The sequence below is a fragment of the Eptesicus fuscus genome, chromosome 2, assembly GCF_027574615.1.
Source record: "Eptesicus fuscus isolate TK198812 chromosome 2, DD_ASM_mEF_20220401, whole genome shotgun sequence".
NCBI classification, from domain to species: domain Eukaryota; kingdom Metazoa; phylum Chordata; class Mammalia; order Chiroptera; family Vespertilionidae; genus Eptesicus; species Eptesicus fuscus.
In genome coordinates this window covers 60,165,510-60,221,702 of record NC_072474.1, presented here as the reverse complement: position 1 = coordinate 60,221,702, position 56,193 = coordinate 60,165,510, and the positions used below count along the sequence as shown (strand labels likewise).

Here is a 56,193-nt window from a genome sequence, read left to right as displayed (position 1 = left end):
GTATTAGTGAGAGAAATGGTGCGCCTGTGCATAAGGCACATAAGAGAAATGAATGCAACACGATTATAGTAATCAGTCATTAGCAAATGTTGTAGTTCATTATTAATAATTATGTATAACAGGATATTATAAAATTAAGTTATGAAATTTTTATTAAAATGTTTCTTATATACCGTTATATAGGCTGGGCCGCAAAAATATTCGTTGTGGGCCACATGCAGCCTGTGGGCCGCGAGTTTGACATGCTTGCCCTACAAGATCTAGCCCCCCTGGCTGCATATTTGATCTCCTCTCCTGCTTCTAGCTTCTTCAGCAAACAATTACAAAGAAACAAAGAGTTGCAGGGAGAACTATAAGTTTGAAGAAACGTAAGAGACCAATTCTGGTTGGATTCTGCATTGAATAAGACAACTATAAAAAATTATGAGGCAATTGGAATCACTGGAACATGGAGTGAATATTTGTATTAAGAATTATTGTTAATTTTTCAGGTGCAATATAGTTTTTAAAAGCGCCCTTTTTAGAGACACATACTAAAATCCAAATAAAATAATATGATATCAAAATAACCTAACATCTGGGGGAGGCGTGTGAAGGTATAAATAAAACAAGATCAGCCATGAGGAGATCATTATTGAGGATGGATGATGAGAACATGAGAGTTTATTATGTAATTCTCTACTTTCCTGAGGGTCCCTGACTTTTCTACCCAATTGCCATTTCTATTAGTTTTCTTCAAACCCAGAACACTATCGGGGTTTTTTTCTTTATTTATCCTAAAGTTGTATAAAACCCTTTTGATTGAGATTACTGCAAATTTCCACTTGATCACTTCGGTGTTTTCCTAAATTATTCTCACTTTCTCCATTGTGATTCTCCAAAATGCCCCCACAAGCTCAGGCCCTCAGATCTTAATTCAACAGAAGATGTGTTCTACTTTACTTTTGAAGGCTTAGGTCATTCAGCATGAAACCTCTTTCTTCTTCTTTGCCTTCTAAAAATTTCTCTTTTACCACACTCTCCTGAAATTCACCATGTCTAATTCTTGGATAAGTTTTACTTTGGATTTTTTTTATTTAATTGATCTTCGACTATATTACTTGTCTATTTCAAACATAATTCAGATAGAATAAAATCCAAAATTCAAGGAAAAATATATATCATAAAAAATTATTTTTATATACTTACATATGCAAACATGTATCAAAGATCATAAAACCTTATGTTTTAAAATATTTTTTTTTATCGATTTCAGAAAGAGGAAGGGAGAGGGAGAGAGAGATAGAAACGTCAATGATGAGAGAGAATCATTGATTGGCTGCCTCCTGCATGCCCCCTACTGGGAATTGAGCCTGCAACCCAGGCATGTGCCCTGATTCGGAATTGAACCATGATCTCCTGATTCATGGATTGATGCTCAACCACTCAGCCACAACTTATGATTTTATATCAGACTTGAGGATAGTCACAGGAGTTTCTGGAAAGAAGAAAACATGTGAGTAACTGCATCTGGAAAAACTCACTAAGAGAACAAAATTAGATTACACAATGAGGAAGGATCTTTAAATTTAAGCTTTATTGTTAAATTGTTTCCAATTTAACCTCATTCTCATTCTCAGTTCTGTGTAGGCAATAGATTGTAGTGGGACAAACGTGGAAACAGGCAAAGTTTTTGATTTAGCAATTCTGTGCTAAAGTTGCTATTTTAAGGTTTCTGCACTCATCTAAAACAACAGTCCTTTTTCTACTGAAAAGAGAGGAAAGTAAGGCTGTAACTTGTCTTGTGTTTATCTTTGTGTCACCAATACCCAGAACATAATAGATGATCTCAACGTGCTAGCTGAATGAATTGATATATGTCTAGACCTAATATTTACCACCTTCTTCCTTTACTCATTTAACAAATATTTATCGACAGCCTATACAAGTGCTAATGAAAGATCTTATCATTTGACCACCCAGGGAAAGTGCTGAAGCCAGAGGAAAATGCACATTTAAAGGTCCTATGGTGTGCAGACATTTGGTGTGACAAGAACTAGAAAAAAAAACAAGCTTAGCTAGAACGTAGTGACAGAGGGAGAGAGAAGTAGGAGCGGGGCTCAGATATGCAGCCAGGGGCTAGATCTTCAAGGCCTGTATAGATCATTGTCAGGACTGTGTATTTTATGTACAATGGAAAGCCATTAGGAAATTAAATACTATGATCTAATTTATTTTTTTTAGCCTCATTCTCATTCTCAGTTCTGTGTAGGCAATAGATTGTAGTGGGACAAACGTGGAAACAGGCAAAGTTCTTGCTGCCTCTAGTACGTAGACACTGCCCTTGATCTTGTGTCCTTCTGTTCTGACTTTACATGGTGATTTTCCTGAGCTCAAGATAAAGTTGAATCATATACTGTAGAAGAAGGTTATAACAGGGGACTTAAGAATGCTTAGCCTAACACAAAAGTTGCAGGGACAGAAAACCCAGGAGAGGCAAGAAGAGGTAAAATATAAAGCAAGTATTATATTTCTTCCCATTAGTCTTTAATCTGGCTGGATCTCTCTATAAATCTATGAACAGCCCCAAATATAATTCTGAAGAGTTTCCTTAGCTTATTGATGATAAAGTCCCACTCCAGTATTTTTAAGAAGTTCTGTTTGTTTTAGTTTCTGGGCCATAATCCAGTGTGTTGAAAAACTTGCAAGGTCTTTATATACACACACACACACAAACTGAGTGGCCAGATTATTATGCATTCAGAGATCATAATAATCTGACCACCCAGTATAAATCAGTGAACAATAAACATATGATAAAATAATAATCAGAGAACTGCAAATACTTTGCAAGAGATTTTTGTTGTTGTTGCTTAGAAAACCACTCATTGACAAAGGTTTAAATGAAATGATAATGCCTATGGTTCATGAAGGTATAGAAAGAAGATACACACAAATGTAATGAAATACCATGCCATGATTAAAAAGAAAGAAGCAGATCCATATATAATGACATGGAGTTATGCCTACAATCTTTTTTTTTAAATATATTTTTATTGATTTCAGATAGGAAGGGAGAGGGAGAGAGAGATAGAAACCTCAACGATCAAAGAGAATCATTGATTGGCTGCCTCCTGCACGCCCCCACTGGGGATCTAGCCTGCAACCCGGCTATGTGCCCTGCCCAGGAATCCAACCTGTGACCTCCTGGTTCATAGGTTGATGCTCAACCACTGAGCCATGCCAGCCAGGCCACAATTTATTTTGGAATTGAAAAAAGCTTTGCCAGCATATGATCTTATGTTTGTAAAAATAATAATGGATGCGTATGTATTTGGATTTGCATAGACAATGGCACTTCTCAATGAGGCCTACCCTGGACTCCCTCTTTAAAATTGCACCCCACCCAGTTTGTATTCCTAACGTGCCCTTTTTTTACTTGCCCTGTTTTACTTTTTTTCCCCATAACACTTAGCACCTTCTAACATACCACATAATTTCAATATGTATTATTTGTTCTCTTTCTCTCTTTAAAATGCAAAATCCATGAGAATGAGGATATTACTCTATTTTGTTCATGGATTGTCTAAGAGTCTAGGTAGGACATTGCCTGGCACACAGTAGGTACTCAATAAATATTTGTTAAATAATGAATGAATAGAAAGATTCCAGGGAAGTAAGATTAAGGGGAGGAGAGGTTTTTACTTTATGTTTTATAATTTTTTATTGCTAGAATTTTTTATAGTTATGTTTTACCTTTGTTATTTAAAATTATATATAACAGAATTATAAATTCTGTCTTTAATACTATGGACAGTCCCAAATATAATTCTGAAGAATTACCTTGGCCCATTGAGTTATTAGAATCCTACTTTTCACTTCATAGGAAAATGACAGATGTGTTCAATAGAAGTCACATCTGTCATTAAGAACCTGCCTGAGCTCTAGCTTATTCGGCTAAGTGGATATAGTGTCGGCCCATGGTTGCAGGTTCTATTCGATCATATCGATGCTTTTCTCTTTGTCTCTCCCCCTTCTTTCCACTCTCTCTAAAAATCAATGGAAAAATACCCTCAGGTGAGGATTAACAAAACAAACAAACAAAAAGAATCCTGACTGAGGCCAAACACAGCTAATTATGGAAATGTAGAACCCATGTTTTAGTTGTGTGAACAAAAATTAATTAAATTCTAAATGTCTTTATCCTATATAAATGTCCATTGATTTACAATCTTCTTGACCATTAGTTCCTTGAGTGCAAGGGTTGAATCTTACTTTAGAGTCCTTTAGGCATAGCTCCAATATCAGCCCTTTCATGAAAATTTCCTGTCTATCTTTTAAGTAATCATTCATTTTTTGCACATGTACAGTGAACAGAAAGAGCAAACTTTCCAAAATAATCCAGATTTCAAATTCTTGGACCATTTTTCCTCTCATAAAATTTTCAAGATGTCCTAGCAAATCCTGAATTCAGTATTCAAGCTATTATCTCCTAAATATCTCTGTATTTCCAAGAAGGAGCACAAGCATACTTCATAAATTTTAAAAACAGGAAGCAGCATGACATCTTGGAAATAGAGTAAGTATTGCTTTGAAGTAAGACATCTGGAATCCCAAACTTTGTATTTTACTAATAGCACCACCTTGAGTAACCTCTTTATTTTCTATATAAAACTAAGGATTACAAAACCTAATCTGAAGCAAAGTTGTGAAAACTAAATGAAATTATGAGTCTAGCACATAGAAGATGCTTAATCAGTGCATCTTTTACTATTTATCAAGAAACAGTAATGGAAGTACAGCAGTTTATTCCTATATGACTCAGTTCTTATTTCTCTGTACTGTTATTTAACTTTTCCTATCTGTGTATTTTTTTCTTGCAGACAGGGACATAGTTGTTTAAGGAAGCTGACATTATTAAAAATATTTTTTATTGTGCCTAGAACAGTGATGGGCATAATAAATGATTAGCAACTGAACAAAGCCAGACAAGATGTTTAGCCTCTGAGTTTGGGCATCAAGAACTAATAGTTAATCATTAATATTAATGATGTCTGTGGAACACCAACAGGTGTACTGTTTATTTCTTTTTAAATATATTTTTATTGATTTCAGAGAGGAAGGGAGAGGGAGAGAGAGATGGAAACACAGATGATGAGAATCACTGATTGGCTGCCTCCTGCATACCCCCTACTGGGGCTTGAGCCCACAATGCAGGCATTTGCCCTTGACCAGAATCAAACCGGAGACTCTCAGTCCGCAGGCTGACTCTGTATCCACTGAGCCAAACTGGCTAGGGCCTGTTTATTAACTAGAGTTATTAAAAACATTTATTGAGTGCCCAATATGTGCCAAGCTTTGTTCTAAACACAAGGGAGGAGTGCAAGTTAAAAAGAAGAAAAATTTCAAATACTGGTTAGCACAGATTAATTATATACATTTATTTCTCTTCCACTTGCTGCAGTCCTGACATGTTTTATATTAAGACCAATTTACTTGACATCATATATGCTTGGCATTGAAAACAGGATAATAATTCTATTTTCAAAAGGAGCATAGTTAACTGTTAGACTCTCTGCCAAAGCAATTTCCCCTCCCTTCCTTTAGCCTCCCCACAAGACAATTGGTTACATTCTAAGCAGATGCTTGCTCAGAGAGTGGGCAGCAAGCCGTGGGCAGCCTGCTCGCTTAATGTTAAGCAAGATCTTTGTGTGTTTTATTATATTAATTAGTGCATTGGCAAGGTCGAATGGAATTTTTAAACCAACAGGGATTTGCTGATCTCTTAATTTGCAGTTTGTGATGGCTCTTTTGTTTTTGTTTTTGTTTAATTCTTCCACTCATTAAACCCTTCCATCTAGCCTGAGCTGTAACTCCTGTGACATTAGAGCCTTGGGGAATGATGTATGAAGACGCTGGAGGCTGTGGTGAGGAGGGCAAAGGGCATGTTGTGGTACTGGGTTTCCAGTGGGCAGCAGCCCTTATTTTATGCTCGTCAGCATTTAACCCTAGAAGTGAGCTCTGAGAGAGATGATGCCGTGTTGTGTGTGCTTTTTAGTGGTGTGTAGAAAAATTTGTCACCTTTTCATTCAAGTTTAGACTACGCAAATAAAAACCACCTGATTTAGACATCCTGGGCCAGCGAAGAGGAGACTGGAGGAAATGCGTCAGAAAGGGATGTATTTGTGGATTTGTGTAATTGAATGTTGAGGGAGATTTCCCTGTTGCCCTTGAATTAATTACTCATCTTCTCACCACTGTTTGAGGGCAAAGATGCTGCATATGTTATCTCATCTAATTCTCACCATACCCATTGTGGTTAATAAAAGTCAGTCCAGTCCAGTTTAATGCTTCATTCTGAAATTCGATATAAATCTTTTTCTATCTCCAGTGCAGGCCTGACCCAGGGCTTTGAGGGGAAAACCACATGGTCAGCTCTCACACCCTTCTGCCCAGCACTTATAAAATGGAGGAAATTGTTCCTACTTAAAATATATTTTGTTGAATACTTGTTTAAATTTTAATGGGGCCTTGGTGGGGGTAGGGAAGAAAGGCAAAGGACTTTGGGCTGAGGAAAATTTGAGAATTGAGTGAATTACTGAATAGGTAGGTGCCTTATGGTTAATTTGGCAGAACAATAAAACATCTCATTTTACAACAGGTTTATTTTATATTTTCTTAAATATCCTATATAATAAAAGCCTAGGTGGCATCATGTGACATCATCACAAGATGGCCACCACGACGTTGTCACAAGATGGCCACCACAAGATGGCCACCACAATATGGCCGGCAGGGGAGGGCAGTTTTGGGCGATCAGGCCAGCAGGGGAGGGCACTTGGGGGCAGCCAGGCCTGCAGAGGAGGGCAGTTGGGGGGGACCAGGCCTGCAGGGCATGGCAGTTGGGGATGATCAGGCCAGCAGGGGAGGGCAGTTGGGGGTGATCGGGCCAGCAGGGGAGGGCAGTTGGGGGTGATCAGGCCAGCAGGGGAGCAGTTAGGCATCAATCAGGCTGGCAGGGGAGTGGTTAGGGGGCGATCAGGCTGGCAGACAGAAGCAGTTAGGGGCAATCAGGAAGGTAGGAAGGCGAGTGGTTAGGAGCCAGCAGTCCCAGATTGTGAGAGGGATTTCCTGTGGATCGGGCCTAAACCGGCAGTCAGACATCCCCCGAGGGGTCCCAGATTGGAGAGGGTACAGATCAAGCTGAGGGACACCTCCCCACCCCCCATGCATGAATTTAGTGCACCAGGCCTCTAGTCTATATATATAAAAGGCTAAGTGACCGACCGTCTGTTCGTATGACCGTCTGACTGTCTGACTGGCTGGTACATATGATGCACACTGGCAACTTAAAATAAACATTGACTCGCACATGCACAATACATATAAAGCTCTCGCTGGTGCTAATCGCACATGTGTGTTTCCATCTGTCATTGTTGGTTGTGAATTTGGTGAATTTTGGATATACTCGATGGAGGTTTTCATACCTATTTGAGTGATGATTCCATCGATTCAACGGATGATGCTCAAAAGGAAAATTTTCCCATCGAATTTCTTAATAGTATTAATCCTTCGGGAATGCCGTGTCATAAATTAAAGTTGAAAGTAGGTGCAATCATCATGCTACTGAGAAATCTTAACAGTAAATGGGGTCTTTGTAATGGTACCAGATTTATTACCAAAAGATTGCGACCTAACATAATCAAAGCTGAAGTATTAACAGGATCTGCAGAAGGAGAGGTTGTTCTGATTCTAAGAATTGATTTGTCCCCACCTGATACTGGTCTTCCCTTTAAATTAATTCAAAGACAGTTTCCCCTGATGCCAGCCTTTGCGATGACTATTAATAAATCACAAGGACAAACCCTAGACAGAATAGGAATATTCCTACCTGAACCCATTTTTGGACATGGTCAGTTATATGTTGCTTTCTCTGGAATTCGAAGAGTGTATGACATTAAAGTTAAAGTTGTAAAGAAAGGGAAATTAAGCAAGCACTCTGAAAGTGCTTTTACTCTTAATGTGGTATACAGGGAAATCCTATCTAATAAAAGAATAATATGCAAATTGACTGTCACTCCAAGACACAAGATGGCCACCCCCATATGGTCAAAGATGGCTGTCCCCATGTGGACACAAGATGGCTGCCACAAGATGGCCTGCAGGGGAGGGCAGTTGTGGGCAGTTAGGGGTGACCAGGCCAGCAGAGGAGAGCAGTTGGGGGAGACCAGGACAACAAGGGAGGGCAGTTGCAGGGGACCCAGGTCTGCAGGGGAGGGCAGTTGGAGGGACCAGGCCTGCAGGGGAGGGCAGTTGGGGGGACCAGGCCTGCAGGGGAGGGCAGTTAGGGGCGACCAGGCCTGCAGGGGAAGACAGTTAGGGGTGACCGGGCCAGCAGAGGAGGGCAGTTGGGGGAGACCAGGCCAGCAGGGGAGGGCAGTTGGGAGGGACCATGCCTGCAGGGGAGGGCAGTTGTGGGGGACCAGGCCTGCAGGAAAGGGCAGTTGTGGGGGACCCAGGCCGGCAGGGGAGGGTAGTTAGGGGCAATTGAGCCAGCCGGGGAGCAGCTAGGCGTCGATCAGGCTGGCAGGGAAGTGGTTAGGGGGTGATCAGGCTGACAGGCAGAAGCGGTTAGAGGCAATCAGGCAGGCAGGCAGGTGAGTGGTTGGGAGCCAGCTGTCTTGGATTGTGAGAGAGATTTCCAACTGCCCGTTTAGGCCCGATCCTAGTGGGATTGGGCCTAAACGGGTGGTCGGACATCCCTCAAGGGGTCCCAGATTGAAGAGGGTGAAGGCTGGGCTGTGGGACACCCTCCCCACCCCATGCACAAATTTCGTGCACTGGGCCTCTAGTATTAGAAGAAGTTTAATCAATTTATCAGTCATTGTTTTTATCAATGTTGTTTTTGTTGTTTTTATATCATGTCCTTGTTGTTGTTATATCATGTTGTTATTGTTTATTAATCAATTTATATGTTATTTTCATATAACATTTTATTAATTTTCTTTCATCTCTGACACTTCTATTATAGAGAAAGGGTGAATAGTGATATTAAAATATTTCTTCTAATTAATTTCCTTTCAATGTGCACAAATCCATGCACTGGGCCACTAGTATTTTGATAAATTCCCAATGGAACAGGTAAATTCATGTAAAAAGATCATGTGGACCCTCAGAAAGAAGATACTCATCAAGAAGGACTCCTGGTGGCTAACAAGGCTCAAATTAACAAAACAAAACAAACAGAGCCTAGCAACCATTTCTACACAGAGACTTCTTCCACAAACTGCACTTTAGGGAGAAAGTACTGAACTACCTGCCTGCAGTGTTCCTGCCAGCTGAGCCAGCCCTTATAAAGGAGTTCCTGGAATCCTATTTCAACCAATAGGACTGAAACTTTCCCCATCCAATTGGACCTGTGCAGCTATATCCCCATCAACATCTTTACCAACCAATCAGAGTGGCACCACCCTGCCCAATCAAGAAGTAACTTTTGGACCAATCGAACTGTGAGTATTTGAAGTCCTCATTTGCATGAGAAAGTCATCCTTTCTACTAAGAACAAAAGGTTGTGTTTCCCCTGCTGGAGCTGAAACACCTAAGCTGAGACATCAAAAATATCTCCTTGGGCCAGAGTAGAGGACAGGCAGGCAGAGCAGAGCTGTTTATCCAGAGAGAACCCTGGGCCCAGGGTCTTCTCATCCCAGGGCCACCGTGCAGACAAGCCATGCTGTTTCATAACTGAGCTATAACACTATTGAGCTGTTCCATAGCTGTGCTGTTCTCACAGTTGGGCTGTATTACAATTGAGCTGTTTGTACTGAATAAAGTTTCCTTCTTCACTGCACCCCAAACTAGGGATTCCTGTTGTAGTGAGTTGATGCCATCAGTTGACAGTCATAACTGAACAAGTTCTTCCAAAAAGAATGGAGCTTTTGTTTTTCAAAAGTTACTATTCTTTTTTAAAATAAATCTATTTGTAACAGCTGAGGAGTGAATAAAATGATATGCAATCCTATCCTTCTCCCCACCATGAGACCATGGTAGTTGCTTGGGAACCACATGGGAGGAGAGGTGAGATAGTCCCAAAAATAAATATTTTTTTTTTAAAAAAGAAAGATATGAATATGGAGAGTCATTATTTAAATAATCTATAATAATAAAAGGGTAATATGCTAATTAGACTGGACGTCCTTCCAGACATCCTCCTGGATGAAGCTGGTGGCCAGAGGGAAGCCACCTGGGTCCTGGGTGCCTGCTGGCAGCTGGAGGAGGGAAGCCCAGGTCCAGGGTGCCAGAGGGAAGCTGGTGCTGGCAGCTGGGGAAAGGAAGGCTATTCTTGCACAAATTTTTGTGCATCGGGCCTCTAGTTTGTTATAAGATAGTTAAGTTATAAATAAGCACTCAGAATGGCCTCTAAATTATAAGTTAATCCATCTTGAAAAAAACATCAGGCATTGTATCTAAAATTGATTTATTATATACTATGGAAAACAGTATGGAGGTTCCTCAAAAATAGAACTGCCTTATGACCCAGCAATTTCACTTCTGGGTATATATTCAAAGAAACCTGAAACACTAATTTGAAAGAATATATGCACCCCTATGTTCATTGCAGCATAGTAATATTATATTCACAACTAGAGGCCCAGTGCATGATTAAATCATGCACGTGTAGGGTCCCCTAGGCCTAACCTGCCATCCAGGCTCCAGGCCATATCCACTGCCCCGCAAAGCCTAGCACGCTCTGTGGACACTGCTAGCAGCCTGCTCCCCGCTTTTGATGGCAGGGGGTCCGCTAGTGCCGTAGCGGACACACAGCTCCCGGCTTTCGATCGCGGGGGAGCTGGGTGCCTGTCCTCTGGTGCACCAGGCCTTTCAGAAGCCTCCGGTGTGGTGGAGGCTTCTGAAAGGCCTGGTGCCTGAGCAGACAGGCACCCAGCTCCCCCGCTTTTGATGGTCCACGGCGGCACGTGGGCTCGCTGCCCCAGAGGCCCCTTCTGTGCCGCAGCACAGCCATGGCGCAGACACTGAGCTCGTGCCCCAGCCACCCCGAGTCCCGCCCCTCCGCGCCTCCTGGCCAATCGTGGGCATAGCGAAGGTACGGTCAATTTGCATATTTGTCTATTATTAGGTAGGATAGCCAAGATATGGAAGCAACCCAAGTGCCCATCAAAAGAAAAGTGAATTAAAATCTGTGGTACGTATATACAATGGAATATTACTTGGCCTTAAAAAATAATGAAATCTTACCATTTGTGACATCATGAATATACCTAGATGGTATTATGCTAAGTGAAATAAGTCAGAGACAGACAAATACCATATGATTTCACTTATATGTGGAATCATGTGGAATCTTAAGAATAGTATAAATGAATAAACAAAACAGAAACAGACTCATAGATACAGAAAACAGTCTGATGGTTGCCAGAGGGAGGAGGGGGTTGGTGAAAAAGGTAAAAGGTTTGAGAAGTATAGATTGTTAGTTAGAAAACAGTCATTGGGATGTAAAGTACAGCATAGGAAATATAGTCAATAATCCTATATAATAAAAGGCTAATATGCAAATCGACTGAACAGCGGAATGACCATTCTTTATGACACTCACTGACCACCAGGGGGCAGAAACCCAACACAGAAGCTGCCCCCTGGTGGTCAGTGCGCTCCCACAGGGGGAGCGCCACTCAGCCAGAAGCCAGGCTCATGGCTGGTGAGTGCAGGGGTGGTGGCAGGAACCTCTCCTGCCTCTGCGGCAGTGCTAAGGATATCCAACTGACAGACATACCTCGAGGGCTCCTGGACTGCGAGAGGGCGCAGGCCGGGCTGAGGGACTCCCCCCACTTGAGTGTACGAATTTCATGCACCGGGCCTCTAGAATTGTAATAACTCTGAATGGTGCCAGGTGGTATTGGAAATATCGGGAGGAACACTTTATATAGCATATGATTGTCTAACCACTATACTGTATACCTGAAACTAATAATAAGAAAAGGAAAAACTTCATTATACACTGTTTCTTTTTGCTTTCTCTTTGTATTTCTTTTTCAAAGGAAATTATGTTTAAAAGCATACATGCATATTTTTTGTTTGTTTTGTTTTTATTTCTCAATGCTTTTATTTTGGGATATGAGGGGGAAATCTTATAGGTACACAAGAAAAAGACAGATATGATCACAGGTATAAGTGAAGACAATCTAACCAGAAAGCATGAACACCTGGTAGCTGTTGAACCTGAAGTTCTGAGTATGACATGTTGCAGGGCTGAAAGAATGGTAATTAGTGTTCTCCTTCTTTCTCACCCTCTCTTTCAACAGAATCCACACCAACCTCCTCATAATCCTTCTCAAGGGCAGCCATGTCCTCAGGGGCCTCAGACAGCTCTCTTTCCTCCATGCCCTCACCCATGTACCAGCGGACAAAGGCACATGGCACACATTAGGTTAAACTTGTGGTCCAGGCCTCAGCAGTAGCTGTGGTGTTGTTCAGCATGCTCACAGCTCACTGTACTTTGGCCAGGTCTCCACCAGATATGACAGTGGGAGCCTGGTAATTAATGCCAACTTTGAAGCCAGTGGGCACCAGTCCACAAACTGGATGGTACGTTTGGTCTTGATGGTGACAATGGGAGCATTGACATCTTTGGGAACCAGGTCTCCATGGTACAGCAGGTGGCAAGCTTTATGTCTTTACGGTGGTGTGAGGTACATTTCACCATCTGGTTGGCTGGCTCAAAGCACGCATTGGTGACCTCTACTACAGTAAGCTGTTCATGGTGGGCTTTCTCAGCAGAGATGACATATGTGGCCAGAGGGAAGTGGATGCGGGGACAGGTTGGTCTGGAATTCTGTCAGATCAACATTCAGGGCTCCATCAAACCTGAGGGAAGCAGTGATGGAGGACACAGTCTGGATAATAAGGCGGTAAAGGTTAGTGTAGGTTGGGCACTCAGTATCAAGTTTTCTACGACAAATGTCATAGATGGCCTTGTTGTCAACCATAAAGGCACAATCAGAGTGCTCCAGAGTGGCGTGGGTGGTGAGGATCGAGTTGTAGGACTCAACTACAACTGTGGAGACCTGGGGGCGGGGAGGGGGGCTGGCGCTGGGTAAGTGGAGAACTCTAGCTTGGACTTCTTGCCATAATCGACAGAGAGCCCTCAGCAGGGAGGTGAATCCAGAACCAGTTCCTCCATCAAAGCCTTGGAAAACCAAGAAATACTGAAGGCCTGTGTCCTGGTCAGCCACTTTGTGAATTTGGTCCAAGATGAAATCAATGCTCTCCTTGCCAATGGTGTAGTGCCCACAGGCATAGTTATTGCAGCATCTTCCTTGATGAGCCGTTCAGGGTGAACTGAAAATCACAGATTAGGAATCAGATCCAAGTTTTTATAAATAGTAAAGAGGATAATGCTTTCCAAGTTTCAGTAGAACAAATAGAAATCAGTGGGAAGGATCTAGAAAGAAAAACAAAAACACACCAAATTAAATGGCTGGGTGGAAAAAAAATCAACGACATGTCATAGCATAGCAATAAAGGGCAGAGACCCTTTCGCCAGCCTGCCAGGGTTCCAGTTCCAGCTTTGCTACTTACTAATGTGATATTGGGCAAGTTACTTAACCTCTCTGTGCCTCAGTTTCTTCTAAATGAGGTAAATGAAAATACCTGAAAGAATTGTTGAGATTGTTTCTTCATAGAGTACTGATAAAATGCTTAGAACAGTGCCTGGCATATGGTGAAAGCCATGTAAGTATTTGTTCAATAAATAAATATGATAATTTTCTCATTACCTTGAAACAAATCCATATTTAGATTGCCAGGGTAACTTAGGATGAAGAGACTCTCAGAAGAAATATTTGTAACATATACAAGACCTACTTTTGCATTTTCCCTCTGTTTTCTATTTTCTTCTTTTTCTCAAAAGGGACATTATTTTGATCCATATAATTGTGTGGGAAGGAGAGCGATGATCCAGTCATAAGTCTTAGTAAAGCTTATTTTTGTGTGTGAACTTGATTTGGTGGGCACATAATTTGGTTTCCAGCCTTAATGCTTCCACCAGCATTTTTGGATTGGGCCATAGGGCCATGGGAAAGTTATGGAAGAATTGACCTTGCCAGTGTTCTTATTTTTCACTCTAGCTCAGATGACTAAAGGGACCAATATGAACAAAGCATGCTCCAAGATTGGTAGTGAGCTCCCCCCGCCACCCCCAACCCCTCAAAAAGCACTAGCATGCTTTCAAAATTTGGAAGTTTTTCATTTTAGATAAGGCTGTATCCAATTTTTATTTTGGAGCAGAAAGCTTCTACTCTTGATAAAGATGTGCTGTTGCTCATCAACATCATTATTTTTGGCTCTGAAGTAATGTTTAGGGAAAAGCATATCTCTGGTTTTCCTTCTGGGAGCAGTTTACTAGATCCCAAGCATGTACTTTAAACTGTGGATTAGTTCTACTAGTAATTAAAAAATACTTTTACTTATTAAAACCCAACACAATTTATAGATTCAATGCAGTCCCCATTAAAATACCAACAGCATATTTCACAGATATAGAACAAACTCCCCAAACATTCATCTGGAATAAAAGAAGACCTCAAATAGCCACAGCAATCCTGAGAAAGAACAAAGTTGGAGGGATCTCAATACCAGACATCAAGCTATGTTACAAAGCCACGGTTCTCAAAACTGCCTGGTATTGGCACAAGAACAGACATATAGACCAATGGAACAGAACAGAGAACCCAGAAATCAAACCAAGCCATTATGCTCAATTAATATTTTACAAAGGAGGCAAAAGCATACAATGGAGTCAAGAGAGTCTCTTCAATAAATAGTGCTGGGAAAATTGGTCAGATACATGCAAAACAATAAAACTAGACCACCAATTTACACCATACACAAAAACAAACTCAAAATGGTTAAAGGACTTAAATGTAAGACAGGAAACCCTAAAAATGTCAGAAGACTCCATAGGCAGCTAAATATCAGACATATGTCATAGCAATACCTTTACCAATACAGCTCCTAAGGCAATGGAAACTAAGGAGAAAATAAACAAATTGGACTACATCAAAACAAAAAGCTTCTGCACAGCAAAAGAAACCATCAACAAAACAACAAGAAAGCCCACTGCATGGGAGAACATATTTGCCAATGCTATCTCAGATAAGGGTTTAATCTCAAAATTTACAGGGAACTCATACAACTTAACAAAAGGAAGATAAACAATCCAATCAAAAAATGGGCAAAGGACCTAAATAGACACTTTTTGAAAGTGGACATATAGAAGGCCAAGAGACATATAAAAACATGCTCAAAGTCACTAATCATCTGAGAGATGCAAATAAAAACAACAATGAGGTACCATCTCACATCTGTCATAATGGCTATCATCAACAAATCAACAAATGACAAGTGCTGGCGAGGATGCAGAGAAAAAGGAACCCTCGTGCACTACTGGAGGGAATGCAGACTGGTGCAGCCACTGTGGAAAACAGTACGGAGTTTCCTCAAAAAATTAAAAATGGAACTCCCATTTGACCCAGTAATCCCACTTCTAGGAATATATCCCAAGAAACTAGAAACATCAATCAGAAAGGATATATGCACCTCTATGTTCAATGCAGCACAATTTACCATTGATAAGATTTGGAAACAGCCTAAGTGCCCATCAGCAGATGAGTGGATTAGAAAATGGTGGTACATCTACACAATAGAATACTACGCTGCTGTAAAAAAGAAGGAATTCGTACCATTTGCAACAGCATGGATGGAACTGGAGAGCATTATGCTAAGTGAAATAAGCCAGTCGGACAAAGATAAATATCATCTGACCTCATTCATATGTGGGACATAATGAACAACATAAACTGATGAACAAAAATAGATCCAGAGACAAGGTAATACTGAACAGACCATCCAACCTCAGAGAGAAGGTGGGGAGAGGGGAGAGATCAACCAAAGGACTTGTATGCATGCATATTAGCATAACCAATGGACACAGACACTGGGGCTGTGGGGACTTGTCCTGGGGATGGGAGTTGGAGGGGGGTGTCAATTGGGGAAAAGGGAGACATATGTAATACTTTAAACAATAAATAAAAAAACAACCCAGTTTGTTTTTCTAACATCTATTTTTTTTATTCTTATTTACGGAGTTACTACACTCAAAACAATTTCAAACCTAATCCTATCTAATAAAGAGAGAATATGCTAATTGACTGTCATGCCCTCACAAGATGGTGGTGCCCACAGCCACAGATGGTGGTGCCCAGTCCCCTTAGCCCTGCCTTATGCAGCCAGAGTCCCCTAGTCCCCTCAGTCCCACAGGGGAAGGCAGTTGGGGCAATCTGGGTGACAGAGGAGGGCAGTTGAGGATGGTCATGCCAGCAGAGGAGCAGTTAGGTGTCAATCAGGCTGTCAGGGGAGCAGTTAGGGGGCTATCAGGCTGGCAGGCAGAGTGGTTAGGGGCAATTAGGCAGGCAGGCGAGTAGTTAGGAGCCAGCAGTCCCGGATTGTGAGAGGGATGTCTGACTGCCGGTTTAGGCCCAATCCCATAGGCAGTCAGACATCCCCCAAGGGGTCCCAGATTGGAGCGGGTGCAGGCTGGGCTGAGGGACCCCGAATTTCGTGCACTGGGCCTCTAGTAACTAAATAAAACAATCTCATTGAGAAGGAAGTTTCTGTACTGACAGTTCTCTCTTTGCACAGTACTGTGAGACCATAAAAACAACACTGCACCCTGGCTGATTTGGCTCAGTGGATAGAGCTTCAGCCCACAGACTGAAGGGTCCCAGGTTTGATTCTGATCAGGGGCACATGCCTGGGTTGTGAGCTTGATCCCCAGTAGGGGGCGTGCAGGAGGCAGCCGATCTATGATTCTCTCTCATCATTGATGTTTCTATCTCTCTCTCCCTCTCCCTTCCTCTCTGAAATCAATAAAAATATATTTTTAAAAAAACAGCTGCAAGCTGAAACTATGCAAAAAAAATCTTAATATTCAAGCCCTGGCTGGGTGGCTCAGTTGGTTGGAGCATCCTCCTGTACACCAAAAGGTTGCGGGTTTGATTCCCTGTCAGGGCACATATCTAATTTTTGGGTTTAATCCCTGGGCATGTATGGGAGGCAACTGATTAATGTTTCTCTCTAAAATCAATAAAAAAACATGTCCTCGGGTGAGGATTAAAAAGGAATCTTAATAGTCAATGTGAAGAATTACAATTGTTCTGTGACCTTTTGTCAAAACATTTAAGAACTGTCTTATTGTTGGTTATGAATGTATAAGGAAATGATAAAATTAATATTTTTAGTACTCTATAATTTAAAACACTAGACACATTGAAAATTAAAATGTTTATTTGTTAAAAAAAACTTACCACAAAGAGCCAGTTAGAATAGAGATCAAAGGCTTCAAGCTCTAACCTGCCCCCTTTTCATTCTGGCTGGACATTGCAGACTCAACTTTTGCTGAACACCTGTTCCCCTGCTTTCCCCTCTCAATTTTCTGTAGTTAAGACAAACAAAACTGGTCTCTACCAGATTTGGCAGCCATTTTAACCTAAAAATGATCAACAGGGCCATTATAATAAGTTTACATTATGATTTTGGAACCACTCTGCCTCCTGAATTGCCATGACAGTTCCAAAAGGAAAGAAAGAAAGAAAGAAAGAAAGAAAGAAAGAAAGAAAGAAGAAAGAAAGAAAGAAAGAAAGAAGGAAGGAAGGAAGGAAAGAAGGAAGGAAGGAAGGAAGAAATCACTATCTGGAGGTGAGGGACAAGGGCAGCCACATCAGCAGTCACTCCACAAGTGTCAGAAGCTGAGGACCACCCTATCCCTCCCCAACCCCCCACCCCTTGCCACGCTTAATAATAACCATCTACCCAGATCCCACGGGGACGTCTTGTTCTCTGAGTCCTGCTCTCACTTCTTGAGTGCACACTTTCACTTTAATAAATTTACTGTGCTTTGCTGTCTCTTTCTGTCTCGCCCTCGAATTCTTTCTTTTGCACAAGGACCTGGACCCTGCTATCGGGTTGAGGTCTCCCTTGGCCTCCCCAGGTGCCCTCAGCATCACAGGTAGTTTGCATAGTGTTCACCTTCTCATTGTATAACATGACATAGAGAGCATCGTTTTTGTGCCCTGCTAATTCTCACACTCCAACATTTTATCCTTTGTGCTTTCAGTGCCGTAAAATATCTCTGAGAGTCGCTTTATTGTAAAGTTATTTTGCTGTTGTCATTTCCCCTGGAACATCTTTTTTTTAATAATTTCTTTATTGATTAAGGTATTATATATGTGTCCTCATCCTCCCATTACCTTCCCAACCCCCCCCACCCCACCCCAGCTCATGCCTTCACCCCCCTGTTGTCTGTGACCACTGGTTAGGCTTATATGCATGCATACAAGTCCTTTGGTTGATCTCTCCCCCTTACCCCCACCCTCCCCTACCTTCCCTCTGAGGTTTGACAATCTGATCGATGCTTCCCTGTCTCTGGATCTGTTTTTGTTCATCAGTTTATGTTGTTCATTATTTCCCATAGATGAGTGAGATCATGTGATATTTATCTTTCTCTGACTGAGTTATTTCACTTAGCATAATGCTCTCCAGTTCCATCCATGCTGTTGCAAATGGTAAGAATTCCTTCTTTTTTATGGCAGCACAGTATTCCATCGTGTAGATGTACCATAGTTTTCTAATCCACTCATCTGCTGATGGGCACCTAGGCTGTTTCCAAATCTTAGCTATGGTAAATTGTGCTGCTGTGAACATAGGGGTGCATATATCCTTTCTGACTGATGTTTCTAGCTTCTTGGAATATATTCCTAGAAGCGGAATCACTGGGTCAAATGGGAGTTCCATTTTTAGTTTTTTGAGGAATCCCCTGGAACATCTTTATCCTTTTTGTTACAACTGCTTTCCTCATGTATGGTGATAAGTTTGTCTTTACTAAGTTCCTCTGGCTGCATAGTCAACAGTCCCATTTGAATTCCACAGAGAACATTACCACTTTTTGTTTCGTTGCTGTACTTTCATCTTTCTTGGCCAATTGCATGCCTCACGAGTCCGCCCTTCTTCTTGCTAAATATTTCCAATTCTAGCTGACATAACTTTCTCCCAAGATGCTTGTCATTTCCACTTCACTAACAAAGTCCTCCCCATTGGTCAGAGTTTGCCACCGAGTAGTTCACGTTGTCTACATGATAAAACTGTCAGGCAAGCAGCAAATGCTCAGGTCACTGCTTTTCAGCTGATCAAATGGAGCACTTTCATAATTCGCATTATGAAGGCAGCTTCCTTTTTTTTCTCTCTCTCTCTCCAGCTGGCCTGCCATATTAGGGAATCTTTGGAAATGATACTGAAACTGTTTCAAGAACAGAAAAAAATTAGAAGAGCCGAGGATTCAAGTAACTACACTAGGCACAGGTTGGGACTATTCTAGAATCTTTTGCATCTACTGTTCTTGCTTTGGGTGTGTTCTTTGGACATTTATTCTTTCAGGGCTGGAACCTTGAAGAAAGACCTGTCATGCCTTGCATATATCTTGTGTTTATTGAATGTTGCCATTTAGGCCTCTATGGCCATACGAATTGATTTTCCTCTGGATGCCCTCTCTGTACATCTTGGGCCCAGGAGCAAGGTGTGGAGTCCTCCCCTGAGATCATGGGAGCTGCTTCTGCCAGGAGCTGTGCGTGGTAAGCAAGGTCCTCACGCCAGGATGGAACACCAGCGTGGAGTCCAGAAGTAGGGAGCAAAGTTGCTGAACATGCAAAGAGCCAGGAATGACATCTGGAAAGACGTGGGGTTTCTTAGGTGAATGATTTGGACATCGGAACGCCACTTACTGGTTAGAGAGGATATAATGCATGCATGTGTCATCAGTCGCCTTTTACCCTCCGTGGGGGGAGGCAAGGAGGTACTTGAACTTGATTTTTTACGATAATTTTTTGTTCAGATTACTACTGAAGCAATGTCTTCCCACTGGCCCTGTTTTCCAAATTGTGTTCCCTACCACCTTGTTGCATCTTCCATGGCAAAAATCCTTTTAATATTAGCACACATGTGGAGGTCTTTCCGAATTCCCATTTGCACATAGTCTCAAAGTTGGCATATGAATTTCCTTTTTAACCCTGGCAAGCATTTTGTAACCAGTGTAAATGCCCTGATACCTTTGAGTCCATCCCAGTTCCCAATGCTGGGCCCTGCACATGTTATATTAATCACCATCCTTTCTCTGTGTGGGTGGTATATTCTACTAACACGCTGAATCCTCTTCTTCCATCCCTGCTGTCTTCCAAAATGTCCCTAGTTACTGGTAATATGTAGCTTAGACCAGGGTTCCCATCTCTGTCATGATCACTAGCCCCATAGAAGCCATTGTGAACCCTGAGAAAGAAGATACTTATGAAAAGGGGGCTTCTGGTGGTTAATTGGGCTCAATTTTTAAAAATGTTTTTACTGATTTTTAGAGAGAGAGGAAGAGAGAGGATAGAGAGAGAGAAACATTGATGAGAGAGAAACATCAATCAGCTGCCTCCTGCACGCCCCTATCCCACAACTCAGGCTTGTGCCCTGACCTGGAATCAAACCAGTGACCTCTTGGTTCCTGGGTCAACACTTAACCACTGAGCCATTCCGGCCAGGCTGTGCTCAAATTTTTTTCAAAACAGAGCCTAGCAGCCCTTTCTGCAGAGGGACCCTCTCACCCAAACTGCACTTCAGGAAGAAGCATGCACTGAACTGCCTGCCTGCACTGTGTCTCTGCCATCTGAGCCAGCCCTGATAAAGGAGTTCCTGGAATCCTTTTTCAACCAGTAGGACTGAGGCTTTCCCCATCCAATCAGAGCTGTATGGCTCCTACCCATCAGAGTGGCTCTATTCTGACCCATATTAGGACAGTGCCTTTTGGACCAATTAAACTTTAAAGACTTGGAGTCCTCATTTGCATGAGGACAAACCAATCAGGGAGGGGGGGGGAGGAGAACAGGGACTTCTGTCCATTTAAGGCAGCTCCCCTCTGGCTCTGAGAACACACTTTCCCTTTCCAATGAAGACTGAAGACAGTCTGCCTGGCTGATCTGAAACAGTGAAGATGTCTCCCTGGAGCAGAGCGGAGCCGACCAGCACAGACCAGAGCAGACTGGCACAGAATGGAGCACACCGGAGTAGAGCAAAGCAGGCCAGGGCAGCACAAAGCAGACCAGCAAGGAGCAGAGCAGAGCTGTCTAGCTGGAGAGGGGCCTGGCCCTAGGGTCGCCTGGCCCCAGGGCTGCCCCATAGCTGTGCTGTATCATAATTGAGTTGCACTGAATAAAGTTCCCTTCTTCACTGCACCCCAAATAGGGGATTCCGGTTGGTGTTCAATTGGCACCAATGCCATTGGTTGACACCATTGTCTTTAGAAAATGCTTTCTAGGGAGGTGAAGTAGCCTGGGTCTCTGAAACATTCTCCCTTAAATTGCACCTCCTTTAATCCCCACACCCCAGACTAATCACATCCCAGGAGTTTCCATAACTTCCCTGTGACACTGATGTTGAATTCTGAAGGCCCTCACAACTCATGCTATGTTAGGGTCTATTCTCCTTCCTTCACAAGGAGGCTAATAGTTTGGTAGAACAATCAGGGGCAAACCTGCTTCTAAAATGATTATTTCATCTTAGATCAAACTGGGTTTTTCACCTTAGTTCAAAGCAGCCTGGATAAATTGGAAAACAAAATGACAAAATAAAACAAAAAACTTATTACCTATATGTCATTTGGGCACCTGGTCCCTCAAAGAGTTGCCTAAGCTTGGCTCAAAACCTTACTGTCATGCTCTGTGAGGGTCCAACAACCTGCTTCTCTCTTCTTTTCAGACTCTCTCTCATCAGCCCCATGAGATCTTGGAGATGAAATCTCTGTAGTCATTACTTTGTACTCACCAACCTCAAGGCTGCCATGACATTTTCTTGTAGATCTGCGCGAAGAATAGTGGTCTCAGAGAGATGCCACATGGTAGGGTTTCCTATCCTCTTTCCACCATGCCATTTCCTTCTTTTCTTCCTTTCTCTATTTTTTCCTTTTCAGAAACTACCACAAGACCCATCCCCTTGTCCTACATAGAATATTCTACTCTCATTCAGACCCCCTCAGTTTCTCAGGTTCCAACAAACACAGGTTTGACAAGGCATTTCTGTACAAATACAGCATTCTCCTTGAAGGACATTCTGGTGAATTCAATTTTTCCACTTCATTACACTACAAAAACAGATTTGAAAGGTCCTGCTATGGTGGGAACTGCTGATAGCAATATACTGGGAGGAGGAAGTATTTCATCTTTACTTTTGTAGTCTGTTTCTTTTTTACTTGATTTTTGCCAAATAGCTTCAAATAGCACAAGCTAGAATAATTTTTACAGGTGTCTGAGACAAAGAGATAGTTCACCCTTGACCCACATATTGTTGATTTAATTATGCTTCTTATTTGGGTCTCCTTTCCTTGAGATTCTAATTTGATGTAGAATCTCAGCTCATGTAATTAACCGATTTTTCTTTATTTCAGTGAGATACACCTTGCCCTCCTCCCTCACCATTCTTCTTATTCCTATCAGTTCATCCCTATTTAAGCAGGTTGTTTGAAAAGAGGGAGGTGAGGGAAAAGGAGGAGCAGGAGGAGGAGGGGGAGGAAGAAGGAGAAGAGGAAGAGGAAGGAGGAAGGAGCAGAAGAGCTGCTTAATCATTGCTGCTATTTTGCCTTATTTGTTACAAAGGCTGTCTGAAGCCCTGGAGGCCTTCTTTTCCAGTAGAAGACAGTGCATATTCTCTGAAAGAAAATTTTCATTTGATACCCATCATTATGCATGATTTTAGTACGTGAAAGAGAGAACAAGCTATTAACTGGGTACATGACCAAGAATAGATGATAAGAAAATGCATTTTTTCTATCTTTGTTGTATTATTAATCATTGAGGGGAATACAGGTTTCTTCCTTTTGTTTCTTCCATTATTTCTCTTTCTTTGTATTTTACTTATTTTGTCAAAATTTAAATGAAGAAATTTGAAGAATGCTTTTTACTTTAAATGCTTAGGGAATTTACAGTTATTTTTCTGGCCTGATATTATCTCCATCCCAGATGGGACTTCAAAGAGTATTTTGCCCACAGTTTATTTGATAATATAGCAAAAATTGTCCTGTTATAAATTTCTGCTCGATGCACTCTCTTTCTCCCTCTCTCTCTACATATCAGTCTCTCTTGCTCTCTGTTTTCCCTTTTCCAGTTTTATTCTCCTTTTTAAATGTTCTACAAATATTTAACATTGTTTCCTTCCACTTTTTTTTTTTTTTTTTTTGACACTGGGAATTTTATACTACTTCCCTTTTAGGGAGAAAGGAGACTATGAGTACCAATGGTGCTGCCAAATGACTCAGAGTTCCTTTACAAACACGGCGGCCTGAAAATTAGAAATGAACAGAAGGCAGAGCAGAGCCTTACGCCTACTTAGTGATTTGCTGCAGTAACCATGGCCTAAATAGCGTTAGGCCTTTCTGATTTCTTTTTGTTCCATGGTCATGGACCTGTGTGGGGAAGCACTGGTCTTGGTTGGAAAGACTGTAAGGAGGAATCTCTGAAAGGTTGGGGGCTTCGAGGGGGATCTTGCCAAAGGTGGCAGACCCTGACTTGACTTTTCCAAACAAGTCTGAGTCCCTGGGTGTTTTACCGGAATCTTTAGATTTAGACTTCAAAGCGTCCTTGTTTAAAAGACACTACAGGTACATGTGTTTTCTCAAGGATACTTACCCTGCTGGTAGTATCTAATAGTTAATTTTAGCTCAAGCTGTTGTTACAATAAAAGCCTAAGGTGGCAGGCGACCGAGGCTGTCTGGTTTCTTTAGCCAGGCAGTCTCTTAGCCCTCTCTTTCATAGACACGTGTGTCAGAGTAATCATTCATCCGTCGCCCAGGGTCTGCTGGTCAGCCCCGGCAGACCATCATAGATGACTTACTCCCTTACTCTTCCCTCACATTCCAGGAATGCCTGAACTAGCCCGAGTAGTCCACTTCTTTTTGTTTGTCAAATAAAATAGATTTATTGAGCAATTATTTTTATATTTTATTATATGCTGTTTGACAACTGTTCTAAGTCACATCAATTTTTAACCATCTGCCTTTTTATAATTTCATTTAAATTTTTATCAGAGAAATGCATGTGCTCAGATTTTGACAAGGATTGTTATGAAAAACAGGAATCTTTTCACAAGAAGAAACATTTACTTGTTTCAACAAGCTCTTTGGGTATTTAGTTCTAAATAACATGTTCATATTACTTTTTTTCTCTCTCTAATTTTACATATTCCTAATTACTTCCTACAAATTAGCCATCTTACACTCCCAATAGCTCCTCTCTAAACTTGCACAGTCTTCCAGCCTTTATCCTTTCAGTACAGTTATATGATCCTTTTTAGAGGAAATTGGCCCATATATAGCTGTAGATCCAGTGTGTCCCCTGAGGAAGTAAGTTCAAGATCTCCCCACATTGCCATCTTGGTCTGGAACCCCACAATCCTTTTTAACTAAGTAAATATTCAGAGTTTACATTATTATGACTGTGTAAGTATTATTCACAAGTGAGCCATATAATGTACTATGATTATTTCCCTTTCCTATACAATTTTCCCCTGCATTAATAATTGCCTTTTTTTTTAGCTTATTCTTTTTTTATCCACCCATCCTTTATTAGTTTACTAGGGGCCCAGTGCATGAAATTTGTGCACTGGGGGGGGGGGGGTCCCTCAGCCCAGCCTGCCCCCTCTCACAGACTGGGAGCCCTCAGGGGATGTCCTACTGATGGCTTAGGCCCACTCCCCAAGGGGAGCGGTCTAAAGCCACAGTCTGGCCTCCCTCTACAGGAGGCGACCGGGCTGATCAGGGGAGGGTGCCAGCCCCATCACCCTGCTGCTGCAGCCACTGCCAGCCACTGCAGCTGCCAAGGTGTTTTCATCAACACGGACTCCAGTCCCTTCACCATGAAAAAATGACAACTTTCTTTAGGCATTTTCAAGATGTGTCTTTCATAGGATATGACCTTTCTTTCTTTCTTTCTTTCTTTCTTTCTTTCTTTCTTTCTTTCTTTCTTTCTTCCTTTCTTTCCTTCCTTCCTTCCTTCCTTCCTTCCTTCCTTCCTTCCTTCCTTCCTTTCTTTCTTTCTTTCTTTCTTTCTTTCTTTCTTTCTTTCTTTCTTTCTTTCTTTCCTCACCTGAGGATATGTTTCCATTGATTTTTAGAGAGTGTGGAAGAGAGAGGGAAAGACAGAGAGAAACATCAATGTGAGAGGAACACTTTGATTGGTTGCCTCCTGCATGAGCTCTGACCTGGGCCCCGGCCAGGGAGAAGCCTGCAACCTAGGTACATGCCCTTGATCAGAATCAAACCCGGACCCTGCAGTCTGCAGGCCGAGGCTCTGTCCACTGAGCCAAACCGGCTAGGGCAGGATATGAGATTTCTTAGCCCTCCAGCAGCGGACCTTCATTTTTTCTCCCAGAAGTATGGTGGAAAAACCCTAGATCACCTTTTTAGATTCTTATTACCCAAGTTACTAAGAATATTACCAGTGGCAAACAGGGAGCTTAGCCAAAGAGCAGTCAGAAAAAGTGTTTCCTCTGCAGCCCCCGGCTCCACTCTGGCCCTGCTCAAGCCTCTGCCACCCCGCCCCCGGCTGCTCAGCACCAAGGCCCGTAGGCCAGGAGAGGCTGGGGGCATTCTGGGACCCCGCAGCTCAGGGCCTACACACGGGCCTACAGGCTCAGAGCTGCCTGGGTCCAAGGATGTTCCCAGGACCCAGGCCACTGGGTGCCTACGTATGCAAATTAAGCCACCATCTTTGTCAGGTTAATTTGCATACTCATCCCTGATTGGCTGGTGGGCGTCACGGAGGTATGGTCAATTTGCATCTTTCTCTTTTATTAGTGTAGATAGCTCTCAAGAGTAGGGTAAATATTATCTGAAGTTATACATATGTATCAGGTAAGACATCTACTCCTCCTTAGCCCCTTCTCTCCTGCTCTCACTGCTTTTGCAAACAGCGACTCCCTGGGGCTCTCTGACCTTCAGTTCCAACTGAGATTGGTTGCTGTCTAGGTCTTAGACCCAACTCCTGTCCTAGAATTGCCTTTGTCTCCCTGTGTTGGATTCCCTATTCCCTAGATACTAGATTATTTTTTAATTTTCTTATTAATTCTTACCTGAGGATATTTTTTCATTTGGTATTTATTTATTTATTTTTAAAAAATATATTTTTATTGATTTCAGAGAGGATGAGAGAGGGAAAGAGAGAGAAATGTCAATGATGAGAGAGAATCATTGCTCGGCTGCCTCCTGCATGCCCCCCACTGGGGGCTCAAGCCCACAACCCAGGCATGTGCCCTTGACTGGAATTGAACCCGGGACCCTTCAGTTTGGAGGCCGACGCTCTATCCATGGAGCCAAACCAGCCAGGGCTCCATTGGTTTTTAGAGAGAGTGGAAGGGACGGAGGGAGAGGGGGGAGAAAAACACCAATATGAGAGAGAGAAAGACACATCGATTGCCTCCCACACATGCCCTGACTGGGGTGGGGATCCAACTTGCAACCCAGGCATGTGCCCTTGACCTGGAATTGAGCCTGAGACCCTTGGGTGTGCAGGCCAACACTCTAACTACTGTGCACACTGGCCAGGGTGATCTTAGATCTTTTTTTTTTTTTTTTTTAGTTAACTTTCCATTGTGTGTAGAACCTCTCTAGTAGCTTCGCAAGAAAGGATAGATGATAGGTAAAGTTTTTGAAAAATTGGAATGTCTGAAAATTTAATTCCAGGTAGAAAATAATTTCCTCTGGAATCGTGAAGACATTGTTCCATTATTTTCTCCCTTCCTGTGTGAATGTTGAGAAGCCCATGTTTTTCATTCCCATCTTTTGTATATAAACTATTTTCTCTTTCTGGAAGATTTTTGGCACTTTTCATCATCCTGGTGTTCTGAAAATTCATGATTATATGCTTTATTGTCAATCTTTTTCATTTATTGCACATGATATTCAGAGGACTCTTTCCATCTAAAAAGTTATAACATTTGTTTCTGAATAAACTCCAGGAGATCAGGAATTTTACTGCTTTACTGTTCCCTACAGAATTTTCATCACCTAGAATAGAATCTGGCACATAGTAGGCACTTTCTAAAAAGTGAACAAATGAGGTCACAATTAAATGAATAGGGACATTTTTTGGTAATAGTTCTTTGTTAATTTTCCTTCCTCTCCATTCTCTAGAACTCTTTTGGTACTCTTGTTTTCTTTCTCTCCTTTTAAAAATATCTTTGTCTCCTCAAAAAACTAAAAATGGAACTCCCATTTGACCCAGTTAATCCCACTTCTAGGAATATATTCCAAGAAACCAGAAACACCAGTCAGAAAGGATATATGCACCCCTATGTTCATAGCAGCACAATTTAACATAGCTAAGATTTGGAAACAGCCTAAATGCCCATCAGCAGATGAGTGGATTAGAAAATGGTGGTACATCTACACAATGGAATACTACGCTGCTGTAAAAAGAAGGAATTCTTACCATTTGCAATAGTGTGGATGGAACTGGAGAGCATTATGCTAAGTGAAATAAGCCAGTTAGAAAAAGATAAATATCACAAGATCTCACTCGTTTGTGGAATATAATGAACAACATGAACTGATGAACAAAAACAGATCCAGAGACAGAGAAGCATCAATCATACCGTCAAACCTCAGAGGAAAGGTAGGGGAGGGTGGGGGTAAAGGGGAGAGATCAACCAAAGGACTTGTATACATGCATATAAGCCTAACCAATGGACGCAGACACCAGGGGGGTGAGGGCATGATTGGGGGCGGGGAGGGAATGGGGGGATAAGGACACATATGAAATACCTTAATCAATAAATAAAAATAAATAAAAAACACTTATTCTACACCATCTTTAAAACTTGAGAATATTTTTAATATCTCTGAAATATTTTTGCCAGAATCATCATGTCATGTATGTGTGTGTTATTCCTATATAAAAGAAAGAGGTGAATATGTATTTGTATGTGTTCTTAGGTGGAAATGTTCATAGAGTTGGCTAATTTATATTCACTTTCTATTGTATATAGATTTCTAATATTTTCAGTTCTGTATCATTTAAGCTTCATTTGAGTAAATTTACTAAATATTCAAAAAAAGTCAATGGAAAAAAAAAATCCTTGGGTGAGGATTAACCAAAAAACAAAACAAAATACATTGCTAATCCATGCCAGCACTTTCTCTCAGAGTCTAGACACCAACTCTGAATCAATTAAAGTTGGAATACAAGATGAAAAAAAAATCTCTCTGCCTTCTCTCAGAGGCGTGCAGCCATTAATTCGGGCACAGAGAAACGGCCCCTCTTAGGGCGGAGCAGACGGGAAACCAAAGCTTGTCTGCGCCACCCTGAGACTCCGCCCCATCCAAGCTGAGCACAGAAGCTCTCCCAGGGGAGACACTGCTGATCCTCACAGCCAACTGGCTTGGAGATACATTCCCGCCAGTGATACCAACAATCCCAACCACTCTGAACTCCAGTTTCTGGGAACACGCGGGGGATCCAGACGCCTACGGGACTCTCGGCCATCGGTCGGAGAGTGAGAGTGACTTTTCTGTCGGTGTGGACGACACCAGATTTCAACCACTCTCATAAGGGACACATTCAAGAGGTAGACTCAGTGAGCACCCAAGCCCTGCTGTGTCTCCAGCACAGCAATTCTTCCATTATAGACACAGCAGGCCCTCACAACCAATTGGACCGGAGGTCAATTCCTCCCAGTGTACCAACAGCAATCAGGGCTTTTAACTACACCAAGACTTTCCACTCAGCCCACAAAGGGGAGTACCAAGAGCGACCACCTAGGGTGATTGGGGAAGCTGAGCTACCAGCCCCTATAGGTCACCGACCACACAAAGCCACTCCATCAACACAGGGAGGCAGCCAAAATGTGGAGACATCGAAGTATGTCACAAGTAGGAGAGATAGATGAAAGCAAACTAATGGACGACACAGTGTTCAGAACCATATTTATAAGGTTACTCAAGAATCTTCTAAAAACCGCTGAGAAACTTGAAGAGACAGACCTTCAAGGACCTAAATGAGAATACCAAAAAAATGGAAAAGGACCCGTCAGAAATTATGCATACACTGTCTGAAATAAAGAATATACAGAGTAGACCACCGCACCCGAAGAGTCAAACCAAAGATCTGGAATATGAGGAAGAAAAAAACACCCAACCAGAGAGGCAGAAAGAAAGAAGAAAAAAAAAGTGTGAGGATAGCATAAGGAGCCTCCGGGATGGCTTTAAGCGTAGCAATATCCAAATTTTTGGGGTGCCAGAAGAGAGAGAGCAAGATACTGAAAACCTATTTGAAGAAATGACAGAAAACTTCCTCCACCTGGTGAAAGAAATAGACTTACAAGTCCAGGAAGCGCACAGAACCCCAAACAAGAGGAATCCAAAGAGGACCACACCAAGACACATCATAATTAAAATGCCAAGAGCAAAAGACAAAGAGAGAATCTTACAAGCAGCAAGAGAAAAACAGTTAGTTACCTACAAGGGAGCACCCATACGACTGTCAGCTGATTTCTCAACAGAAACTATGCAGGCCTGACGGGAATGGCAAGAAATATTCAAAGTGATGAATAGCAAGAACCTACAACCAAGACTACTCTACCCAGCAAAGTTATCATTCAGAATTGAAGGGCACATAAAGAGCTTCACAGATAAAGAAAAGCTAAAGGAGTTCATCACCACCAAACCAGTATTATATGAAATGCTGAAGGGTATTCTTTAAGAAGAGGAAAAAGAAGAAAAAGGTAAAGATAAAAATTATGAACAACAAATACATATCTATCAACAAGTGATTCTAAAAATCAAGTGAATTAAAAATCTGAGGAACAGAATAAACTGGTGAACATAATAGAATCAGAGGCATAGAATGGGAGTGGATTGATAATTCTCAGGGGGAAAGGGGTGTCTTTGTAGGGGGTATGGGAAGAGACTGGACAAAAATCATACACCTATGGATAAGGACAACAGCGGAGAGGGAACCGGGTGATGGGGAGATATGGGGGGGGGGGGGGAAAGGAGAAACAATTGTAATAATCTGAACAATAAAGATTTAAAAAAATAAAAAAATAAAGTAAACTGTAATTGAAACAGACAAATTAAAAAAAAAAAGAATCTGTAGTGGCATTGATATTACTTGTTCAATAAGTCAAGTGTTTAAGATAGCACCTGACACATGTTGAATAAATATTAATTCCTGCTTATAAAATGGATAAAAATCTTTTACCATGAAGTGTCTGAACCTAAATGTGGTTCATTTGCTACATTTCACAGGGATTGGTTACTCAGGTTTATGTTTCCTAAGTATGAACTTTCTGATATAAGTATGTTCTTTACTTCATGTGTCTAACACAGTCTTGAAAATATTTTTAATATAAATGCAACAAACCTACTTATTTTTTCAATTTATAAGTCTGAACTTATATTACCATCTCACTGAGTCTCACATCTGAGATATTTCCAGACACTAAAAAACAAAACAAAAAAACCCCAAGACCTTTGAGTACATAATCCATTTTCCTTTCAGTTGAAGATTAAGCCATGTTTTAGTCAAAACACAAAGATGGAAACACCACAAGTTTAAGTTTGATCCATTTATTATTACTGTCACTTATGCGTACATTCTTGCATTTCTCTACCTGAAATCCCAATGACGGTTTTTTTTACTTGCAACATGTGTCCACTTCCAGTTTCCCTGTGCTGAAATGTTTGTCACTGAAATATGAGGTATTTCTCAGGAAACAGGGGTGATGTGTAGGACAAAATGTTTGAACATTTCTTACATCACGTAAAAATTCCTTGTGCAATGCTACTAGATACAGTCCTTCATTATATTTAAAGAGCTTGAGATTTCCATTTTATGTACAATAGGGAAAAGAAACATGTGAATTATATAAAAGTTAAGTGTAATTAAAAATAAAAATATATCTTAAACATTCATAGTACAAATTTTGCAAAGCCTTCAGATGAGCCACACAATCAGAAATTATTGTAAAACTGCTTTTGTTCTTTTCCTCCATTTTCCACAAGGCAATTGCTCAGATATTTCTCTCTTTGTATTACATGAAATTCGCTTTCAGCCAAAGAACAGGTGATAATAAATGAGGACCGCCAGAGCCTCAAAAGGTGATATTGAAGAAAAAAAAAAGATAAGATAAGAAAAGCAGAGGTCCAAACATTAAAATTCTGATTAACATTGGATGAAATCAACTTAAACCTGATAAATCAATTTCCAAAAAACCAAGCACTTATTCTCCTTTACTTTTATATCCAATAACTGCATCAAACCTAACATTGATCTTCCGTTTTAAAAGTGCCAGGAAACGCTCAGGAAGCATCCTAAAAGAAAGACATATAAATATAATTAGGAAATTAATATCAAGTGCATTTTTAAGATATCTTCTCTTAAAATGCTTATGTTTATCATGCATCATGTCCATGTTCATTTTAAACAAAGTTAAGATTTTAACACATAGTCATTACTATATGTTCTTTCCAAGTAAATCCATTTTCTTTTCATAAGGAAAAGAAAGGTTTAATTCTTTAGAGTAGAAGTGACTTGAAATATTTGTTTTTAAAAATAAATATACTCTATATTTTTCAAAAGATCTGTGAGAGGAGGTGTATAGAACTCAATAGTTGAGATGCTAAAGGCTTTATTAAAACACACACACACACACCTGACATTGGAAAAGAAGTGAGAATAGGAACTAATTTTATACTTTATAATCCAGTATATTTTCAAAATGGCGCACTTAGAGACTGGGGAAGTAGAACTGCTCAATAAAATGCAGACAATACACTTGGTTTTCAGCATAATGCTGAACAAGTTATTTTAACTTTTGAGTTTAAATTCCTCACATGAAATGAAAAAAATAACACCTACCCCACAGTGTTACTTGAAGATTCAATGTGTTAATATAAAATGCCTTACACACAGTGATAGACATCTAGTAGGACTAATTTTTTTCTCTCCACTCTATAGTTAAGAATATTTAGGAAAAGGTCACATTCCAATGAGTCTGAGAGAAACTGAAGAGACTATGTAAGTCAGTGTAACTATATACAGACATCTGCCTGGATGGCATTCAAATACAGTTTGGAAATTGAGCACTGAACATTCACAGTCAGAGGAAAATCAGGCAATGGTAACAATGGTAATCTATCTCTCTATATAAAAGCCTAAGCGACCATTGCAACCAAACAAAAGACTGAACAGGCTGCCTTGGGCGAGTAGGCCGGTAGGGTGGTTAGTGAGGGGCGACCAAATGACCAAGCAGCAGGCTGCGTGGGGGGACCAGGCCGGCAGGGGGGTTAGTGAGGGGTGACCAAACGACTGAACAGAAGCTATGTGAGGCAACCAGACCCACAGTGGGGGAAGTTGGGGGTGACCAGGCCGCCAGAAGGGGGTAGTGAGGGGTGGCCAGGCTGGCAGGGGGGCAGTTGGGGGCCACCAGGCTGGCAGGGGGGCAGTAAGGGGTGACCAAGCCGGTGGGGGGTCAGTTAGGGGTGACCAGACCATCGGGGTGGGGCAGTTGGGGGCAATCAGGCCAGCAGTGGGGGGTAGTAAAGGGTGACCAGATTGGTAAGGGGAAAGTTAGGGATTACCAGGCTGGCAGGGGGGGCAATTGGGGGTTACAAGGCCAGAAAGAGGGGCAGTAAGGGGTGACCAGGCTGGCGGGGGGGGGGCAGTTAGGGCGACCAGGCCGGCGGTGGGGTGAACAGTTGGGGGCAACTAGGCTGGCAGGAGGGCAGTTGGGTGACCAGGCCAGCAGGGGGGTAGTTAGGGGTGATCAGGTAGGCAGGCAAGTGAGCAGTTAGGAGCCAGTAGTCCCGGATTGTGAGAGGGATGTCTGACTGCCGGATGTCTAAACCGGCAGTCAGACATCCCCCGAGAAGTCCTGGATTGGATAGGGTGCAGGCTGGTCTGAGGGGACACCCCCATGCATGAATTTCATGCACCCAGCCTCTAGTTATAATAGTAACAGTGATAGATAACATTTATTGAGTACTTTTAGGGTATTAAATACTTTAAATGCCTTATTTTATTTATTCCTCATAGCCCTATAAGTCTTATTGTTGTCTCCCTACGACAGATGAAGAAACAGAGCTTCAAAGAAGTTAGATAACTCATCCATGTTCATGTTGCAAGCAAGTCACACAAACACAGCTTTGCCTAACTCCAGAGCGAAAACCTTGAGTCTCTGCATTAGAGGTTTAGGAAACAAAATTAACTTATTCAATCAGCAAACATTCTGATGCTGGAATGTGTCTACCGACTCTTCCAAGTGCAGGGGATATAGTGAGGAAAACAGGACAAATTCCTTCCCTCACAGAGTTATATTCTAAAGCATTGTAATCACTGAGTGCCTGCTTCGGTGATGTGACAAGTCGAATGCTAACACCTCAGAGGTTTTAACTTGTTTACCCACCAAGGAGATGCTCCGGCTTTACTACCGAAACCTCTCAAGTATGTTCAACCATAGTCCCTAAGCATAAGGGGCTAAAAACCCGACATCTGCCCTAATGCTTTCGCTCTCTTACATTTTTTTCAGTCTCTAGGTCTGTAGTTCTCAAAGTATGATCTTTGAACCAACCGCTTGTGCCAATTGCCTGTTAAAATACAGATTTCTGGGTCCCACCTCAAACATCCTATATTAAAATCTCAAGAGGTGAGGAATCTATTTTTTAAAAACATATGATATTTTAAATTTTATTTTAGAGAGAGAGGAAAGAAACATCAATCGGCAGCCTTCTGCACGTCATCTACTGGGGATCGAGCCCACAAGCTGGGCATGTGCCCTCACCAGAATCAAACCAGTGACCTTCTGGTGCACCGACCAGGGCAGGAATCTATTTGTTAAATTGACTTCCCTAGTGATCCCAATGCCCTAATCATGAGGGAGAAGCTAGACTCTAGGAACAGGAAGAGTTTTGTTTTGTTTTTAACCTGAGGCGCCTCTTTTGTTTTGTTTTTAACCTGAGGCGCCTCATTACCTGACCAGCCTCTCTGTCACACAGCTTTCCCAGATGAGTGATGAGACAATGTGTTACGATGAGGCATTTTTTAAACCAGTGCTTTCCAATCCTGACGCTGCATTAGGATCACCGGGAAAGTTGTACCTCTGACACCAGGCCACACTCCAGACCAATTAACTCAGCGTCTTGGGGAGCAGGTCTCAGGCGCTAGCATGTTTAAAACTCCCAGGTGAATTCCAATGTGCACCAAAGTTGAGAGCTACTGGTCTAAAGAAATGCTTCTAAATCGAATATGCATACAGATCACCTGTGGATCTTATTAAAATGCAAATTCTGATCCTGGAGATCAGGAGATTCTATATTTCTTTTTTTTTAAAATATATTTTATTGATTTTTTACAGAGAGGAAGGGAAAGGGATAGAAAGTTAGAAACATCGATGAGAGAGAAACATTGATCAGCTGCCTCCTGCACACCCTCTATTGGGGATGTGCCCACAACCAAGGTACATGCCCTTGACCGGAATCGAACCTGGGACCTTTCAGTCCACAGGCCGATGCTCTAACCACTGAGCCAAACCGGTTAGGGTGAGAATCTGTATTTCTAACAAGCTCCCAGGTGATGCGGATGCTGCTGGCCCTGGACCACATCGGAGGTAGCAAGGCTCGAGGACCTCAATTACTTAGCAATTCCTGTGCTTCAGTATGATTTTGCACAAAATGAGAGCTCAATGATTATCTGCTGTATATTTAAGTGAATATATAAAACTTATGGTTTCCTCCAATATCATTGTCCTATCATTCCATTATGTACTAATGTTTAAAAACGGTCTTTCTTCATATTATTCATTTATAAGACTTCCAAAATATTAAAAAAATTAAATACATAAAAATGTAAAGAAATTTCTTTAAAAAAATGTAAAAACTGGTGAAAATTATTCAGTTCATTTACCCAATTGCTATACTAATCTTGCTTCAATCACTAACAAATGTAGTTTAAAAATGGATGGATTCTTTAAACCTATTATTTTTGTTAACTTAATTCCATTTCATTGTACTTTACAAAGATTTGGTCTTAAATCTGAGTAAAAACATGTGGGATGAATATTCATAATGCTGGCAAACATAACTGTTGCTTACCTCTCCAGCACTGTTATAAGCTTTATCGAAGATGGAACAAAAATCATCTTCTGGTCAGTCAGGACTCCCTTCATCAGCTTGCTCACCACTTCCTCAGGTTCCAGGGTGGGTCCCAAACTGAAATCAGAAGCAAATCATTTCACAGAGGCTTCAGCTTTAGTTTAATGCTAAACAATTACGTTATGTTACTAGAGGAACCGTAACCTAACTGACTTTTGGCATCTAGCCCATCCTAAGTATTCAAAGATGGTAGCTGCTTTGGCACTAATAACAACAACCATTTACATGGTGTTTATCATGCACTGCCCACTGTGCTAAGCATTTTCCACAGGTTATCTCCTTGAAATTTCATAACACCCTATGAAGGAGAAACTATAGTCCCTATTATGCAAATGAGGAGTATAAAGGTAACTAAGACTCAAAATTAATTTAGCTAGATTAAGACTGATAAATTCACTTTTAAATCTTTAGAAGCTTTGGGAAAGAAGTCAGACACCATTATGCAAGTGTTATTATATACCAAGATGTTTTAGTGAATAAATTCTAAAGTGTCAAGGAATTAAAATACAGGAATGTGGTCTCTCGCCTAGTGGGGTGAGCTGGGCCCTCCCTGGAGAAGAAACCCGGGTTCCCCAAGATATGTGTTCAGTGCTGGGGCCCCGCCAACAGGCGAGGGGATCCCAAGGCAGGTGCTGGGCGTGGAGGCCACGGGGGCATAGGGTATGAAGGAGACAGAACTGAACCTCACATCACCCTGCTTGGCCCCGGAGGATGGCTGGTTAGCCAGAGACGGGTACGATTCCTCAGGGAAGGAACAACCTAAGACAGGCACAGTCGCAGAAGGGCCATCAGGAGAGAACTTGGGGGTCAACAGAGGTGGGGCACAGACCCTCACCCCCCCTCCAACTTTGCAGGGGCCTGAACCCTCACCCCTTCTGAGGGAAGTCTCCTGCCCCCAGGGCTGCTTAACTTCCCATGCCCAGCTCAAATCGGGACCCGGGTAACAGACAGAGACTTGGCCGACAGCAACTGCCCTCTCACTGCAACAAGACTTGTTTGAGTTGTCTTGTATGCATGGTGTGGGGAAGTGGGTTTTTGATATCTAAATCCAGCCTACCACCAGGAATTCTCAGGGCCTACTCAAGAAGGCAAATAATCCTTTCCAATAATATTTACAGGGTAAAATAAGATTGTTGTTAGAGTAATAAATTTGACAGTAAAATAGTAGTCAAGTTTTCAGGCTAATTTAAATTGGCTAATTGAAATAAGCGAATATTCTAGAAAAATTAATAGTACTGGACAAAAAGCAGTTCCTAAAGAGTTAACTAAAATTTTTATTGGTAGTTCATCTCATGATAAAATTGTGTAACATGTAATGAACCTAAAGCAGTCATATTATAGTGCAAAAAATTAAAAGCTATCAAGACTACATTATAAAATTTTCAAAAGCCTCTCTAGAAAATTTGTACTTTAGAAAATTAATTGTAATGCTAAAAGCAAGACACCCATGAAAAACACACATGGTGTCAAAAGAAGCCAGAGGAAAATCATTTGGGCAAAAAATGAAAAAGGATCCCCAGTCAAATTTATAGAAAATATTCCTTTATTAACTTTTGGTCGAGAATATGTTTGTATATTTTCAGAAAACAACTCCGAGACCATGTGGATTCTGGCAACAGAGAGGAATTGACAGGACTACTCCAGCCATGAAGACAGAAGAGAAGCAGTCCAGAGATGGAAGACGCTGACGTCGCCTTGCCATACTAGCAGTCAGCAGCTGTGCATCACTGCAGGTTGCTCAGGACCAAACCAGAGAGGGTCGGACCTGCATTACCACCATTTGTCCACCATCCAGAACTGAAATATCATTGCTGACCTGTACACATAAGGATCTGTTTGACATTGAAATTGGGTCTCAAAAGAACTGTTGGCCCAGAAAGAAACTCACTACAGACTGATTCATTTGCCTTTCAGCATAACCATTATTGCTTGTCTCATTTTCGGTTCTTATAAGTATATTTCTAGTAGGACATGATCTCACTCATCTAGGGGAAATGATGAACAACATAGACTGATGAACAAGAACAGACCCAGAGACAAGGAGGCATGGATCAGACTGTCGGACCTCAGAGAGTGGGTAGAGGAGCGTGGGGATAAAGGGAAGAAATCAACCAAAGGACTTGTGCACATACATATGAGCCTAACCAGTGGTCAAGGACAACAGGGGGGTGGGGGCATGCATGGGGAGGGGTGTGGGATGGAAATGGGGGAATGAGGACAAATATGTGATACCTTAATCAATAAAGAAATTTAGAAACAAAATACAGGAATGTGTGCGGCTCTAGGTCCTTGATGTCTATATGAAACGCTAATAGGGCTTTGATGATCTAACTTCACCACTTTATTAGGTCTTTGTCTCATTTCCGGTGTTGTTACTTAGTTTCATGTTATATCTTCACTGTGTAATCAATCACCCTGGTATATGTTCTACTGAGTAGCATGCAATCCCTAAAAAGTGACCTTTGTTATCTGGGTGTTAGAATAAATGCACTCAGGATGAAGTTGTACAAGAGTTGGTCCTGAGTTTTTAACATCTTACTAATGATTTAGATAAAAAGATACATAATTAATTAAACTTCTCAAATTTGCCAATGTTACCAAACTGGGTGACTAACATTTTGGGGAGGCAGATGTTAAATTTTGTGATTAGTTAAGAGAAGTGAGACAAAAAGAATTGGATGAGATTCCTTATGAACAAATACAGAATAGGTCATTCAGAGAGATTACATATGCAGTAAAATAAAGGTGGGACAAATGAGAAAAGTAGTATTATACCCAGCCGGTGTGGCTCAGTGGTTGAGCATTGACCTATGAACCAGGAGGTTGTTGGCTTGATCCATAGTAGGGGCATGCAGGAGGCAGCCTATCAATGATTCTCTCTCATCACTGATGTTTCTATCACAGGGGAGCGGGCCTAAGCCATAGTCTGGCCTCCCTCTGTGGAAGGCGATTGGGCAATCAGGGGAAAGTGCCACCCCCATCACCCCGCTGCTGCTGCCACTGCCAGCCACCAGCCCTCCTCGGCCCTTGCAGCCATCACGGCTTTGTCCAGAGGACGTCTGGAAGACATCTGGTCTATCCAGTCTAATTAGCATATTACCCTTTTATTAGTATAGACTAGAGGCCTGGTGCACATTCATGCACTTGGGGAAGGGGTCCCTCAGCCTGGCCTGCACTCTCTCACAGTCTGGGAGCCCTCAGGGGATGTCCGACTGATGACTTAGGGGAGCAGGCCTAAGCCAGCAGTCGAACATCTTCAGCACTGCCTTGGAGGTGGGAGAGGCTCCGGCCACTGCCGCTGCGCTCACCAGCCATGAGCCCAGCTTCTGGTGTACTGACCACCAGGGGGCAGCTCCTGTGTTGAGCGTCTGCCCCCTGGTGGTGAGTGCGCATCATGGCCAACAGGTCGTTCCAAGGTTCGTTCAATTTGCATATTAGCCTTTTGTTATATAAGATTGCACTAGTACAGCTTTGCCAGAAGAGGGCACCCCAGCCCAGACCTACTGACACCAAACCTGCATTCAGAAGATCTGTGGGGAAACTCAGAGGCACATTCAATTCTAAGCTTTGTGCAGCCCTGTTCTGGGGGCAAGGGTAAAAATCCAATTATAATTTTTAAATATATGCTGTCTGTTTTTAACTGCTGAAAGACAGTTAAAAACTGTCTTTTATTGAGACATAATTGAAACATCACACGGTGTAAGTTTAAGGTATACTACGTGTTGATTTGATATAGTTTACATATTGCAGTATGATTATCACCATAGCATGGGTATAATTATGTCATGTCACATAATTATTATTTCTTTTTTGTGGTGGGAACAGTTAAAATCCAACTTCTTAGCAACTCTGAAGTTTTTAATACAGTACTGTCTATAAACATAATGCTGAGGGAAGTGAGCAGTTTACTTACTGTTTCTAGAACCCCGTGTGTAATATATGCTAGTTTCATACAATTTAGACATTTAATCTGTACATAGGGAAGTGTCTAGAAGGATGTTCATCAAAATGTTGAGTAGTTTCCACTGGATAGAAGGTTTTAAGAAATTTTAAAACAAAACTTTCCTATTTGTACATTCCTGTGTGTTGGAATTTTTTAAAAGTATACATTACATTTACAAAGACATTAAAGCTATTCCCAAAGATAGGAAACATTAAAATCAACCTCAGAGCAGATCCTTACAATTTTACTTTTTAACCAAGGAAACATCATGGTCTGGTACTCAATTTGGTAGATTAGCTCTAGATTACCAAAGGAAAGTGTTTTTCACAGTGTGGTCCTCATTTATCTCCATCAGAATGGCCTATTGTATTGTTAAACATACACAGTCCCAAGTCCCCATCCCAACTACTAACTACCCAATCCCAACCAAACCGAATAAAAATCAGCATCCCTGGGGGTGGGGCCTCTACATGGTTCCCAAGCACTCATGTTGAAATGTATGTCTACTTAGAACCAGTGCTTAGGGGAAGGAAAAAGGGAGGATTAGCAGGTTCACCTGGGTCATTCATATGAACACTTGTATACATTCTCTCCCTCTCTGTCTCTACACCTGTTTTCACACAATCTACAGAAGCTGAAATTGAGACGAGCTAAGGGCATTGAATACCAGGTATTTAAAGGATTAAAATACTTAAGAAACCCCACAGAATGGCTCATTTTCACATAATCGCCAACCCTTTTATCTCCATTTCTGTCTCAGCTTACCTGGTACTTGGGTTTTTGATGAAGCCAGTGTTTATGAAATTAGGGCAGAGACATGATGTTTTGACTCCAGTTCTTCCTAAGGCCACCAGTTCTTCAGTCAAAGCTCTGTGAAATCCCACCGCAGCAAACTTGCTGGAACTGAAAATACACAAAGAGAGGTCGATGTATTTTCAAGAAATAATTCAAGAAAGCTGCTGCTTCTATTTAATTCGGTGATCTGTTTTCCTTAGTTAAGGGTGGTCCCCTGCCGAGAAGCGTGGGCAGCACCAGGATCTCAAAAACACCCAGCCCAGACCTACTGACACAGAACCTGCATTCAGAAGATCCTTGGGGAAACTGAGGCACATTCAAGTCTAAGAAGCACTGACAGGCCTGGCAGGTGTGGCTCGGTGCTTGAGCGTCGACCTAGGAACCAGGAGGTCACAGTTCCATTCCTGGTCAGGGCACATAACCCATTTGGGGGTTCAATCCCCAGTGGGGTACATGCAGGAAGCAGCTGATTAATGATTCTCTCCCATCACTGATATTTCTGTCTCCCTCTCCCTCTCCCTTCCTCTCTGAAATCAATAAAAAAAATAAAAAAAGGAAGCACTGACTGCACCCCAACATCATTTATCAGAGTGACATCTGAGTAGATTTAAATGTTTTGTTAGGAAAATTGGTAGGGTGCTTGTTTTGTTGTTGCTGTTTCCATAAAATTTAATGACACTGCAGGCTACTCATTATTTAATATGTTCATGAAATTCATTGGAAAATTTTCCTGCATAAGTTCTTTTCTTCCTTTAAGTCTCAGCTTGACTTCCTCAAAGAGGCCTTTCCTAACCCCTGGTCTAAATTATTTCCCCATTATATAATAATCTTCAGTTTTCCATCAGAGCATATTTGGAAAGAAAAAGGACATTAACCATATTTTAAGTGGGTATTATGCTTCCAGTTAGGTGTTTAGTAAAACAATTTTATTGAGATATAAATTCACCTACCATATAGACCCATTTAAAGTGTACAGTTCAATAGTTATTAGAATATAACATTAATTTTAAAAAACTATGTAAAAATATATATAACAAAATTTGAAATTTTAACCAATTTAAAGTGTGCAAAGTTCAGTCGCATTATCAGATAGATTATTCTTCTAGAAATCTATATGAATTAGCAATTATATAAAGTAGCTCTAAATTCTTATAAATTAACCCGTGCTTTTGGAAATACAAAGAAGTTCTCTTTAATTTTATTGATTTTTAGAGAGGAAAGGGGAGGGAGGGAAGGGAGAACAAAGAAAAAGAGATAGAGAGGTGTGAGAGAGAAACATCGATCAGTTGCCTCACACACCCCGACCAGGGATTGAACCTGCAACCTGGGTATGTGCTCTGACTGGGAATGGAACCTACACCTTTGGGTGTACAGGACGACGCTCCAACCAACTGAACCACACTGGCTGGGAACCTTTTTTTTTGAAGCTTAGACAAATATTTAAGGCTTAAAAAGAAAGATTGCTAGATTCAATTATAATATATAATGGAAATCTTCTGTACCTTGAAAAATAAAACAAACAAAACTAGTCATGAATAAGATGGATTACTACATGCCAGACACTGTCCTCAGTTATTCAGATGCATTGTTTTCATTTAATCCTCACAAAAACTCTATGAAATAGATACTATAATGATCCCCATTTACAGAAAAGGAAACTGAGGCACAGGAGAGGGATACAGAACTTGCCCAAAGACACAGAGTGGTAGAATCAGGCTTTAAATCTGGGCAATAAACCAGGCCTCTATATGATATTCTCTAAACTTTGCTGGCTCCCAACCAAGTTAAGAGGTAAATAAGCTGGTAAAGCATTTGCAACATATACAACAAGGATAAGGGTTAATATATGGCAACTTTTAGAAATGAGTAAGACAATATTCCAATGAACAAATGGCTAAGAGCATTAGCAGAAAATGCACAAAATGAAAATACCAATAGACATACTCATATAAAACAAGAGAGAATTTTTGCCTAGCAGTAATGTTAAAGATATGAGAACATTTTTATTTGCTTGAGTTGTTTTTCAACGTACAGAATATTTTTTATTTTATATGACTGAACTAGCCATCTTTTCTTTTTAAGCCTTCAACATATGTCTAAGCTTAAAAAGAAAAACTGACAGAGAACTTTCTATTTCTCAAAGCACAGTGTTGGTTGGCAGCCTTTTTGGAAGACAATTTGGCAAAAGGTATCAAATTCATTAAAATATGCCATGCTCTTAGATCCGGTAATTTCTCTTTTAAGTATCCTTAGGACATAATCAATCATATTTCTAAAGGTTTATTCAAGGATAGTCCCTGGGATACATAGTTCATGAAGGCAAACAGTTAAAAACAATAATTAATTAATTAAATTAATTAATTTAGGTAACACTGACTTATACCATTATATAAGTTTAGGTATGCAACATTATCAACATTATCAACATCTGTATAGCCTATACTCAGTGCTTATCACCAAAGTCTAGTTTCCATCCGTAACCATACAATTGACCCCCTTTACCTGTTTCACCCTCCTCCCACCTTCTCCTCCTCTGGTAACCACCAATCTGTTGTCTGCCTTGATGAATTTGTGTATTTTGTTCTTGTGTGTGGAAACAATTTTAAACATCTATAGTGGACAGCTGTTGTTTTTGCTCATTGGCTTTCATATTCCCTTATTCTGCAACGTCATTCTGATTTTGCCTACCCATTCAGTGGTTGGATCCAAGTTGGTCTGGTTAGAGTGAACTCTAGAGCCAGAACCTTTTAAGGCATCACTGGGAAGTCAGGCCTCCCGCAACCTGCTGGACTCGGAGTTGAATGGACGCTCCGCTGGAACTGCTGGTAGCTATCTTGCCAAAGAGAAGGAAAGCCTGCCTGCGACTTTCCTCACAGAGGGGAAAAAACTCCTCTTCGGCCTGGGCCAGGTAAAGTTTTGTGTTCCTGGCAACGGAAAGAGTCCAGGCACAGCACCTTCGTGATGGCAAAAACATCGGGGAAGGAGCCTGGACCCTTATACTTTGCAGAGGAGAGTAGACCTGTTGATTCAGACATTTTGTGTGACAGGGAAGTAATCTATCTTGCTGAAATCACTTTTATTTTGAGTCATTCTATTTCATCTGTTGAACTGATAATCTAATTAAACAAATGGTCACCAAAAATAGTAACACATTTTAATTAGATTTTGATAGGATGCTGGGGAAAGAGCAGTGGAAGATGATAATCAGCTGAGAGGAACTACAACCAGGTTTTGAGTAGAGAGTACCTCCCTGAGTTTTCCAATGAAAAAATGAAATCAGTCTAATGAAAAAATACAATCCTCTCAACAATAAAGAAAAAAATATAAAAAATAAATTAATGTTAAAAAAAAGAGTCCAGACAAACAGACCCAATAATAATTGATAAATTAAATAAACAGTTGCATATCATGCAGAAATTGAAAATGATGTAGCACATATACATTTAATGGGCAAAAAGCTCATTTTAAATTTTTTAAAAAGCAAGATCATGTATGTAGATTTTTTTTCAATGCATGACTATATATCTGCATGTAAAATGCCCTAACCGGGCCGGAGTGCTCAGTGTTTGAGCGTTGACCCGTGAACCAGGAGGTCTCAGTCTGATTCCTGGTCAGGACACAAGCCCAGGTTTCAAGCTAGATACCCAATAGGGGAGGGGGCATGCAGAAGGCAGCCGATCAGTGATTCTCTCTAATTGATGTTTCTATCTCTCTCTCCCTTCCTCTCTCTGAAATCAATAAAAACATATTTAAAATAAATAAATAAATAAAGTGCCCTAAAAAATTATAACAAATGCTTACCAAGGTTTTTTCTGCATGGTGAAATTATCAGTAAATTTTCTTTTTTCTTTTACTGAAGTGTATTTTCTGATTTTTTTTCAGTGAATCAAGAATGCAGGAATATATTAAAACTCAGAGTTAATGATCTTGAATGTGTTAAAATAATTTTATGGTTTTGAACTTTAGGTTGAGTGCATTTTTTTCTGCACTTTGTAACAGTATATCAAATTTCTTATTCTTAGTAATCTGAATTAATATTTCTTATTCCAAATTATTTTTTAAAATAACATTTCATTACAAGCTAATGTTCAGAACTCAGTCTTACCCTGTCTTCCCATACTGCTAACTTCCATGCTTATAAATTAGCTATTTGAATTGACAAGATGTATTAGCCAGAGTTTTGCAGCCCCAAATTGCTTTCTTTTTAAAAATCAAGACACTTTTGGACAAAATACCTAGTAAGCAGCAAAGGAACATAATCAAAGGATTAACCTCTCTCATCATGAATTCAGTTTTTCCATCTTGCTTTTTTACACATTAATTATTAAAACTGTTGAACTATAAATCCAAAAGAAATTGACTTTTTTTTCTAATATAGGTGATTAGAGCTGTAATAGATTCTTTTGCCATGGCTGCAACAACTCAGGATAATGGTAGCTGAAGGCTGGATTACAGGGCCTAAAACAGGTAATTCTAGGTCCCCTCTTATTTCATTCAAACAAATAGGAGCAGAGCATGTATGATTCATTCCACTAGGGCAAAGCATTTGGGAAGCTAAAATGAGAGGTGGGTCCTTACCATTTGTGTAAACAGAGAGAAGTGGAATTGGAACAGAAAATCAACAGGTACCCTCCTGTTATCAAACACTTGCAGAATTCCAGATACTATGCTAAGTGCATGACATTACATGATTTAAACTTTACAGCATCCTGATGAGTTAGTTAGTTGCTATGGTTAGCATTATGTTATGGATGAGGAAAATGGCGCATATATAAGTTGAGTAGCTTGACAAAGGTCACATAAGGCTAGTTAAGTGATTAAGTCAAGATTCCAAACATCATTACTCATAGTAATCATGCACTGTAAACAATGCAAATGTCCACCAACAGTGAGAGGATAATAAATTATTGTTTACTTATATGATGCAATACTAGATGGGCATGAAAGTAAACTACAGCTACCAACAACAGCATGGATAAATGTTACAAACATAGTGTGCTTCCATGTATATAAAGATCAAAAATAGGCAAAATAATTAATGGTATAACAAGTCAATACAGGCGTTTCCTCTGGGAAGGAAAGAGGAATTAGTGATTGGGAAGAGGAACTTCTGTAAAGTTCTGTTTTTGACCTGCATGGAGGTTAAATAGCTGCGTCCACTTTGCAGTAACTCATTGAGCGGTACACTCATGATTTCTGCATTTTGATAGGTGTATGTTATACTCCAGTTTATGTTTTAAAAAGCAGCATCTCAGTTTAACCGCCCAATTGGTGATAACAACAACTGATAAACATTGTGTTCTGCTGGGTGAAGTCTTCCGTGTGTCTCTGGTGAAAGCTCTGCTATTGATCTGATATTGTGCAAAAACCAGAGCCAACTGAACTTTAGATAATTGTGGTCAGTAAAGATCACAGGCTGCAGCTCAGGGCAGTGAGAGCGGAGGGTCCACTCAGGAGTCCTGGGAGGGCAAGCACAGCCCCGGTCTGTCCCAAAGCTGCAAGTGTACAAGCCACCTGTGCAGCTGCAACCCCGCCTTTTAGCCCAAACGGTGCCTCCGTGTGAATTAGAACAGGCCACGTCTCTCCTCAAGCTATTTTACTGCCTATGCATCTGGAAAATCATTCAAGTGTAAAAGGACCTGAATGTGAGCAGCGCCTCCTAGCATGTGCAGCGCACAATCTGCACAGCTGGGTTTGTTGCTCCTGCTCCGACAATACCTGATAAGGACCTTTACTTCTGTTGACAGCGCCATCACTAGTCACCACGATAAATCTGTTTCTCACACAAAGCACATTCTCGCTTGACTTTCACGGTGAACCTCAGTGGTAGAACCAGCTCAGAATCAGAAGAACTGTATACAATGTTTACTGTGGCAAGGGGAGGAGGAAGCGCAACGGGGTTGACAGCCCTGTTACGTTCTCTAATTAGCTGGGACTAAGACGGAATTTGGCAGAGCAGGGGCATGTCATGTGCTAGCCTAGCAGCAGCACCTGCAACTGCTTTTCATCAAGGAAGTAAATGCATATACAATTGTGTTAGCCCTTGATGGTAGGGGCCAATCTCCTAATTTAAATTTACTCTGTAAGAGACAAGGACTGTAGATCTGTTCTGTGACTGCTTCAGCAGTTATTTCATCTTTAAAAAAAACAAAACACAACTCAATCCATGTCTATATTTATTTTGAAAACTATTATAAAACAAATAAATGGTCAGAAAGGAAGAAAGAAAACAAAAAGAATAAAATAAAAATCATTTTCATTGCCATTACCTAAGAATAACCACTCTCTAGGTATGGTTAGATAATGGTTTGGTATATAGCTTTGCAAACTTACGTATTAATTTTTTTGTTGTTAAGCCTCACCCAATGACATTTTTTCCATTGATTTTTTTTTTTTTTAAGAGAGTGAAAGGGAGGAAGGGAAGAAAGAGAGAGAGAGGTGGGTGGGGAGAGAGAGAGAAACATTGATGTTGACAGAATCACATCAATTGGTTGCCTCCCATATACTCCCTGACCGGGGCTGGGGATCAACCTGCAACCCAGCCACGTGCCCCTGACTGGGAATCGAATCTGAGAGCCTTTGGTGCTTGGGCTGACACTCTAACTACTTATTTACACCAGCCAGGGCTAAAATTATTAATATTAACTTCTGTTCATGGTATTGCTCTTATTTTATAATCCCTTGCTGCTAAAAGAGATAACCAGTGATCGCGGACAACAGCGGGGTGGGGGCATGCGTGTGGAGGGGTTTGGGATGGGAATGGGGGGGGGGGCGGGGAGGACAAATATGTGATACCTTAATCAATAAAGTAATTAAACAAAAATAAAAGAGATAAGAAATGTTGAAGCAGTTGGCTTCAAATTGGATAACTTCCCTGTAGCCACCTCTAGAGTGGTCAACATAGTAGGGGATTAATGATTGATAATGTTGTTGCACAAGAGACTGTGCAACAAAGCTAAGCATAGCAACCAATGAAAAACCATGTTCACTTACCAATAAGCCATTAAAAAGGGAACTGTAGTATGCCCAGCTGCTGAAGCCACAGTGACAACATGGCCATGATTATTCCTCATCATCGCGGGAAGAAATGCCTTGGTGGTCTAGCAGTAGTTATTATAAAACAGAAAAATAAATTATTTCTGATTTGCAGACCTATTGGGAATATTTTGAAACAAAGATACATTCTGTTAACATTGTTCCTGAAATAAATTGAAATACCTAGATTAATTGCCAAATGTGGCAACATAAGGCAATTGGATAGGAAAATTAAGGTAAACCTTGGAAACTGAAAACTTTAAGAATCCATCTCATTTAAATTGTGAACAACTTATGTCTACTAGTCCTCCACCTTTTTTTGTTAATGATATATTCTATCTTAATGTGAAATTGTTAGGAAAGAGTTTGCCATAAAAATATTGAAGTGAAAAGCAATCTTCCAATAGTCACTGAATTATGCACACAATATTTACTGAGCATCTATTGTATGATGGGGATTCAGAAACAGGTAAGACAATACCTTATATTCCAAAAGAGGCAGAAAGATAAGCAAATTCCTAAGTCATAAAAATATAGATAGGTGTCAACAACTTGGGAATGTTAACATAACATAATACTGCATTTTTACCAACTAACTCCAATATTCTTTTGAGATTACTCATCCCAAACTCACATCCAAGAAAACATTCAGGGGCCCTTGAAGACTCCTCAGAAACTGTGTGTATGTGTGTGTTTAAGACCTTGAATGGTGAGTTTCATAATAAAGTTTGTATTTGGGGCCAGGATATAACGGGAGGCCTGGGTCTCATGAGACTCAAAAAACAAACTGGGTTCCCCTTTTACAGAACCACTGACGATAACTCAGAGTATCCCTAATCTCTTCTTCATCTTTAAACAGACAGAGACATAAGAATCTAGCTTAGAATGAAAACATAAATACCACCTGAGGTTTATTACTATTTATTATTATTAATATTTTTTGAGGGGAGAGGAAAAATAACTGATGAAATTTGGTTGTAGCAAAAAGAAAAATGATCTCGCCCCAGCTGGTTTTGCTCAGTGGATAGAGCGTCAGCCTGAGGACTGAAGAGTCCCAAGTTCGATTCCGGCCAGAGGCACGTGCCCAGGTTGTGGGCTCGATCCCCAGTAGGGGGCATGCAGGAGGCAGCCAATCAATGATCCTCTCTCATCATTGATGTTTCTATCTCTGTTCCTCTCTGAAATCAATAAAAATATATTAAAAAAAAAAAAAAGAAAAGAAAGATGATCATTTTGTATATTATCCCTGGTACCTAGCAAAAACTTTAGTATTGAGTTGATATGTCCTTATCTCTAATGAAAGCTTCAATTTAAACTTAATCTTTGAGTCTTACAATAAGACTCAAAGAAATTGTAAAAGAAATCATACTTACCCAGAAATGTGCAAGTACATTAACCTCAAAAGTCTTTTCAATTTGAGGGTCTTGTGTAGCAAACAAATCTGATGTATAGACCACACCGGCATTATTTACCAGAATACTAACATCTCCAACTTCTGTCTTCACCTTTAAAAATAAGAAAAATATCTGCATCATTTAGAAGTTTGCAGGTAGGTTTGCATGCAATGATTACTTTTAAAAGTGTGTATTTTCTTTTATTAGCTGTGGGGGGGGGGGAATGTAGTTTTGAATCTATGTGCCAACATGAAAAAAAAAAGAGAACCTTTTAATCTTAGGTACAAAATACCTCTGCTTGAACATTTTCTTTTGCAATTTAATCTCTTGACTTTGCTCTATTGATTATAGCTCAGGAAGCATTTGGCTAACAAAAACATAACTAGTGACAAATAAGCAGCTTTATTTTTAAAATACTACTTTAAAAGGTAAGAAAAAAAAGGTTAATTAATTGGCAAGTGCAGGGATTCTTATGAGGAACTCTGTAAAACTGATTACACCATTAAACTAACTACATCCTCTATTTATTTTTATGGTCACTCCATTTTCTTGCTCCCCAACCTTTCTCCATGAAGTTGCAGTAGACTTAAGGGCTAGCAATCCAAGAGTATCTTATTCTATATTTCAGGCTGCTTGGTGGAAGGAACCCTAGGGCAACAATGCATTTTGTTATACATTGTGCTCCAAACAAAAGAAGCCTCTATTAATAGAGCTATCATTATTTAGATAGTGCTGTGGTGTCTTGGGGGACTGAGGGGCAGGTGGCAACTAGCCTATTAAAAGCTTTCATATATGTAATTGCTATGCATTTTACAGAATTTCACTATCTCATTTAACTCTCACATGATTCTATGAGACAGCAACTCTTTGTATGCTCATTTTCATAAGAAACATGAAACCCAGAATGGCTCACTTTCTTGCCAAAGGTCACATGGAGTTGGGGCTCTCCCAGATTTACTGACCTCAGAGACCAGGACACATCTCAAACCTCAAACAGAGGGGAAGTCAGGAGGGTGAGGCCCATCACCATCCCAGAAGGACATCAGTTCCTCAGCCAGACTGAGTTTCATCAGGTTGTATTAAATTATTAGAGTGAAGCTAAGTTATTTTGGTCCTTAACAACACATTTTTGTTCCTATATCCACATCTCCAGCACAATAGGAAAATTGTTGTTTAGAATAATGCCCCTACGTTATGAGAGAAACAGGACATTTTCTGTGATTGAATTGATGAAGCTGCTCAAAATATAAATTACTGCTTCATATTGCCAAAGTATTTGCTCAGACCCTCTGACCCTTCCATCATTCTTCCCATCGTCATCCATTGTCTTCCCCCAGGATGAGAATGCTGATTTGAACATTTCTTAATAATGAAAGCGAGCCGAGAGCTTTATTGTCTAGGTGGCATAAAAGTGTCCTGATATCAAAACAGCCACATCAAAATAGCTACTTCAAAACATCTGGTAATCATATGTCATTGTGCATACTCTGTTCAAGCACACAGTTAGTTCATCTTAGAACAATTTCAATGAAAACACTGTGCTTAAAATAACATGGAATTGTTTCAAATAATAAAGTTATCTTTCCCAGAAAAGCCTATTTCCAAATGAGTCTGGAAATGAGTGTGTTCCATTTAGGTAACTAACACTACTAAATCCCCTTAATATTGGCTGATAACAAAATTATATAGATTATATTGGTGATTCTATTATTGTTAGCAGAGGTAGCTAGATGTTCATAAAGGTAAGGAGCAAAAGGGATCAGAACATTATTCAGCCCAAAAAACCAGGGAGCTGATACGGGCCATAAGCCTGCTTGCTTCACCAGGAAGTTACAGCTTCACACACTCCCCAGGGCTCCACCCTAGGAGACCGAATATCCCAAGCAGGCCCCCATTTCCCCTGGGAACATTATAACACTAACAACTAATTCTTACCAAGTGACTTCTGAGCACCAGGTATTGTTCTAATAACTTTATGTCATTAATTCATTTAATCCCCATAACAACCCTATGAGGTAGGGACTGCTGTGATCCCCATTTTATAACGGAGGAAAGTTAGGCACAAAGAGGTGGGGTAACTTGCCCAAGGTGATAAAGCCAGTATTCACTGGAATAGCACTCATCTCTATGAAGGAAAATCGTTATTAATGTAAGTAAACTAGTTATTGTGAGGAATGCAGATGTTTCTTACCCAAAGGCCTTGATCTTACCACACCCCCTTCCCGGAAGGCCACTTCCCAACCACTAGCCTGGGTAATGTCTACCGATTCTACTGACCTAGCGAAGGCCTAACCAACAATAGAGGCATCAGCTGGAAATAAAAGATTAGAATTTAAAATAGAAGTTAAAGATGTCCTCAAACCTAAAATTCCAGAGGTTCTCAAGTCTTGGCAGAACCAGAATCTTTATACTGTACTGAATCAGAATATCCAGGGGTGAGGTCCAGGAAGGTCTATTTTAAGGAATTTGCCCAGGTAATTCTACTGGCCTTCCTACTGTTACCACATTTAGTTAACAAGCATATTCATGAATGTGTTCAGAAGAAACCCCATTATATATATAGCACAGCTCAGTTATGTATAGAAGAGGCAAATACTGCTCTATAGAAATAGATTGGTCTATGCTCAAAGCCTGATAAGCAGTTATCCTATCTTTCTAACTGAGTTCTTTGACCAGAGTTCAGAAGACTCTTAGTGATTCTGCAGCGTCATCCAAGGATTTACCTGTATCAGAATCAGATGGTGAGGTGTGGGTGCAAGGGTACTAAACATGCAAATTCCTGGGCCCAGCCCTCGACCCACTGAAAGAAAACTTCTGGGGTGCCTATTTTTTTTTCTTTTAAACAAGCTGCCTGGAAGATTTTGGAACACATTAAAGTCTGGAACCCCAGTTCTGGGCTTTAGTTCTGGGTCTGCCCACTAGCTAGCTGTACAGCCTTGGGCAAATCACCAACTTCTGTTAGTTTGTCTGCATCATGACTGGGCCATCTCCAAAATCCCTCCCAGCCCTGACACAAGATGATTCTAACCAAATGGGAAATGTCACCTTCTTCGCCGAACTGTAAATATCTTCTCGGTTGCTGCAGTCTACCACAAAGGCATGCGCCTGCGCACCCAGTTTCCTGCATTCAGCAGCCGTTTCCTCAATTCCATGCTAGGAAAAGCAACAAAGAGGCAGGAGGACACAACAATGGTGAGCGAATTATATCAACAGCTGAAAATAATTAAGGGGAGTCAGATTCTTTGAACTGGGATTGGGCAAGAATTCAACTGACACATTTTTGACAATGCTTTGCAGAGCTTCTTTTAGTTGGAAGTGAATTGAAAGCAAGCTTTGAAAAATAAGATAAAAATCTTAAAATACTAATTTTGTATTATTAATTTTATATTGGGAATGCATATATGAGTGAATATTCCATATTAGACTTTAAAAAATAACACTAAGCTTTTTTTTTTTCCTCTGTCATTAAAAGCTACTCATGACCGTCAATTTTCTGGCTGCAAAATAAATAAGGAGTTAACTATAATTCATTCATTCATTCACTCATTCCCTCCAACATTTTAATGTGTAGGTCATATTCATGGTGCTTAGAAGAACCTTATGGACACAAATATGAATGAGTCAGAGTCCTAACCTCAGTGAGCTCAGTGTTGTAGAAAGAAAAATAAAATAAGTATAATATTTTGGTAGGACCATACAAAATCGTTATTTAAAATTTTTTTTTGTTAATCCTCACCCAAGGATATTTTTTCCCATTGATTTTTATTTATTTATTTTTTATTTATTTTTTTTTATATTATGTTCTTTTTTTTTTTTAATTTCTTTATTGATTAAGGTGTCACATATTTGTCCTCATCCCCCCATTCCCATCCCACCCCTCTCCCCACGCATGCCCCAATCCCCTGTTGAACTTAACCGTTGGATAGGCTTATATGCATGCATACAGGTCCTTTGGTTGAACTCTCCCCCTCCCCCCACCCTCCCCCTACCCTCCCCTATCCTCCCTCTGAGGCCCGATAGTCCGATCGATGCCTCCTTGCTTCTGGTTCTGTTCTTGTTCCTCAGTCTATGTTGTTCATCCCATTGATTTTTAGAGAATGGAAAGAAGAGGGGGAGGGAGTGGGGAAAAGGGAAGGAAAAGAGAGAGAGAATGAGAGAGAGAGAGAGAGAAAAACATGGATTTGAGAGAGGCACATCGTGCCCAATCCAGGCTGGGGATTGAACCTGCAAATAAGGTACTTTCCCTTGACCCAGAATCAAACCCGCAACCCTTTGGTGTGTGGGCTGATGCTCTAACCACTGAACCATGCCAACCAGGGTGAAACTGCTATTGTTTTAGAATAAAGGATTGAATATTGGCAGTTTCATATGGTTCAAACTAATATATTGTGATAAGTATATTAACAGAGCTACAAAGAGTTACAGGAACACAGAGAAAGGTCATGCAATACAATTCTAGAAGAGGAGGTACTTGAGGTAGGTCTTAAGACTTAGCAGAACAGCTATGCAAAGAGAGGGCAGGGCATGCCAGGCAGAGTGTAAGTAAAGGAGAAAGATCCTCTGGGGAAGCATTAGGAGATTGGTGATGCTGGGTCATAAAGTTCAAGGCCAGGGGGAGTCCAAATTAAAGGGCATTATATGTCATAGTAAGTGTGCACTATTTGGCATATAGCGTGTGCCAGACCCTGTGCTTTGTGTGCAATATCTGATGTAATCCTTCCAGCCCTCTAAGGCAAGTACTATTATTTTCTCCATTTTTCAGAAAAGGAACCTAAAGCTCTAGGGAGGAGGTCGGCAAACCGCTGCTCGCGAGCCACATGAAGCTCTTTGGCCCCTTGAGTGTGGCTCTTCCACAAAATACCACGGCCTGGGCGAGTCTATTTTGAAGAAGTGGCGTTAGAAGAAGTCTAAGTTTAAAAAATTTGGCTCTCAAAAGAAATTTCAATCGTTGTACTGTTGATATTTGGCTCTGTTGACTAATGAGTTTGCTGACCACTGCTCTAGGGAGTTACCCAGGGTATTGGGTAAATTATCCAAGAAGAAGTAGAGAGGTCAGATGAGTCTGACCACACCCTACCAGACACTTCCTTCACAGCACCAGACTAGGCTGGGCCTCGTTTGTATTTTTCATTGCATATGTAATTATTTAATGTCTATTTTCCTTACTATAGTGAAGGCATCTGACCCTGTCTCCTGTTTGCCCTGTGTTCCTAAAATCTAGGCAACAGATACTCAGGAAATACTTGTTGATTGCTCCCTCAATTACCCACGCACTGGGTTGGCCTTGCCGATCATCTAACTTCACATCCCATGAATTCTTGTTTACATCATTGTAACTGATGTGTAAGGTATGGCATTTCAGGCCAGCAGGTGCTTCCAGGAGCCTCTTTGTACATCCATCACTAGCCAAGTAAAAGGTAAGATTTCAGCCCTGGCCCGTGTGGCTCAGTTGGTTGAGCATCCTCCCATGCACCATGAGGTCACAGCAGGCCCTCGGGCCGATCCGCAGTAGGGAGCGTGCTGGAAGCAGCAGATCCAGGTTTCTCTCCCTCTCAAAAATCAGCAAAAACATTATTATTATTTATTTTTTTTTGAAGAAAAAAAAGTAAGATTCTAAGTCCCCCTCTCTTCCTTAAGCCTATACCTATTCTGGTAAAAATTACATTAAAGTTTTTCTTTTTTGTTGTTTTTAACTAAAATGTGATTTTTAAAAAAGTACTCTTGGAAATTACTATGGCATAGTAATGTTGCTTTCTGTTGGGTATCTTAAACCCTCTTATCTCAGTTAACTGCAAGTAGGATTTTTTTCTTAATGGATACAACCCTCTTGCTCTTTTTGTTATACTAGCTAAAACTATTCCTTTTTCCATATGATTAAGACTGAGGGATCAGGGAAATCAAGTTGAGGAGGAAATTACAAATTGCTTTCAGGGCAAAAGTGAGGATAAATTTACAATGTCAAATGAGCAGCAACTGAGAATCTTATCCTCTCGGTCCATGTATCACATGATCATAAACACATTAATTAAACCGTGTTCCCCCCACCCCACACCCCATCTACAACTTGGCAGTAGTAGTTTTTTCTACCTCCTCCTGTACAGCTATGCTGTACGGGTTTGCTGCCTGCAACATGCACACATGCCCACAGCTTAAAGGTACCAGAAAGGAAAACAGTAAAGCACCACGGTTACCTTATTTATATCCCACAGAACCAGTTTGCTTTTAAGCTTGGCAAATTCATAGGCAGTCAGTCTCCCGATTCCGTGCCCAGCTCCCGTAATCAGGACGATTTCTCCAGTGACTGACTTCCTCTTCTTAGGAATAAAAGACTTCAGGAGAGATTCTAAGACGAAGATGAGCAGTAAGGGCAGAAGCAGGAGGCAGTCCAGGACGAATTTTATCATTTTTGTTGCTGCGAGGATTTGGTGTGTTTACCAGTCCCTCTAAGTTGCTGAAGGGGAGGGCGAGGGTTGTTCCGTCTAACCCTATAGAGAGTGGAAGCCGGAGCTAGGAAGGGCTCCTTTATCAAACAGAAACAAACAACTCCGAAACCGTTCCTTCCGCGGGGCTGGGCTTGGGGAGGTCCTTCGCAATTGGCTCGGGCTGCGTGCAGTGCGGAGCGAGAGCTCGCTGGCTCGGGAATCTGGGAGGGACAAAGTCCGGAGGAGAGCAAAAGCCAAAGTCGTCTTTCACCCACTCCCTCCCCATCTCCCGGGCCGGCCGCGGAGGGTTCCTTGCCGCCTGTTTTCCTAAATTGGATACATTCCTCTTAAAGTTGCGAGGATAATTGATAGTGTCCGCAGCCCAGATGCTTCTTTACTACCAGTTAGTGATGCAAATATCGTTGCCTGTCTGAAAGGAACCGGGGAGAGGGCCAGCTGTCCTGCTCCCCGGCTGAGAAACGAGGCTACATCATATTTTAGTTTGAGCTGAGCACGATTTTTGGAGGACAGAGGATTTCTTGGGACAACAATAATCAAGACCCAGGAAATACCTGATCATATTAAAGGGGATTGTTTCCATAAGGAAGAGCTGTATATTTGGATAACCCCTTTCACTCAACCTATTAGAATTTGTGAAAAAAAAAAAACACATGTTACCCTTTGGGAATTGTGTATTTATCCAGGGTAATAAGTCACTGCCTACAGAATGGGTAATAAACTAGAAAGAAAATTTTTGCCTCAAAATTGTAATTTTTGGTTTAGTAAGCCTATATATGCGAGTATTCAATATGTAACTGGTGATTTATTGATTTATTTTTAAGTCCTAGTGATTGGTTATTGAAAGAAAAGACCAAACTCTGGGCTTGTGTGCAGCAAGAGCTTAATGTCTCATGCATGTGTTTTTTCAATTCAGTTTTTGACAGTAATTTTATTGGGACTTTTTGTAATACATTACAGTCTCTTCTTAGGAAGAGACTTTTGTCCGGAGGGGAACTAATGGTGACCCTTTTATATTTAAGAGGCAGGAAAATCGCAAGAAATGGAAGTTCACAAGGAATTCCCGCTCCTTCCTCTTACTTCGCAGCCCCACGCTGTGAGAGGGAGGAAGGGCTGTGACAGTCCCGCTGAGGCAGAACATCCGGGAGTTCTTGGAAGTTCTGAATCTCATCTGCACCTCTTTCTTATGGCCCCCAAATCCAGGTTTACAAAAGCACATGCATATCTATAGAAAGTTTACAGTTTCCAGAGCTTTTTTCTACATCTGTTATTTCATTTGATGTTCAAAAAGCCTTCTAGGAAGTACAGAAA

At 41.0% G+C, this 56,193-nt stretch overlaps 1 protein-coding gene and 1 pseudogene across 1 annotated transcript; both read right to left on the bottom strand.

Annotated features, from left to right (window-relative positions):
- Positions 1-12,258: 12,258 nt before the first annotated feature.
- Positions 12,259-18,466, bottom strand: LOC103287983 (tubulin alpha-1B chain-like; annotated as a pseudogene).
- A 12,212-nt stretch (positions 18,467-30,678) lies between these two features.
- HSD17B11 (hydroxysteroid 17-beta dehydrogenase 11) lies at positions 30,679-54,998 on the bottom strand. The gene is made up of 7 exons (XM_008143576.3): positions 54,634-54,998; positions 51,488-51,595; positions 48,422-48,553; positions 47,007-47,113; positions 39,984-40,121; positions 35,216-35,332; positions 30,679-31,438 (listed from the first exon to the last, which is right to left on the bottom strand). Exons 1-7 carry the CDS (start codon positions 54,844-54,846, stop codon positions 31,348-31,350), a joined length of 906 nt encoding a protein of 301 aa, XP_008141798.1. The 5' UTR covers positions 54,847-54,998; the 3' UTR covers positions 30,679-31,347.
- Positions 54,999-56,193: the final 1,195 nt, after the last annotated feature.

Bases quoted from the DNA above. Each gene is read 5' to 3' on its own strand.
- HSD17B11 (XM_008143576.3), bottom strand. From the start codon at position 54,846: ATGATAAAATTCGTCCTGGACTGCCTCCTGCTTCTGCCCTTACTGCTC. The intron at 40,122-47,006 runs GTAAGTGAACAT...GTGTATTTTCAG, and splicing joins CCCTTTTTAATGGCTTATTG to TTCCAGCAAGTTTGCTGCGG. The intron at 35,333-39,983 runs GTAAGCTGAGAC...TTCTGATTTCAG, and splicing joins ATCAAAAACCCAAGTACCAG to TTTGGGACCCACCCTGGAAC.